This window comes from Poromitra crassiceps (assembly GCF_964638095.1).
Source record: "Poromitra crassiceps genome assembly, chromosome: 21".
Classification (NCBI taxonomy): Eukaryota; Metazoa; Chordata; class Actinopteri; order Beryciformes; family Melamphaidae; genus Poromitra; species Poromitra crassiceps.
Window position 1 is genome coordinate 5874969 of NC_139638.1, and position 72089 is coordinate 5947057.

Here is a 72089-nt window from a genome sequence, read left to right on the forward strand (position 1 = left end):
CATTGTGTGTACTGTATTGTATGTAGGCCTACATCCTTGAATATTTGCATGTATAGCTTTGCTCATGTGGTTTTATATTTGATTATGTTTCTTTTCGGGTATGTCCTCTGGGGTGTATTTTAGTGACTTTCTTGGGTGACTTTATTATCAATACATTAATTTGCATGTATAGCTTTACTCTTGTGGTTTTATATTTGATTGTGTTTCTTTTGGGGTATGTCCATTTGGGTTGTGTTTTGGTGTAGGAGTCGCCTGTGGACAGGTGTTGAAAATTAGCGTTCCGCTATAAACACTAAACACTGTGTATCTGGTTGTTGTGCATACATGTACTGTATGTTTCATCTCCAATGCTCTGTGATGTCCATATCAAATAAACTAACCTAACCTAGTGTAACTGTTGCAAGTACTGTTATACATAATTTGTATATTTTGTGTAATGTTTATAAGGCCAATGTCGCATTTGAGAGTTAATTTAAGCTGCATTTAGTATTTAGACATCATTTCATTTGGTACATGTAATAGTACTTTTATTTTGAAATGTGAGCTCTTATTTTGAAGTCTTAGTCCAAGGTTACAAACTCTGGTTAAGCTGCTCTCAGGGCCGTAACCAGGGTTCTGAAATAGGGGAGGTCCAGCAAGGGGAGGTGCATTTGGTGGCGCCCGCAAGGGCGCCCGGCGAAAAAAATTTGAGGGTTTTTTCCCCCCTTTTTTAGCCATATTTAGAGTAATATATCATTTTAAATCAACATTAGGATTATACTGTTGTGATGTCATTATTCAGTATATTCTCTTTCATGTCACCACCTGCTCAGCTCTCCTGTCAACATAATTGTAACTAACAAACACAAACTGTTTTAGCCAAATTCATATCAAAATGACACCTACAAACACAGGTACACAACCCAAGCCGTACACAACACACAAAGTCATCATCGATAATAAAAAAAACATACAGAGGGACATTTATTTATTCCTGATAGGAACGATTGAAAAATAAAATAAAATATATTATGTTGTTTTTAACTTTACACCACCTCTTTTTGTTACTTATTGGGTCATGAAACTGAAACCATGCATATAGCCACCTGCATACCTGACTTCGGGAGCTTGGCAATTGGCATCATGCATGATTAGCCAGTAGCATCCCAACGTGTCACACAGGTAACATTACTTAAGAGACAGACTAGACACTTACTTTCTTGGTTGTTGCTAAAAAATCTGTCAGTGTCACTCACTGTCTGTCGTTCACTCGCTCACTGTCTCGCAGCTCGCTCACCTTCAATTATCTCGCCAGGCAGACAGACAGTCATCACTCACCACCATGCTGCTGCTCTCTCGGAATCAAGTTACCGCGGACGCGGCGTCAGATGACTTCCTGCCTGACCTGCCTTTCGTTTCAAAATAAAAGCGATCCCGTGTTTTTCATGCTTTTCCATGCAGATTGTTTTATAAAAAAAATAAAAATAAAAAAAATAAAAAAAATAAAATTTCCTCTGAAATATTAGGGGAGGTCCGGACCTCCCCGTCCTCATAGCTAGTTACGGCCATGGCTGCTCTCACGTGAGGAAGAGACGCTTCATCAAGCAGCAAGCAGCAACATCATAGGTGCGCCGGTGAAAGTGATGCTGGTCGACAGATACTTTAATTTCACTTATTGTACTGTATATGTGGACAGTTACAAGCCAGAAGACTATTCCCTTTTGTAGCATGCAGCCAACGAGGTATGGTGTTTGTTTGTCTGTATTACTTTGGTAATGTTTTATTCCACATGCTGTGCATGTTATGTGTTTTATGTTAAGCTAACATGGCCTATATTTTCTTGTCAATATGTGTCTGTATGTTTAGTTTTCACGGTGGATTTGGAGGTGATAAGAAGAGAAGCCTTCAATAAACCAGTAGCAAGAAAGCCACTTGTGTCTGCCTGTGCTTCGAGGGAATTATAGTGAAAACTCGGACTGTTCATCGACCTCGTGGACACTAATTGAAGCCAATTAACGGTGCGGTGAGATCAAAGGACCAGCTGCAGCTTGCCACAATGTTTCTGCTGCGCATGGAGCTGTCTTTGAAGGACTGAGAGATGAGTTAAAACCACACACTTTGCACACACAGAAGACGCACACAGTGTTAAAGAGCAACCTTTTCAAGACAAAGCCATAAAGAACTTGGTCACTAATAAGTCAAGAGTGTTCTAAGAAGAGGGTTTTTGTAAAGTTTTGCTAAAAGATTTTTGACTGAGAATGATAACTTACTGTGGTGTGTGTGGTAAATGCTTTGACTTATTTGCTCAGTAATTTAAGTTAAGCTTGCCATTATCGACACATAAGGTGCCAAAGTTAAAGGGTACATACGTTTTCTCATTGAAATTTATATTTCTAATTTAAAGTGTGATTTTGGAAATAAGTGAAGGCTATATTTGCCATTTGATATTGAAGTTTTATTTTCTGAGAATTCTGTCTGTATTTTGAAAGTTAATATCTGGTTAAATTTAGCTGTGAGTGTTAAAAGTTGATGTAGAGGTATCGTTACTATATATTTTCTATCTACAAAATTGGGTCAATTTAAAGCAGATTTGAAAATGTCACTGGATGGCGCTGAATCCCAGCAACAGGTTGGGGACAATGTCACAGAAGTCCAACTTGAAAACCAGCCACTGGATGGCGCTGAATCCCAGGAAGAGGAAGCGCTAAGACGAAGTCAAAGAACCAGAACTCTAACAGAGAAGGGTAGAGAAATGCAAGAAGGACAAATTAAATCGCTTCAACAAAGATTTAACTACACTTACACCAAATGGAGAACACAAGCCAAATCTTCTAAGAAGACATTATCACAATCAACAGAGTCTCTATCTGATGATCTGCTTAATGATATCATCGGTGATGTCAGGAGTCTTTCTGCAGATGTCCAGCGTGTTTATGATGAACTACGTAAAATCTCAACTCCAGACCAAGACACACGTCGAAGAGTGGATCTGTGTGTAGAGATTTCTAATGTCATTGTATGCAGAGCCGCAAGTCGACTGGATGGAAAGATTCCAGAAGGAGGAGAACCACACTGGCCAGAAGCAGGGTCTCTCTTCAACTCAAGCATCTCTAAATCAAGTTATGTTTCTTCTGTCCCTAAAGTCCCCTCAATACTCTCAATAAGCTCTTCTGTAAAACGACAAGAAGCCGCCGCTGAAGCTGCTGCAAGCCAAGCTGTTCTGAAAGTGTTACAAGAACAAGAAAGAGAACAAGTGGAAATAGAGCGCCTAGAAGCAGAAGCTAGAAAGAAGATAGCTGATCAAGAGGCAGCAGCCGTAAAACGTCGCTTAGAACAAGAAGCAGAAGAGGTGAAACGAAGAATACAGAGAGAGGAAGAGGAGGCTAAATTTAAAGCTAACCAAGAAAAAGAGCATGCTGCTCTACAAAGGACCCTGGAGGAAAGACGGAGAAAAGTACAGCATTTGGAGGCAGTGAAAAGTCTCAATGCAGCACGAGCGAGAATGCAGGTGTACGATCGAGTGAAGGTCGTTGAAGAAGAGCAGAAGGACATACTAGAACGTGAGATCGTAGCAGACAACCAAGTGCCTGCTCCCACAAGTCCTCTGTCCCAGTATATGTCTCCTGCACCACAAGCTGTAACCACCTCCTCAAATGACAGTACAACAGAGCTCGTTAAGGTGCTAGCAGGTGCTTTAAGTGCAAACAGGATTGCAATTCCTGAACCTCCAATATTCAGTGGGGATCCATTGAAATACAATGACTGGAAACTCTCATTTGAAACACTGATTGACCAGAAGACCATTCAAGACAAGGAGAAGATATACTACCTCCGTAGATATGTAAGTGGACAAGCTAAGAAAGCACTCGATGGCTATTTCCTACTCGGAACTTAATCTGCCTATGTTGCTGCATGGGAGATTTTGGAGGAGAGATACGGAAACCCATTCACAATTGCAAAAGCATACAGAGACAAGCTACAAGCATGGCCCAAGATGGGATCTAAGGACAGCTTTGAGCTCAGGGAGTTTGTCGATTTTCTCCGTAGTTGCGAGGCTGCCATGGTCCACATCAAGGCACTGGAAATCTTGAATGACTGTAATTAAAACAGGAAAATTCAAGATTCAAGATTCAAGATTTTTATTGTCACTCCATGGTACAAGTATCACGTGTGAAATTCTTGTGCTGTGGACTCCGTTTACAACATAGTGCAAATAGTACAAATATAACAAATATAACAGGGCATATGGGTACAAAAACAACAAGAGACACAACAAGCATAAGGCAGTATAGTGATAAGACAAGTCAGAGACGGTGGCATATTCACTGCACATAGGTGCACGTGTCGGGTGCATACTTTAGACGTGCTTAAACATTTTAAATTCTGCGTATTTGACATACAGGTGCAAATAACATATTCCTTATTAAACATACAATTAAACTCGGCATTTTAAATTCGGCGTATTTGACATACAGGTGCAAATAGCATATTCCTTATTAAACATACAATTAAACGTTAGACATACGTAATGGTAGCAGCTACAGTACGGTACAGTGCGGCTACTACACTATTTGTGTATGTTAAGGAGTCTCGTGGCCTGCGGGAAGAAACTGTTCCTCAAGCGATTTGTGCGTGCTTTCGGAACCCTGTATCTTCTCCCTGAGGGTAGCAGGGAGAACAGGCTGTTGTGGGGATGGTTTGTGTCTTTGATGATCTTCAGGGACCTGCTGAGGCACCGCTGTTTATACAGTTCATGCAGATCTGGCAACTCACATTCTGTTACGTGCTGTGCCGCGCGTCTCACTCTCCGTAGCGCCCTGCGGTCCATGGTGGTACAGTTCCCGTACCAGGTGGTGAAGCCGCCAGTCAGCAGGCTTTCAATGGTGCCTCTGTAGAAGTCCCTGAGGATTTCTTTCCTTAGCCCAAATTTCTTCAGGCGCTTGAGTCCGTGTATTCGCTGTTGGGCCTTTTTGACGACAGTGGCGGTGTGGCCGGCCCATGTCAGGTCCTGGTGGATATTGACTCCCAGGTACTTGAAGCTGTCCACCCTTTCCACCACTGTGCCGTTGATGGTGATTGGGGGGTGTGCGCCCCCCCCCCCCTCCTGTAGTCTACAATGATCTCCTTGGTCTTGGAGACGTTCAGAGAGAGGTGGTTGTCCTGGCACCATTGTTCCAGGGCCCCCACCTCCTCTCTGTAGGCCGTCTCGTCGCTCCCCGAGATCAGCCCCACGACTGCTGTGTCGTCTGCAAACTTCACGATGGTGTTAGAGGTTTGAGTCGCCACGCAGTCGTGGGTGTAGAGGTCATACCAGAAGGGGCTGGAGACGCACCCCTGGGGCGCTCCTATGCTGATGGTCAGTGGGGAGGAGGTGAGGTTGCCCACCCTCACCACCTGGCGGCGGTCTGTCAGGAAATCCAGGATCCAGTCGCACATTGCTGTGTTAAGTCCCAGGTCCTTGAGCTTGCATACCAGCCTGGAGGGTACTATGGTGTTGAATGCTGAGCTGTAGTCCACGAACAGCATTCTTACGTAGGTGTCCTTCCCCTCCAGGTGGGACAGGGCGGTGTGGAGCACGTGTGCTACTGCATCCGCTGTGCTCCTGTTGGGCCGGTATGCGAATTGTAGCGGGTCGTGGTCCGGGGGGAGTGTGGGGCGGATCTTTGATATGACCAGCTTTTCAAAGCACTTGCTGGCTATTGGTGTGAGGGCTATTGGGCGCCAGTCGTTGAGGCTGGTCACTTTCTGCTGCTTGGGGATGGGGATGATTGTCGCTGCTTTGAAGCAGGAGGGAACTCGTCGGAGGGAGAGAGACTGGTTGAAAATGTCTGTGTATACGCCTGCCAGCTGGTGGGCGCAGGCCTTGAGGACCCGCCCGGGGATGCCGTCCGGGCCGGCCGCCTTGCGAGGGTTGATACGCAGGAACGACCGGCGCACCTCCTCCTCAGTGATGGTGAGAGGGCGGTCTGGGTCTGTGGGGGGGGGGGGAGGTGGGGGGGGTTGGTGGTTAGGTGGGGATGGGAGGGGGTGCTGAGGGCTGGGGGGGGGGGGGGGGAGGGGTGGCGGGGAGAGGAGGGCAGTGGGGGGGGGGGGGGAGGAGGGGTGGGGGGGGGGCGGAGGGGCGGAGGGGGGGAGTGGTGGTGGTGGGAGAGGAGGGGAGGGGTGGTGGGGGGAGAGAGGTGGCAGGGGGGGGAGGAGAGGAGGTGGCAGGGGGGGGAGAAGAGGAGGGGAGGGGTGGTGTGGGGAGAGAGGTGGCAGGGGGGGGGAGGAGAGGAGGTGGCAGGGGGGGAGGAGAGGAGGGGGGGAGGGTTGGGAGGAGAGGAGGAGGGAGGGGGGGGTGGTGGGGGGGGTGATGGGGGGGGGAGAGGAGGAGAGGGGTGGGAGAGGAGGAGAGGGGTGGGAGAGGAGGGGGGGAGGAGGGGAGGCGCTCTGGCAGAGGGGTCGAACCTGGCGTAGAGCGCGCTGAGTTCGTCTGGCAGGGTGGGTGACTCGTTGTTGTTTTGCTGTTTTGCCCCTTTGAAGTCAGTGGCAGCGTGGAGTCCTCTCCACAGGTGTTTGGGGTTGTTTGAGTCCAGTTTTGCTTCCAGCTGCCTGCCATATTCTCTCCGTGCTCTTTTTAAAGTGCTTCGGTGGGCATATTTTGTCTGTTTGTATTCCTCTGGTGTTCCGGAGTTGAAGGCGGTGGTCCTGGCGTGGAGGGCTGCCCGGACGTCACTATTGATCCAGGGCTTCTGGTTTGGCATTATTTTGATTATTTTTTGGGGGATTATGTCCTCTGTGCATTTTTGAATGAAGCCTGTTACTGTGTCTGCATACTCGTCCAGGTCTCCTGCAGCCTTGAACTCTTCCCATGCTGTTTGGTCGAAGCAGTCTCTCAGAATGTCCTCTGATTGGTCTGACCAGCAGTGGGTGGTTCGGAAGGCCGGGGGGTGTCGCTTGAGCTGTTGTTGATACCTGGGAACGAGCAGGATGGAGGCGTGGTCCGATCTGCCAAAGGGGGGGCGGGGGGTCGCCTTGTAGCAGTGTTTGATGTTCGTGTAACACTGGTCTAGTGTGCGTTCTCCCCTTGTGTGGAAGTTGATGTGCTGATGGAGTGAAGGCATGCGCTTCCTCAGGTTGACTCTGTTGAAGTCGCCTGCCAGGATCATTGCTGTTTCCGGTTGTTTCAGCTCCTGTGCGCTGATCGCGCGGTGGAGTTCTTTGGCTGCGTTTATCGCGCTGGGCCTGGGGGGGAATATATACTGCAGCAAGAGTGACTGACGTGAATTCACGGGGACTATAGTGCGGTACACATTGGAGCATAATGTATTCCAGGTCCGCTGTGCAGTGCGTTTCGATGTTAGTGGTATTCGTGCACCAGTTATTGTTTACCATCAGACAGACGCTGCCGCCTCTCGCTTTCCCGGAGCGCTCTTGGTCTCTATCCGCTCTGTGTATACTGAAGCCTGGGATAGCGATGGCCTGATCCGTAGTGTCGGCTGAAAGCCAGGTCTCAGTCAAACATATAACGTTGCATCTCGCTATGTCCTTTTGAAACTGTGCCCGTGCTCTCAGTTCACATAACTTATTTTCCAGTGATTGAACATTAGCCAGGAGAATACTGGGCAGTGGTGGCTTATGCGCTCTCCTTCTCTGTCGTGCAAGAAGACCCCCTCTATTTCCTCTCTTTTGCCGTTTAAGTTCAGGGTATTCAGAGAGGTCGGGAGCCGTCCAGTTTTGTTTGGGGTGTTTTTGCGCATTTCTGATGTCTAGCAGCGCTCCCCTGTTGTACCTACGTACGGTGGTACTGCTGGTGCCGTCGTTGTTGTTGAAGCTGCTGTTGTCGCTGTTGTCGTTGTCCTCCATTGCTGGTGGTCCCTGGGGGGGGGGGCGCAGTGGGAACAATAGCGCGATCGCCCGGCGGTAATCCACGCTGTAATCCAAGCTGTTGTTGTTTTCCCTTTGCTAAAAAAGTGCACTTACGCTACTATGTACACTGTATAAAAGACACTGATATATACACTAGATATTTACAAAGCGAATAGAAGTAACGAAATTATAAACAAAACGAAATTACTCTAAAAAAAGACCTATTTCTCTACGAAGTTCACGGAGCTCCACAGCCGGTCGCCACTCTCTCTAGGCGCCCTTCTCATCCCTTTTCAAAATTCTGTCAAAGTTACCGGATTGGCTAACAGCAAGATGGAATCGGAAGGTTATAGACGTAGAAGAAGAAAGTAACCAATTCCCCTCTTTCAGCCGATTTGTCAAATTTATGACAAGAGAAGCAAAAATTGCCTGCAACCCAGTCACATCACTGCAGTCACTGAAACAAGGTGAGGCTGAAAAACCAAAATACCAAAGAAACCAAAGCTTCGGAGCAAAGACACTGACCACAAGTTCCAATGAAATAACATGCATTTTCTGTAAGAAGACTGGGCATACGTTGCACAAATGCAGGAAGTTCATGGAGAAAGCAGTTACAGACAGAATCAAATTCATTCAAGCTGAAAGGATATGCTTTGGGTGTCTCAAGTCTGGTCACTACTCAAAGAGCTGCAACAGCAGGAGTGTCTGTGATACATGCCACAAGCGGCATCCTACCTGTCTGCATGAGGAGCGAGCCAAAGAAGAAGGACCACCACAAGCCAAGCAAAAGCAAAGAGAAAAAGAAAAGCAAAGTACAAGTCAAGAGTATAAAGAAAGACCTCAATCGACACAACAAAAAGAAACAACCAGAGTCGCTACTTCAAATCGAGTAATACTTGATGAAGCCAACACGCAAACAGCTGCAATAATTCCAGTTTGGCTTTCCTCCACAACTCAACCAGCACAAGAGGTTCTTGTATATGCTTTGTTGGATTCTCAAAGCGACACAACCTTTATTCTAAGTGAAGTAGCTGAAGCTTTGGAAGCAAACAAAGAACAAGTGAAGCTCAAGCTTTCTACTATGACCTCAAGAACCACAGTAGTAAGCTCTCAAAGGGTAAATGACCTACAAGTCCGAGGCTTTTACTCTAGTAAGAAGATCTCTTTACCACCAGTCTATACACGTGAGTTTATTCCAGCCAACAGAACTCACATACCAACAGATGAAACAGCAAAGGCTTGGCCCCATCTAGAGCACCTCCAAGAAGAGATAGCGCCTCTGCAGGACTGTGAAGTAGGTCTGCTCATTGGGTATAACTGCTCACAAGCCCTACTTCCAAGGGACGTTGTCTCTGCCAAAGAAGATCAGCCTTATGCACAGCGTACAGACCTTGGATGGAGTATCGTTGGCCACAGGAATCCCTATGTGGACTACGGCGACGCTATCGGAATCAGCCATCGCATAGTAGTGAGACAAGTGACTCCAGGTGTGGAGCCTTCTGTCAATCTCAAAACTGAAGTACACTATGTGAGCCGAACCAAAGTAAAAGAAATCACACCCTCAGACATCATAAAGGTTCTTGAATCAGATTTCTCAGAAAGGGCTGGAGAAGAGGATTCGGTCTCTCAAGAAGATCTCAAGTTCCTGTCGAAATTGAGAGAAAACATCACTCAAAATGACAATGGTCACTATGAAATGCCATTACCGTTCAAAGAAGAAAGACCAAAATTGCCTAACAACAAGATATGCGCAATACACCGCTTGAATTGTCTTGAAAGAAGACTGAAGAAAGATCAAAAATACTGTAAAGACTACGTAACATTTATGGATGAGATAATTTCACGTGGCGATGCAGAGAAGGTCCCGGAGGAAGAAATTGACAACAATTCAGCTTGGTACATTCCGCATCACGGAGTTTATCATCCACAGAAGCCAGGGAAAATACGTGTCGTATTTGACTGTTCTGCCAAGTTTCAAGAAACATCCCTTAACGACCATCTGCTCACCGGTCCTGACTTGACAAATACATTGGTGGGTGTCCTATGTCGCTTCAGAAAAGGCTCTGTCGCAGTCATGTGTGACATCGAAAAGATGTTCCACCAATTTCACGTGAGAAAGGAAGATCAGGATTATTTAAGATTTATATGGTGGGAGAATGGCAACTTGGAGGCCACCCCATCAATCTACAGAATGAAGGTCCACTTGTTTGGAGCGGCCTCGTCTCCTGGCTGTGCCAACTTCGGCCTAAAACATATGGCAGCACAAGGACAAGGTCAGTTCAGCGAAGATGCTGTACGCTTCATTCAAAGAAATTTCTACGTAGACGATGGTCTCACGAGCGTTCCAACTGAGAATGAAGCCATCCAACTTGTCAAAGAATCAAGAGAACTTTGCAGTACTGGCAAGTTAAGACTCCACAAGTTTGTTTCGAACAGAGAGAATGTGATGGCAACCATCCCAGAAGAAGAATGTGCCGCCATCAAAGATCAAGACATGGCCTTGGGTCTACCACATATGGAGAGAGCTCTTGGAGTAGAGTGGTGTATCACTTCTGACTCATTCAAATTCAGAGTTCAAGTAAAACCCAATCCACTAACAAGAAGAGGTGTGCTCTCTACCGTAGCCTCTATGTATGATCCCCTGGGGTTCATGGCACCCTTTGTCCTTTTGGGGAAGCAAATACTTCAGCAAATGTGCAGAGAGAAGATCGGCTGGGATGAGGAACTTCCAGAAAACCTAAGACCTCAGTGGGAGTCCTGGATCAGAGACCTACCCAAGCTGGCTGAAATGCAAATCAAAAGATGCTTCTTACCTCCAGACTTCGGCAACGTTAAAAAGTATGAGCTTCACCATTTTGCTGATGCAAGTGTCTCCGGATACGGTGAATGTTCTTACCTGCGAGTCATTAACGAGTCAGATGAAGTCCATTGCAGTCTGGTAATGGGAAAGTCAAGAGTTTCACCAACCAATGTCACAACTATACCGAGACTTGAACTCACTGCTGCAGTTGTTGCAGTTCGAACCAGCAACATGCTCCGGAAGGAGCTAGAAATCCAAGATCTGCAAGAGTTATTTTGGACGGATTCCACAGTCGTTCTCGGCTACATAAACAATGACGCAAGAAGGTTTCAAGTGTTCGTAGCCAACCGCATACAGAGAATCAAGTCAAGTACAAAGCCTGAACAATGGGCTCATGTAGCTTCTGAAGATAATCTGGCAGATCATGCCTCTCGAGGTTTGACTGCAGAGCAACTCAAGACCTCAAACTGGTTCACAGGACCGAAGTTTCTTTGGCAAAAAGAACTACCTGACAGAGCACACAAGGTGGGAGAAATTAAGGAAGATGATCCTGAACTCCGCAAGGCCATTGTGTGTAACACTAAGGCAAAGGAAGACAGATCATTATTGGATCGCCTACAGAAATTCTCTGATTGGTCAAGGGGAGTAAGAGCAGTTGCTAGATTGAAACGACTAGTCAAAGAATACAAAGGTGTGAAGCAAAGAACCAACGAGAGTACAAGCCTAGAAGAAAGGAAAGAAGCAGAACTTGCTATCATCAAGCTAGTTCAAGAAGAAGCATTCTCAGATGAGATAAAGAGCTTGAAACTAAAGAAAGTGCTTACCAAGACCAAAGACAGTAAGCTGTACAAGTTGAGCCCGTTTGTGGATGAAGAAGGTATCCTAAGGGTGGGAGGACGCTTAAGTCAAGCCACGTTGCACCCACACGTGAAGCATCCAGCACACATATCAGCTTTACTGATCAAGCACTTTCATGAAAAACTACATCATCAAGGATGTGGAATGACGATGAACGAATTGCGAGCTAATGGATGGTGGATCCTGGGATGCAGCAGTGGAGTCTCTTCACACATCTTCAAATGTGTCAAATGCAGACAGTACAGAAGACGTACTGAAGAACAAAGAATGGGTGATTTACCACAAGATAGAACGGAAACAACTCCACCTTTCGCTTACGCTGGCATAGACTGCTTTGGTCCGATCTATGTTAAAGAAGGAAGGAAGGATCTCAAGAAATATGGTCTCTTACTTACCTGTCTATGTTCAAGAGCCATACACATAGAGATGATTGATGACATGACAACTGATGCGTTTATTAATGCTTTAAGAGCAGTCATTGCCATAAGAGGAAATATTCGTCAAATAAGATGTGACCAAGGAACCAATTTTGTTGGTGCAAGAAGAGAGTTTGCAGATCTCATGAAAGGAATGGATCAAGAAAGAGTGAAGGCTCTAGGATGTGAATTTCTTATGAACCCTCCAGCGGCAAGTCACATGGGCGGTGTCTGGGAGAGGCAGATAAGAACTATAAGAAGTGTTCTTACAGCTATCCTCGACCAGTCAGCACAAAGGCTCGACAGCACCTCTCTAAGGACATTCCTGTATGAGGTTATGGCTATCATTAACAGCAGACCACTCACCGCTGAGCATTTGAATGACCCATCCGGACCTGAACCTTTAACTCCAAACCACATTCTTACAATGAAGTCCACAATCATCCTCCCACCACCTGGACAATTTGTCAGAGAAGATCTATATCTTAAGAAGAGGTGGCGCAGAGTGCAGTATTTGGCTAATGCATTTTGGACTCGATGGCAGAAGGAATATCTTCTGAATTTACAACCAAGACAAAAGTGGAACAAGAACAGAAGGAACATGAAAGTCAACGACATCGTCCTTCTACATATGATCTGGTACCACGCAACGAATGGAAGCTGGCCAGAGTCACAGAAATCTATCCAGGCGCAGATGGTAGAGTGAGAAAATTGAGATTACTGCTCAGTAACACCACATTTGACACGAAGGGAAAACCAACAACGAAAACGGTGTTCCTTGAAAGACCTGTACAGAAGGTTGTTACTCTGCTTGAGGCAGATTAAGGTGTTTAATTTTTTGCCTGAAATTCCATGTCAATGGTCAATAACAGGAATGTTTTATTGGGAAGTTGAAGTGTTTGATTGCAACATCCATTTATGTTTAGAAAAATCCCACATTAAGGTTTGTGTAATTTTGGTGGGAGTGTAACTGTTGCAAGTACTGTTATACATAATTTGTATATTTTGTGTAATGTTTATAAGGCCAATGTCGCATTTGAGAGTTAATTTAAGCTGCATTTAGTATTTAGACATTATTTCATTTGGTACATGTAATAGTACTTTTATTTTGAAATGTGAGCTCTTATTTTGAAGTCTTAGTCCAAGGTTACAAACTCTGGTTAAGCTGCTCTCACGTGAGGAAGAGACGCTTCATCAAGCAGCAAGCAGCAACATCATAGGTGCGCCGGTGAAAGTGATGCTGGTCGACAGATACTTTCATTTCACTTATTGTACTGTATATGTGGACAGTTACAAGCCAGAAGACTATTCCCTTTTGTAGCATGCAGCCAACGAGGTATGGTGTTTGTTTGTCTGTATTACTTTGGTAATGTTTTATTCCACATGCTGTGCATGTTATGTGTTTTATGAAGCTAACATGGCCTATATTTTCTTGTCAATATGTGTCTGTATGTTTAGTTTTCACGGTGGATTTGGAGGTGATAAGAAGAGAAGCCTTCAATAAACCAGTAGCAAGAAAGCCACTTGTGTCTGCCTGTGCTTCGAGGGAATTATACCTAGCTTAACACCTGGTCCTGATCCTCATGGCCTCGATGAATGAATGCCAGTGGGAAGGATCAATATGATTTTGATTACTCCAGCTCTGAAACCATTCAAAATAAGTTGCTGCCATGTGGAGAAAAACAATTACACGGCTAGACCATGAATCTAGATTATAAAGCAATATCTTGTAAGCCATGTTTGACACCACACAAATATATTGATTGATTGATTGATTGATTGTTTTATTCATTGTGTCATGCACTTTTGACAATGCCCACCCCACATGGGCCTACAAGACACACAAAATCAAAATATACAATACAACATAAGCCAGCGCTATAGTGGTACAACTAAGTGATGATGTCTTAGACTAATTTCAATAATGAAGACCTCTGCAGCAAACGTCAAGTCCAGGTTATATCACCCCATTCATTGCTATGCACACCCCTTTCATTCATGTCTCTCTCCCTGTCCATTCACAGCCTCCCACGCCTCCCCGCTCTGGCAATAGCCAATAAGCTCAACTTTCCCTTGCTTTTCTGCTGAGCAAATCGCCTAACCGGTGTATATCAGAGTCCATGTTTTTACTATGTTGTTACTCACCTATGTGCTGTCACCCTCGCTGTTACTGGCTTTGCTGTCACTTCTGTAGTCGCTGTCGTTCCCGTGTTCCGGTCGTTTTGTGCTTGTTCATCAAACTTCTTTCCTAGATACAGTCGGTCTGTGTGGGAACGCCCACAAAATGTTATATGGCTGCCGCGTGAGTGGGGTAAAAAAAACATACTGTATATATCAATGGGCTGACTCACCAAAGGACAGTGCTGTAGCTCTACACTACAGGATTGGGGTTTCTAGAGCAGATACATAGGGCTCTATCATTGCAACGGCCTTAAATGAGCACTTAGCGCCAGGCGCAGCGCATATTAATGGGAGTGGACCGGCGCACTGGCTATTCTCGTGCCGGCGCTATACGTGGCCTTAACCATTATAACCACGCCTTTTAAGCGTAGAATTATTCACAACATCACAGATCATAACCTGAATAAAACTATTCAACCTACAGCCAGACAAATACAGATCTGTTCAGCAGGGCTGATGCAGTCTCCCTGTAGCCTACAATATAGAACGTTAACTCTCAGTGACATTCCTGAGACCATCCAATTCCATGATCTTTATGTTGTTAACACATAACATTCACAATAGTGAACAAGCACCCCCACTCGGCTCATTCAGGGCAGGTAGTTTTATAACTTGTAGACTACCTGCTGTACAGGCTAAATGATGCACATACATATAGGCCCCTATCGTTGCATCGGCGCAGTTTCTAGGCCGAGCGGCAGGCGCAGATCAAAGCAGTGGGCGTGGAAAGGCGCACTTGATATCGTCGTGCTGGCGCTAGATGCAGCCCAAAGCATTACAACCACGCCTTTTAGGCGTAAAATTATGCACCGTCATGCTCATTGGATAAGTGCAATAAACGAATCGCACGCTTGCCTTTTTAGCTCCAATTCCAGTGATCCCGCAAAACCAGACGAAAGCCAAACGCTCTGCCCCCCCCCCCTCCCTTCATCCAGCCTGTCTGTCTGCATTATAGGCTATTATTCCATATTATTATGCTTCTCAAACCAATCTAACTGCAGTTTCAATACTGCAAGCATGTAAATACGCTACACTATAGCAAGATCAAAGTGAAAATAATGTTCTATGCATCAGCTAGAAAAATATAGCCTATTAGATTGGTGAAAGTTTGTCCAGAAAGATATCATTTTCTCTCGCCTGCTGCAGGAAGGATGATGCACATAAATATACCCTACATTATGTCAAGTCATTGCATAAATGTGTTTTTATTGTAAAACTAAATGTGAAATAGGGCCAAGTTATTGGACGGACATCACAGTATAGCAGATGCCATTAGAAGCGCGTTCCGAAGCGCGTTCCGCTGTTACTTCTCTAAATCACGTTAACTCGACAAGGGGTATATATATGCCCAGGAGGACATATATGTTTCACATAGGGTGGTGTTTTCATTTCGAGGTTTTATTTGGTCCAATATTGAAATGTTGACAATGGCAGGCTGTGTTACCATTACACATTAATTTAGAACTACCTTTTATATCTATTTTGGCTCATTTGGTGGCTATTTAGTAGCGAAATGAAGAAACACAATGCATGCTGGGAACTCAGAGAGAGAGAGAGAGAAGGGTGACAGAGAAGAAGCAGTGAAGGCAAAGAATAGGCCTGCTTTTGAAAAGCGCAAAGCGCTAAATGTAGGCCAGCTCCCAAGATATGACTAGGCTGGTATTTAGCGCCGACACGCCCACTTTGGGACTGCGCCACGCCCATTCGGCCTAAAGCGCATTTGGCAGCCTAAAGCCTATTGCTATCTTGCTGAAACAGGCGCAAGGCACGTTTTTTTGCGGTTAAGGCCCGTAATAGCGCCGATGGCCTGTGGGAGAATAGAGCCCATAGCCTACATTATGTAAAGTCATTGCATAAATGTGTTTTTATTGTAAAAGTATGTGTGAAGTAGCCTAAAGCTTCTGGCATACTCTTCGCGCACGCGCTGGAGGCGGGGCTCCATGGAGGGCGCGCGCACTCTGCGCAGGCCAAAACAGAACATAGTGAGTGCTCCAGAAATGGCGGCGATCAGTGAAAGGCAGTCTGAATGAAATTGAATGTAACGTTCCCAATTCTATATATTAAATTCTAAAAAACGACCCTCAACATTTGGGAAGGCTAAGCCACACAACTAGTTTGTTATAATCGAACATTATGCTTTTGAAGGCGACTGTACGACGGTGAGGACTCAATCACAGCAGATATCCGCTGATAGCCTACCACGGAGATCTCACAGGCACAGGCAGCAAAACCCGACGCGCTGATAGAAAAATCTCCATGGACGCGCCGCGCTGCGCTCAGGCCTCGCCCCCCGACATGCCCCGTGCGATGACGTCATAATCGCCGCGCGCTCTATGCGCTTGGCTGGGCGCAAAGAGTATGCCAGAAGCTTAAGCCAAGTCTTGCTGGAGCGGACATCACAGTAGAACCGTGTTACGGCTGTCACCCATCTATATCATGTTGTATTTGTGAGGGATATATATACCACCTGGATTACATATATGTTTCACATAGGGTTGTGTTTTGATTTTTATGTTTTATTTTGTCCAATATTGAAATGTTCCAGAATTGCATCTTGTGTTAACATACATATTATTTATATCTACCACTTAGCCTATAGGCTGATTTGGTTGCTATGGATTACATATGTTTCACATAGGGTTGTGTTTTGATTTTTATGTTTTATTTTGTCCATATTGAAATGTTCCAGAATTGCATCTTGTGTTAACATACATATTATTTATATCTACCACTTAGCCTATTTAGGCTGATTTGGTTGCTATTTCTTGTCGAAATGTATTAGCCTCAATGCATGCTGGGAGATTTCACATGTGTGGCTTTGGTAGGGGAGCGCACAGGTAGGATGATGCAACAGCCTCTGAATGACAGGGGCTCAAAACTACGGTATAACAACTTTTTTTTCATTGTGCCTGTCTGACGTGCGAGAGAGAGGGAGTGAGAGAGAGAGAGAGGGGGAGAGAGAGTGAGATGGCAGAGGAGAGCTCCGCGCAATTACGCACAGTAACACTGAATAAGGCCTGGTTTTGAAAAGCGCTAAGCGCTAAATTAACGCCAGGGGGGAAGATAGCGTTAGGCCGGTATTTAAGGCCGAAACGCCCATTCTGGCCTATTCTGGCACTGCGCCCAAGGGAGCTGGAAGGTGGGTGCTGAGGGTGCTGCAGCACCCCCTGGTGGCAAGAGATGGGATTTTCGAAATTGTTGGATTTGGCTGTCTTGTGTTTATAACAGCAACAAAATGCATTCAAAAACAGTTTGTGCTTCCCAGCTCTAATCTTATTTCATACGCTCTCTCTTCAAAAGTGTTTGATTTTCATCATAATCTGGTTTTCCATAATAATAATAATAAGTTCAGTGTTTATGCCTGTGTTGCTGTCTGTTGTAGTGTAAAACGACTAAAGGGAGAGCAAGTGGTTACATGAAAGTGAGTGAGAAAAGGAGAAGATACTGAACAATGACATATAACAGTATAATCGTAATGTTAATTTAAAATGAAATATTCCTCTAAATATGGCTAAAAGTCCAAAAAACATCAAGTCCCTAAGGGAGTCCCTTCCTTACAGCACCCCCTACCTAAAAGTACTTCCAGCGCCACTGACTGCGCCACGCCTCTTTGGCGAAACCATGATGCTATCTTCCTGAGGCAGGCGCAAGGCGCATTTTCTTTGCGTTTAACGCCAGTTTTAGCGCCTAAGGCCAGTGGGAAGATAGGGGCCATTGTCTGTTCAGATGTACGTTTACTGCGGTGGTTGAATCACCAATCATGTCTGCCTGGGCTGGGCTAGCAGCTAAATGCTATGCTGAATGGGATGATTTACCCCACTCTGACCACATCCCCAACCAGCTACCCCAGCGTCTATGACGAGACATTGACTGTATCTAGAGCAACTGCCGCACGGCGTGTCTATTCGTACCTGGTTAACAGACACCCCGTACTTCCGTTATTTTAATGCCTGAATCAGGAACACCTACAGTATGACTTGTATATCAGGTAATATATATATTTATGGAATGCATTTCAGTTAACCCATTTAAAATATAAATGTCTAGGCTTTACCGCTCCTTCATCCCCCATTATTTTTTCAAATTAGTGCAAATCAGACCTAGGCTAGGCTACTACTCATAAGATACAGCCAAAACTCATTAAGAAGTTTCCAGTTTTGCACCTCCCTCCTCTGTCCTGTCCCCCCTGTGGAGCCATGGAACGTCACTGTTCCATTACTATTTGTCATGCTTTAATATCTATAAATACTGATGCAAGGTCTGCCCTGCTCCTGTTAGGCCACCTTTGCTGCTGCCGAGCACTTTGTCTCGGTCCTCACACACATGTTTTTTCTTTTTCGTTAGATTAATATGCACGTCAATAGTAGTTTTTGAGCCAATATCAGTCAATGCAACCGTGCATACAAATGGCGAAGTTTCACTGAGTGATATTGCAGCATTTAATTTTTTGGACCAAGGTAAATTTTTCAGAAATTCGCTTCCGACGTCTGTTGACTGGTAGGTCAAAATTCAGATCGCAATTTCGTGCTGTATATTCACATCGCTCTTGGTGTCTAACGGCCTTTAGTATGATGTCCACCCAAACGTGGACAAAACAGGGTTGGGCCCTTCTGCAGCTTCTGCTGGTGGCATCTCTCTCTGGGGCTGAGGAGCCGGTGTGTCGGCAGAGAGGGGAGCCGGAGATCCCCCAGCTGTCTAAGAATGGGGACATTATTTTGGGTGGAATCTTCTCTTTCCACACCAGCTGGAAAGACAGACAGGATGCCTACATGTACAGACCACCGCCACTGCAGTGCACAAGGTAAATCACAATGTAGCAAGCTGCTTAACATAAGTAAGATGAAGATTACAGGAGCTGGGTAGATATATAAAATTGATTAAAAAAAGGTTATCACGCTGAGTTGCGAAATACAAAATGTTTGCTCATTTAATTTCACCTTTAATTTCGTTTCATTTCAAGGACATACTGCTATAACACCAACCATTTATAACATTTTGGGTTAAGTTTGACTTTCACAGGGTTCCAGTTTGCTCAGGCTATGCTCTTTGCCATCGAGGAGATTAACAACAGCACAGACCTGCTGCCTGGCATCTTTCTGGGCTACAAGATCTATGATGAATGTGGCTCCATTGCAAGGGGAGTCAGGGTGGCACTGGCCTTGGCTAACGGTAATGAGGATATATCCACAGCCTCCAAGGCACCCTGCACCAGACCGGCCCAAGTGCAGGCCATTATAGGAGTGTCCTCCTCCCCTCATTCCATGGCGATATCCACTGTCATTGGACCTTTTCATATCCCATTGGTGGGCTTTTTTTTACACAAATGTATTGATTGATTGAGTTCTTTATTGATAATGAATACACAGTATATACAATATACATATATACATACACAGGCTCACCATTATCAAAAGGATAAAAACGCAATAAAGCTAACAGCTTATTTCCATTGCGGTCCTCATGATGACTGTTATAAAATGTGTACTGTTGTGTGTATGTCTGGATGTGTGTAAGTGTATAACAGTGTGAGTGCCACAGGCACTTGTCAGAGTCTGGGGGTAACGCGTGGGTGTGCCTGCCACACAGGGGATATGTATAATGATGTACTGTAAAGATTGGCCACAGTTTGAGCTATTTATTTGTTTTATTTTTTCGATAATACAGTAATTAATATACTGCAATTCATCTGACTGGTCTCAGTAAAGGCAGTTTTAAGATAATTACTGCTAAAGTACTAATGTTTTCCTGTGTACATTTTTTTAGAACTTGCGTCCTCATCTTGGGAATATCATTCCTTTCTACTCCCTAGATCAGCCACTCTGCCACCTGTGCCTGTCTCAGTGACAAAGTCCGGTACCCTTCCTTCCTCAGAACAATGCCCAGTGACTTCTACCAGAGCAGAGCTCTGGCCCAGTTGGTCAAGCACTTTGGCTGGACTTGGGTCGGGGTAATTAGTTCCGGACCGGATTATGGCAATAACGGTATTGCGATATTCACAGAGACGGCCCAACAGCTGGGCATCTGTCTAGAATACTCTGAATCCTTCAGAGTAACACACCCACCAGAAAGATTAGAGGCACTAATTGATATTATCAAAGCTTCCACTTCCCAGGTTATTGTCGCTTTCCAATCCCCCTTTGAGATGGAAATACTAATACATGAGATGGCTGCCCACAACCTGACTGGGTACCAGTGGGTAGGCATTGAGGCCTGGATTATTGATTCCCACACTGCAACTATGAATGGACACCACATCCTGGATGGTGCTATAGGGCTTTCCATGCCCAAGGCCCATGTCACAGGCATGAGAGAGTTCATGCTGGATATAAAGTCACTCAATTCATCTAGTCATGAATTGTTCACAGAATTCTGGGAGACAATGTTTGATTGTAGGTTCAAGCAAACGAAGGGTTCAGAAGGGAATCAGACATACTGTACAGGGTCTGAAGATGTATCTGGGCAGCAAAACAGTTTCACTGATATGTCACTCATGCCCATCTTTAACAATGTCTATAAAGGAGTGTATGCTGTGGCTCACGCACTACATAGTATTCTTGGCTGTAAAGACACATGTGGCAATAAGGTACAGCCAGATCCATTCACGGTGAGTTGAACACTGAAGGCTGAATGATAGTTTAACATTATGTGTTTCAGATTAACCGTTTTTTCTTTTTCATTTTTTGCTCTTTGTTTAAACAGTATTGTTGGGGCCGGTGTGCATGCACAGCAGGGCCCCTACATTCGACTCTGTCGCCTAGATTTGAGCACGGATTCAGGTTCTAAATGTCTTTCCACACTCCCAGCATGCATTTCGGCATAAGCAGAGGCAGAACGCAGCAGAGAAGACGGCATAAGCTCCGGAAAGTTTTTTACAATTTAAAGTTTTATTTCATCACTAAATTAATTTCTGATGACTTTTGATGCCTACAAGCAGGGTAGTAGGTTTCAATAAGTGCCACTTTACGAACATTTATGGCGAAAAATGGCAAAAAGTTCCAGAGCACAATTGGCTTCATCTACATCAGCTGAGCTTTTTATTTGGGTAGTACTGCAGGCGGCCTCTGCGCTGGTATTGCGCAATACCCTCAAGAACGCATCGTCTCAAACTGCCAACAGCGTCATGTGTGCTTGTGACCTAGCAAGTTAATTCTTCCAAGAACGACTAGCAAGAACGTTCTCCCCAAGAACACAAGAACAAGAATGCATTCTTGGTATTGAGAAACGGCCCAGGTATACTGTGGCTAGCTCGTTACACGGACACGGAGGATGCTGCAGCTCCACAATACTTTTTTGCTCGTTACACGGAGGACGCTGCAGCTTGACATGCCACAGTAAGGGTAATGAATATGCTACGTGAACGTTAGCAGGTACTTTAGCCTATGCAGTAGGCTAAGTAATAGGCTATCATCTCATTGTTGCTAGGTATGTCTCCACTATATGCACTCGCCGAGTGGAGACATGAGGAGTCTTTGTTTAGAAAGAGCTGGGGGGAGGGGGGTGCTGGCGAGTGGAGTCCGTAGCAGTTGTATAACATAACACAATAGACAGGCAGTAATTTAAATGAAATCTCCATAACGTTACAGCGTATAATAGCGTATAATAACCAATTGCCCGAACAATTAATTAATATGCTACGTGAACGTTAGCAGTCCATAACGTTACAGCGTATACTAAGCTATTCCCCGAACGATTAATTAATTAATATGCTACGTGAACGTTAGCGGGTATTTTAGCCTATGCAGTAGGATAAGTAATAGGCAATAGGCTACCATGCACCGGCCCTATGCCAGGTTTCCACCTGGCCTTGTTTAATAACATTTTGCATGTCCATCATTCTGCAGAGCTAATACGAGGTGGTTTGCTTTTAATGGAATAAGTAAAGTAATATATCTATCTGCTTAGATTTTGCAGCACATAAAAAAGGTTCAGTTCAAGACGAAGGAAGAGGAAGAAGTTTACTTTGATGAGAATGGAGACCCAGCAGCAAAGTTTGAAATCATAAACTGGCAGCTGAACAAAAATGGCACTGTGGAGTTTGTCACAGTTGGTCTTTACGACGCATCTTTACCTACAGAAAAACAGTTTTATCTGCACACTGAGTCCTTAATTTGGGAACAGAACTCAGAACAGGTTAATACCATATGATCATTCATGGATTGTTAACTTGCAGGTTTATTGTATGGTAATGATTTCACCAGCATTCCAAATGGTGACTTGTAAAGACAACAGCATTTCATACTGCTTTTTTGTTCATGCAGGTGCCTGTGTCAGTGTGCAGTGAGACATGTTCCCCAGGAACCCATAAAGTTCTCCAGAAAGGAAAGCCGGTCTGCTGCTATGACTGTATAGCATGTGCAGAGGGAGAAATCAGCAACACCACAGGTACTCTATTATTATTTAATGGATCAGAGTATAACACCTGTACATTTAATATCAGCAATTAAATAAATGTTCAAATACAACAACAGTATTTATATGTTTATATACAGTACAATTCATCATCAGTAAAAAAACATTTTTTTTTTTTTTTTTTAGTAGTGTAAACATTAATCTAAATTAGTTGTAGGTAACAAACAACTAATATGCATCATTAATTTTTACGAGCTGCTTAATTCTTTTCAGGGTCACAGCAGGCTGGAACCTATCCAGGCATGCATTGGGTGTAAAATGATGAATCAATCAATTAATTATGCAAATAAGTACGGTAGCTTACATTCTCCCTCCTTATATATTTTCTCCCCTAGTCAAATATGTAAGGGTTAATGCACGACGAGGTGTACATTATCTTCGCAACCATCCTCGGCTTCGCCTCGGACGGTTCACGCCTCTCGCGTCGTCCCTTAAAAAGTGATAATGTACACCTCGAAGTGCATTAACCCGCTTATACCATGGTCACTTGCCAACAAAACAATAAGACCAGTCATTTATATTTCCATGTGTAATAAATAAAGCAATCTAAATGGCTAAATGTCTGTTATTCATACTGTAAATCAGTCTTCCACGAAATAAAATAGTCCCTCCCACCTCCACCACCCTCCGTTTTAAAGCCGACTCAAACGCTAACTTTATCACAGGAATGTGGGTTTAACAATGTTTTACGTTCTACATTAAATGAAGACATTACCGTTTGGCCACTTGCTTTATTTTGTATGATAGATATGTATTGGCCAAGTATATTAACATTTAAGAGCGAAGAGTTTCAGGAAGTGATGAGAATGGATTCAAGTGAAATGCAGAGAGGTTGTCTCTCTCTCTCTCTCTCTCTCTCTCTCTCTCTCTCTCTCTCTCTCTCTCTCTCTCTCTCTCTCTCTCTCTCTCTGTCAAAGGCCCGGCTCGCGCCGGGCTCGCCCCTGAGGGAAATCTCCTCTTTCTCGCCGAGAAGAGCCTGGTGACGCGAGGTTAGAAATCTCCGAAACGAAAATCAAAATTGTAAATAAGAGTTATTTTTGATAAACTGAGCACACAGGGGTGATTTAAATAGTTACTTTGACCGACTCCATTTTTTTCTCAACTTCCAAAATTGTCATATTAACCCTTAACGGGGATATAGGCCCCTATCGTTGCATCGGCGCAGTTTCTAGGCCGAGCGGCAGGCGCAGATCAAAGCAGTGGGCGTGGAAAGGCGCACTTGATATCGTCGTGCTGGCGCTAGATGCAGCCCAAAGCATTACAACCACGCCTTTTAGGCGTAAAATTATGCACCGTCATGCTCATTGGATAAGTGCAATAAACGAATCGCACGCTTGCCTTTTTAGCTCCAATTCCAGTGATTCCGCAAAACCAGACGAAAGCCAAACGCTCTGCCCCCCCCCCCCCCTCCCTTCATCCAGCCTGTCTGTCTGCATTATAGGCTATTATTCCATATTATTATGCTTCTCAAACCAATCTAACTGCAGTTTCAATACTGCAAGCATGTAAATACGCTACACTATAGCAAGATCAAAGTGAAAATAATGTTCTATGCATCAGCTAGAAAAATATAGCCTATTAGATTGGTGAAAGTTTGTCCAGAAAGATATCATTTTCTCTCGCCTGCTGCAGGAAGGATGATGCACATAAATATACCCTACATTATGTCAAGTCATTGCATAAATGTGTTTTTATTGTAAAACTAAATGTGAAATAGGGCCAAGTTATTGGAGGGACATCACAGTATAGCAGATGCCATTAGAAGCGCGTTCCGAAGCGCGTTCCGCTGTTACTTCTCTAAATCATGTTAACTCGACAAGGGGTATATATAGGCCCAGGAGGACATATATGTTTCACAAAGGGTGGTGTTTTCATTTCTAGGTTTTATTTGGTCCAATATTGAAATGTTGACAATGGCAGGCTGTGTTACCATTACACATTAATTTAGAACTACCTTTTATATCTATTTTGGCTCATTTGGTGGCTATTTAGTAGCGAAATGAAGAAACACAATGCATGCTGGGAACTCAGAGAGAGAGAGAGAGAAGGGTGACAGAGAAGAAGCAGTGAAGGCACAGAATAGGCCTGCTTTACAAAAGCGCAAAGCGCTAAATGTAGGCCAGGTCCCAAGATATCACTAGGCTGGTATTTAGCGCCGACACGCCCACTTTGGGACTGCGCCACGCCCATTCGGCCTAAAGCGCATTTGGCAGCCTAAAGCCTATTGCTATCTTGCCGAAACAGGCGCAAGGCACGTTTTTTTGCGGTTAAGGCCCGTAATAGCGCCGATGGCCTGTGGGAGAATAGAGCCCCATAGAGCTCAAACAGCTCTCTTGATAACACTGTTGAAACTATGGCGCATTGATATGAATGGTGAACAGACCATTTGGCTGAATGACTTTACCAACTGTACATTATCACTTTTTAATGGACACCCTGCAGCCAATCAGAATCGAGTATTCACCCAGACCATGGTATAAACTATTATAATATATATTATAAAACGGCTCTCTCAAATCAAGCAATCTGATTGGTTCACAGCCATTGTATAATTCCAGTAACCGAGTTCAATAACCCATGGCCATGGGTTATTGGTTGCCATGGCAACTCTCTTACTAAAAGGCAGCTCTGCGCTCGAGCTCCGTGGGCTTTCCAGAAAGCTCTCAGCTTCTCAGCAAGCGCCAGGATTGGCCACTGTCAACTTCAGTCTCCAGAACGATCCAATCAAATCACCCGCACGTCTATCTTCTTGCTAGAGGTCCCGCCTTACAGTAGTGTCAAAACAAAAAGCTACTCGCTTGCAGCCAGACGCATGATGGTGCAACTCTCTTAGGCTTTGGTTACCTCAAAAACAAAATGGCGGAGACAGTTTTCAGATCCTTGTGAATCGATCTTCGCTTATAACTTTACTAATACTTCGCAGAAAATGATGTTTTGTACAAGAATAGACGCGGGCTAATGTCTTAACCCCTCTCTCGCGCGCCCTCACTCTTAACCCCGCATTTCTAAATAAGACGTAACGTTACTTGGTGTCGGCATACGGCTCTGGTGTCGAGCTTTGCAAAAAGCTCTCAGCAAGCGCCAGGATTGGCCAATGTCGACTTCAGTCTCCAGAACGATCCAATCAAATCACCCGCACGTCTATCTTCTTGCTAGAGGTCCCGCCTTACAGTAGTGTTTCAACTGACTCTATCAGAATACGATGCCAGTCGGACTTATAGTATTATTATTATTATATTATTATACTTGGAAACCGTTTTATAAAAGCAATATAGCACTCGAGCAGCGTGTGTTGTGGAATATATCCCGCTGATAAGCTGTTATCCCACTCGGCATAACAGCTTATCAGCGGGATATATTCACCACAACACACTTGCTCTCGTGATATATTGCTTAAATATACTATTTCATGCATGATTATCATTTGGCCTACCACACGACTTTAAAGGATATCCATCCATCAATCTCCAACCGTTTATCTGGGAAACTTCCCTTTCACTGGCCACATTAGCCAGGGGATCCCGAGGCATTCCCAGGTCAGCGTGGAGATATAATCTCAAAACCTAGCCCTCGGTTTGCCTTGTGGTCTCCTCCCAGCTGGACGTGCCTGGAACACCTCCCTAGGGAGGCAACCATGTGCCATCCTTACCAGATCCACCTCAACTGGCTCCTTTATATGCAAAGGAGCAGTGGCTCTACTCCGAGTCCCTCACGGATGACTGAACTTCTCACCTTATCCCTAAGGGAGATGCCAGCCACCCTCCTGAGAAAACCCATTTCGTCTGCTTCGGCGATATTGTTCTTTAGGTCATGACCCATCCTTCATGACCATAGGTGAGGGTAGGAACGAAGATCGACCGGTAGATCGAGAGCTTTGCCTTCTGGCTCAGCTCTCTTTTCATCCAGAGCATGTGAGCGGAGCGGAGCGTGGAGCGAGCGGGGGGATTTTCGCTTGATCGGTGAGCAGGGACGAGAGTGGTACCGGAGGGGAAGTTGGAGCGGCACCGATCACCCGCTCAGTCCCGCTCCAGTTTCAATCACAACGTGTTCGAACCAGAATGCATCGGTGCGTGGCCATATGCACGGCCACTATTTTCTTGCCAGCTGCTGCGAGACGAGAAGAAAGAGAAACGAACATCCAGCTGACTCTGCTGAGCTCATGTTATTTGTAGTGAGCAATGCCCATTGCCCAGGCGTTTAAACGCAAATTAAAACACCCTGGCATTTTTATCTTTTTTATTCTTTTGAGCGGAGCGGTGAGTGCGAGTGGGTGAAATCTGTATCGAGCGGGGAGCGGTCTGGAGTGGAGTGGCTGTGAGTGGCCGTGAGTGCTGGAGCGGGTGGAAAGGGCCGCTCTGTAAAGCGAGCACAATACCGCTCCTGCTGGTCCGACTCTCCAGCGCATCTCCATCTCCATTGTCTCCTCACTCAAGAACAAGACCCTGAGATACTTGAACTCCTTCACCTGGGCTAAGGACTCATTCCATACCTGGAGTAGACAGTCCACCGGTTTCCTGCTGAGAACCATGGCCTCAGATTTAGAGGTGCTGATCCTCATCTCAGCCGCTTCACACTGAGCTGGGAAACGATCAAGTGAGTGCTGAAGGTCACAGACCGATGATGCCATCAGGGACCACATCGTCCACGAAAAGTAGCGATGTAAACCTTAGCTCATCAAACTGCAACCCCCCCACGACTACGCCTCAAAATCCTGTCCAGAAATATCACAAACAGGACAGGTGACAAGACGCAGCCCTGGCAGAGGCCAAACCCCACCTTGAATGAGTCCGACTTACTGCCGAGAACCCGGACACAGCTCTCGCTTTCTTTCGGCCTACATAGATTGTATGGCCCTGAGTAGTGACCAGGGGCGGTTTTAGGATCAGAGCTTTCCCCCAAAGAGAATATAGGGTGGACCGCAGACCCCCTAGGGGGGTTCGGGGTCATGCCCCCCCGGGATATTTTTTTTTACATTTTAAAGTAAAAAATAATCAATCTGGTGCACTTTGAGATCAAAATGAAGAGACTAGATCTATGAAGTACTACACACATCACATTAACTCATTCATGGCCAGTTTAGGATTGCCAATATTTAGCACAGGCCAAAGATTTTCATAATTGTTGGTCATCTTTCAAGACCCACAGTAAATGATCTATTAGCACCAAAGTGATTTGCAATACCTCAAAATGAAGATGTACATCTCTGGGTTCACCAGGAAAAAAAGTGAGCTTTTAGCATGTTCTGTACTCTACTTATAGCCATTTATATACACCCTGTTTTCACCAAAAAGGTCTCTCTGAGAAAGAAATTGCAGAAAATGGCATTTTTGTAAATCACACAATCTCAGGCAGAACTCGCTCTCAATTCTTTTATTTTGAACTGTATTGACATCAGACATGTAAATATTATTCGTTATGACACAAATGACAAATATATATATATATATATATACATGAAGTGCTTTTTTTACATTCAACAATACAGTTTTCTCAGTGTGAGTGAGTGTGATCATAGAATAGAATGCAGAGATCAGTGTAGTCTCTCTCTCACTCACACACACACACACACACACACACACACACACACACACACACACACACACACACACTCCTTACCGCAAGATCATCCGGGTCCTGTCGCATTGGAATCCAGTCTTCCTCGCCCTTGACAGGAAAGTGGCCGTGCTGCTTTGCTCTGTGTGAAAGCCATTTCTGTGGCGAGGCTGCTGTTCTCCTCCTCACACAGTTGTGACTCCGTCTCGTCTCTTTCTGGCTGGGACACAGTAACGGGGTCCAGGGACCAGGATCGATCATGTTGGTCACGGGTTTGACTAGCGCGAACGATCGATGTCCGCTGCCCTGCAGCAAGCCGATCAGCTCGTGCAGCGCGCCGAGGGGTGTGTTTCAATGGCGTTTCTCCTCTGTGCACAAGGAAGCACGTTTCTCTGTTTTCTGTTTTTGCTCCTGCTCATTTCAAAACAACAGCTGCGGTATGTGTTTGATCGCGTGTTGTCGGCTTGGCTTTGAGGCTAGGGACCTGATAACATGTCACAGGCTGGGGAAGTGTTTGAACTACGCGCTGCACTAATAAAAACAAAAACACGTCAAACACGTCATTGGCGGGGAGGGCTATTTCTGATAACACGTCAAAGACGTCTTTGGCGGTGAATGAGTTAATATCCTCTTTACTGTTCTGTGGCTTTAAAATGATGAAAAAATAATAAGTCTCCCTATATATATATTCTGCATACAGGTATATGGTAGAATTCTGCTTGCTTAAATAATACAGTGACCCATATACCAAAATCACTTCCAGGGGAGAACTCAACTGAAGTAACAATTGCTTTGAAAATAACAGTAACATGAAATCAAACGGGAACTTCCTAACTTATTGGCTAGAATAATATTCAGACAAGATAATAATATACTGTAAGCCCTAAAGCAGGAGTTTGCAGTCAACTATAGTTGAAATGAATATGTGGCAGTATTTGTGGTGGTCAAAATCTATTTGGGGTGTACCGCCACAAATAGATCAGTGTATGGGAAACACTGACTATTCAATTGTGTGACTAGAAAGACACCAACAAATCTGATAAAATGTACTTTAATGTTGAGCAACAAAGCCATCACTTCATTTACAAAGGTGTCATTACAAATGGTATTGGCACCAAATTAAAAGATAGAGTTTTAAAGTAAAAATAAATAATAAATAAAGCTTGTTTTAGCATTGGCTCAACCAGCCCATCTTACCAACCACCAGGGGTCCTTGAGGGGTTTCTAGGGCTCTCCAGCAAAATGTAGAATTATTAAACTTCATCATTATGTAATGTACAAGAACTTAACACTGTTAGATAATGCAGAAAAATACTATTTAGAGCCACAGCCAAACGCAAAAAAACGCGCCTTGCGCCTGCCTCGGGAAGATACCATCATGGTTCTCACTCCCTCTCTCTCACGCGTCAGGCCGATCTCACACTTTCTCCCCCCCTCTCTCTCTCTCACTCCCTCTCTCTCGTGCGTCAGAGAGGCACAAAGATAACAAAAGTTGTTATATCGTAGTTTTGAGCCCCTGTCATAAAAAGTTGTTATATCGTAGTTTTGAGCTCCTGTCATTCAGAGGCTGTTGAGCCACTTGTGAAATCTCCCAGCATGCATTGAGGCTAATACATTTTGATAAGAAATAGCAACCAAATCAGCCTAAATAGGCTAAGTGGTAGATATAAATAATGTTTCTGTTAACACAACATGCAATTCTAGAACATTTCAATATTGGACAAAATAAAACATAGAAATCAAAACACAACCCTATGTGAAACATGTATGTAATCCAGGTGGTATATCTATCCCTCGCAGATTTACTGTAACGTGATTTAGATGAGTGACAGCCGTAACACGGTTCTACTGTGATGTCCTGCTGTGATGTCCGCTCCAATAAGACTGGGGTTACTTCACATTTACTTTTACAATAAAAACACATTTATGCAATGACTTTACATAATGTAGGCTATATTTATGTGCACATCCTACCTGTGCAGCAGGGGAGAAGAAAGGGTAGCGAGAGAAAACGATATCATTCTGGACAAACTTTCACCAATCTAATCTCATCATGACATATAGGGATAGGCTATATTTTTCTAGCCGATGCGTTTAGAACATTCTTTTCACTTTGATCTTGCTATAGTGTAGCATATTTACATGCTTGCAGTATTTAAACTGCAGTGAGATTGGGGGGGAGGGGGGGAGGGGGGGAGCTCAGAGCGCCTCTGCTTTTCTGAAGCCGGACTGGATCGCTCCATGGAATTGGAGCTTAAAAGGGAAGCTTGTGATTTGTTTACTGCACTTCTCCAATGAGCAGGCTGTGCATAATTTTACGCTTAAAAGGCGTGGTTATAATGCTTAAGGCCGCATGTAGTGCCGACACCAAAATATCGAGTGCGCTGGTCCACACCCACTAATCTGCGCTGCGCCTGGCGCTAAGCACTGTTTTAAGGCCGTTGCAACGATAGAGCCCGCAGTCTCATGTTAACTGTGATACAATACAGATACTCATGGAATAGGCTACATGCACAACTTTTTTACTTCCTGAAATTAGTACAGCTTCTTTATTTCCTGTCCTACACTATTGGATGAACTGATTAATCAGGTGTGCCTGATCATTGTTGTGACTGCAGCACACCTGACATTAATCAGTTCATCCAATAGTGATGACAGGAAATAAAGAAGCTGTACTAATTTCAGGAAGTAGTGGAGTTGTGCATGTAGCCCATTCAAAATCAAATCTGACAATAAAGATATTCTGGGTCTTGACTACTTCTCACCTGTTCTCTCTCTCTCTTTCTGTGCCAACTCCATCCTGCTCTCTCTCTCCTCCTCTCCCTCACTATCCTCCTCTCTCCCTCTTTGTGCTGTCAACCAAAAGGCAAATATAACAACCAACCAACCAACCAACCAACCAGAGTATTTATAGTCTAATAAGAGGTATAGATCCATCCATATCAATTTAATGATGTATGTAAAAACTGTACTGTTAAAAAAAATACCACCTACTGGCAGCACAAAGTGTTTTATCTCGAGAGACGTGAGTGCGATGCCGGGAACCCGACACAGTGCAGTGCCAAATCTTGGACACACACATAGTCATAGTGCCACATATTGGCAACACAAAAAGCTGTTTATTTCGTGAACCATTCATCCAATCAACTTCAAACATGGGCAGAGCGCTGCCAGGAAACTGAACGAGTGCGATGTCCCATTTCGGAGGCAACACAAAAAGCGGTTTATCTCGTGAACCGTTCATCCGATGCGCTGCAGCGTGTGCTGCTGGGAACCTGACAGAGTGCGGTGCTCAATTTCAGACATGCATAGTCATAGCACCACCTACTGCCCGCTTTATTTTCGTTTTGACCAAATTTCTCTATGAAGTACAAACGGGTAGGCATTTGCAAGGCAAGGCATGTGTCTTAAGAGACTACTTGAACCCAGAATCTCTACAGCTACAACCTTCCTATCCCTAGCTACCATCCCTTTTCCCTAGCCTTCCCTCACCACACCCCCTCCCCCATAGCCAGCCCTCGAATCCCGACTCTCCAACCTTGCTATCTCTAGCTCCCTTCACTAAATGTCTATGAGTGACTGAGTGGGTCCTAACTTTGGCATCTTCTGACCCCGGCCTGGCATGCTGCCACCGCCGTGGGGAAAATAAAGGAGCGACTGAGAAAATCTAATATCTGTTTTGATTTTAACTTGTAGATTCCATCACCTGTGTGCGATGCCATCCTGAATTCTGGTCAAATGAGAAAAGAGATGACTGTGAAAAGAAGGACACAGAGTTTCTATCATATGAAGAGATTATGGGGGCACTGCTTACGGCGGCGTCCCTGTTAGGAACTTGCATGACTGCTATCGTGGCTTTAATTTTCTTCAGATACAGGAACAGCCCCATAGTCAAGGCCAACAACTCTGAACTGAGCTTCCTGCTGCTCTTCTCCCTGTCTCTGTGTTTCCTGTGTTCTCTGACCTTCATCGGCCGGCCCTCTGAGTGGTCCTGCATGCTGCGACACACAGCATTTGGAATCACATTTGTCCTCTGCATGTCTTGTGTGCTGGGGAAAACTATTGTGGTGTTACTGGCCTTCAGGGCTACACTTCCAGGGAGTAATATCATGAAATGGTTCGGCCCTGCTCAGCAGAGACTCAGTGTTCTGGCTTTCACTCTCATACAGGTCCTGATTTGCATACTTTGGCTAACTATCTCTCCTCCTTTTCCTTTCAAGAATTTTAAACACTTTAAAGACAAAATCATCCTAGAATGTGCATTAGGCTCAGCTGTAGGCTTCTGGGCTGTGTTGGGGTATATAGGAGTCCTGGCTATGTTATGTTTCTTTCTAGCTTTTTTGGCTCGGAAACTGCCTGATAATTTCAATGAAGCCAAATTTATCACCTTCAGCATGCTGATATTCTGTGCGGTCTGGATCACATTTATCCCTGCGTATGTCAGCTCTCCAGGGAAGTTCAGTGTTGCTGTGGAGATATTTGCAATTCTGGCCTCCAGTTTTGCACTTCTAATCTGTATTTTTATTCCAAAATGTTACATAATCTTAATGAAGCCAGAAAAGAATACAAAAAAGAACATGATGAGTAAAATGCCATCAAAATCATCATGACAAGTGAATATAATAGGCATCGTAGAATGACAAGAACTTTTATTTCATTGATGAATGCAATAGGGTACTATTATAATTAACTGTGGTTGCTGACATTAATTCCAATTATTAATACAGTATACTATGTGTTGTTGAGGTTAATTTCTCAGACTGGCAAACTAGCTCTTGCAAACCCAGTGCCTTTTCTTCTTCTTAGTCCTCTTCATTTTATTGAAGAACAAATTATCTATCCATTTAAAATCTAAAACATTGCCGCAATTTTTTCATTCCCCCCCGTCCCAGATTAATGCCAGACCGCTGAAAAGTGTTCCGGTAAATTTTGGAGCTGATCGGAGCAACATTGCACTTGCAACTCTGGACATACATATGGATGGACATACATACCACTCTCCAATTATAGCAGTACGATATAAATACATAGTGTACAACAGAGAAGGTACATTTTTTTTTTTTTTTTTTTTCTGTGCAGTTTCTTTGAGTTCAAAAGGCGACACCATGGTCAAATAGAAGTGTCATCATAAGTTCTGGGATCAATCATCTCCACAACTATATCTTTAATTAAACCTGGCCTAAGAGGCATCAGCAGGCTATTAAACAGCCCAATGGCGCAAAAATAACAAAAGCAAATTAAATATCACACGGTCCAACACCTTGCTACAGTGAATCAGTTGTGGTGATTTAATTGTTTATTTGGAGCGACTGTCAAAAATGTAATTTTAATCCCCTTAGCCAGGTGCATAATTCCCTCAAAAATGAAGTGACATGTATAATAAAATATTGTCCGATTATATGTAAATGTGGCAAAATCATTTGATGTTAATTTATGGGCGAGAATGAGCATTGTGTAAATAGTCTATACTGTGCACATTTACACATTCTGTCATGCACACAGTAATAGTTTAATGATCAGTACCCAGGCGCGGACTGCATAATCGGGCACGTCGGGCAAATGCCCGGTGGCCTGGCCTGGCCTGGCCTGGCCTGCCATTTTGTTTGTTTTTTGTTTTTTTGTTTACTAGTGGTTTTATTACTTTATTAATTAGTCTGAAGTAATAATTACACTTCAGGGTTAAAGTGGGTGCATCTCATTGTAAAATTGGACTCAGAAGCTCGGAACCATGAAAATATGGACAGAGCCACCGTGTGGAGTCTTGTGTTGGAGCCTTGAGTTTTGCATTGCTCAACACTTGGCTATAGGCTATAGAGACTAAAACCATTGTTGGCCTAATTTTTCAGAAACAAAAGTTGGGGCTTGAGCAGAACACACTACCATGTCTATAGGGGCTTGCTTAAACAGGAAGATGTTTAATGAAACTGAGAATATGTCAATGTTTATTATTATTGTTATTGTTATGACGTGTAGTTCTTAACCCTAGGACACTAATGTCGGGTGATTTTCACCCGGACAATTGAATTCACATGATTTTCATTGTCTTGCTGCTGTCTGAGGTGGGCGGGTCATTAGGTACCTTCAGGATGCTCACTGACGTTATTGAATGTAGGTTTGTTTCCCTGCTCCCATTCATGGTTTTTTCTACCGGCTACGTGTTCAGGTGATTTTCACCCGACGTTAGTGATAGAGGGTAAAATATCTTCGGGTTAGGGTTTATGGTATTGTGGTGACTTGTGTGGTGATTTTTACCACACAAGTCCCATGAATGGGTGGACCGAAGGAGAAGTTGGGAGCTCCTTTTTTTTGGGGGGGGGGTTGTAACGATTACCTCATTTTTCCCGAATTTGACATATTTTTTATAGTGTCCCCCATAATAATTTTTTTTGTGTTTTTTGTGATATTTCACATTTAAAAACAAAAGAAGAGTACCTCAATTTGCCATGTATTGTTGTACTTTAAGATATTTTGATGAGAAGTATGTTTTATGGGGTATATTGCATCGGGTGAAATACACCCGACGTTAGTGATGGTGTGACTTTAAATCACGTTAGTGTTCTAGGGTTAAGCCTGTGGAGAATAACGCAGTATGCACGATCTGATCACTCTTCCTTAAATTAAGTTTGCTGTGAAGCGTTTGTACAGAGGCATGTTTTTGGTTTTACTTCTTCATATTATACTTGCAGTTATCTAGGCAATGTTGATGTTTCTATTAATGAACAAATAGGTAACATGTATCATCGTGTTAGCATTATATTCACTAAATCTGGCTTCAAACGACCCAAATTGGGCTTCATACGGCCCAAATCTGGCTTCAAACGACCCAAATTGGGCTTCAAACGACCCCAATTGGGCTACAAAGGGCCCAAATCTGGCTTCAAACGACTCAAATTGGGCTTCAAACGGTCCAAGTTGGGCTTCAAACGGCCCAAATTGGGCTTCAAACGGCCAAAAAAATTCCCCGCGCGTCGGCCCGTATCGGCCTGGCCTGCCTGGTATCTAATGCCCAGCCTGAATTATGATCCCAGTCCGCCCAGGTGTAATAATCCCACAATGATCACGGCTTTAACAAGCATCACAGGCTGTGTAAACAGTGTAAAGTGGGCTCTAAGCGTCAGGGGCAGTTGCCCCCTCAGATTTTTAGGGGGACCAAATTTTAAGGGGGACAAAATGTCCCCATGTCCCCCTTGTTCCGGCGCCAGTGTACATTGGCCAATATCACTATTAGACAGGTCGGGGGTGGGGGGTGGGAAGTGACTTGACTTGGGACTTGACTTGCCTTAACTAAGGACTCGACTCGACTTGACAAAACCTCTGACTTGACATGACTTGCCCAAAACAAAATGACTTGGGACTTGCTTGAGACTTGGACCAAATGACTTGGGACTTATTTGAAACCTGGACCAATGTGACTTGGTCCCATGTCTGCTGAATACTGCCAATCTCATTAAGAACTTTCCAGTTTTGCACCTCCCTCTGTCCTGTTCCCCCGGTGGAGCCATCGAACATCACTGTTCCATTATTTTGTCATGCTTTAATATCTATAAATGCTGATGCAAGCTCTGCCCTGCTACTGTTAGGCCACATCTGCTGCTGCCCCGCACTTTGTCTTTTAAGGTCCTTACCTTTGTGCGATTCATTCGCACGTCAATAATATTTTTAAACGTATATCAGTCAATCGCTGAGCGATATTGTTTTCTAGGACCAGGGTCGATTTTTCAGAAATTAGCTTCCGACGTGTACACATCTGTTGCTGTGATTGACAGGTGGGTCAAAATTCGCATCACAATTTCGTGCTGTATATTCACATCGCTCTTGGTGTCTAACGGCCTTTAGTATGTCCACCCAAAGGTGGACAGAGCAGGGTTGGGCCCTTCTGCAGCTCCTGCTGGTGGCATCTCTCTCTGGGGCTGAGGAGCCAGTGTGTCAGCAGATAGGGGAGCCGGAGATCCCCCAGCTGTCTAAGAATGGGGACATTATTTTGGGAGGAATCTTCTCTTTCCACACCAGCTGGAAAGGCAGACAGGACACCTACATGTACAGACCACTGCCACTGCAGTGCACAAGGTAAATCACACTGTACAGTAGCTGTTTGACATAAGTAAAATAGACGTTCAGATGTGCTGGGAAGATATACAAAATGGATTAAAAAAAAAGTCACATTGAGTTGTGAAATGAGAAATGTTTGCTCATATAATTTCAATTGTAATTTTGTTTGATTCCAAGGACATAACACCAACTATTTATAATGGTTTGGGTCAAGTTTGACTTTCGCAGGGTTCCAGTTTGCTCAGGCTATGCTTTTTGCCATTGAGGAGATTAACAACAGCACAGACTTGCTGCCTGGCATCTTTCTGGGCTACAAGATCTATGATGACTGTGGCTCACGTGCAAGGGGAGTCAGGGTGACACTGGCCTTGGCTAACGGTAATGAGGATATATCCACAGCCTCCGAGGCACCCTGCACCAGACCAGCCCAAGTGCAGGCCATTATAGGACCAGCCTCCTCCTCTCCTTGCATGGCTATATCCACTGTCATTGGACCTTTTCATATCCCATTGGTGGGTAGTTTTTCTTTTAAACAAATGTAGCATGTACTGTAATGGACCTTTTTATTTATTTATTTATTTGGATTCTCATTAGCCGCTACCAAGGTACTGGTAGCAACTACTCTTCCTGGGGTCCAGACAGTTTGCCACAGTTTGATCTATTTTGTTTTATTTTCTCAATAATACAGTATTTAATTACAGTATACTGCCATTTGTCTGACACACAGTAAAGGCAGTTTTAAGATAATTACTGCTAATGAGCTCTATGTTTTCTTGGGAATATCATTCCTTTCTACTCCCTAGATCAGCCACTTTGCCACCTGTGCTTGTCTCAGTGACAAAGTCCGGTACCCTTCCTTCCTCAGAACAATACCCAGTGACTTCTACCAGAGCAGAGCTCTGGCCCAGTTGGTCAAGCACTTTGGCTGGACTTGGGTCGGAGCAATTAGGAGCAATAATGATTATGGCAATAACGGTATGGCCATATTCACAGAGACGGCCCAACAGCTGGGCATCTGTCTAGAATACTCTCTATCAGTATTTAGAACAGATCCACCAGAAAAATTACAAGCAATAATTGACATTATCAAAGCTTCCACTTCCCAGGTGATTGTCACTTTCCTCTCCCGCATGGATATGGAAATACTACTACATGAGATGGCCTCCCACAACCTGACTGGGTACCAGTGGGTAGGCACTGAAAGCTGGATCATTGATTCTCACACTGCAACTATGAATGGACACCACATCCTGGATGGTGCTATAGGGCTGTCCATCACCAGGGCCCATGTCACAGGCATGAGAGAGTTCATCTTGGATGTAAATTAACTGAATTCATCTAGTAATGAATTGTTCACAGAATTCTGGGAGACAATGTTTGATTGTAGGTTTAAGCAGATGAAGGGCTCAGAAGGGAATCAGAGATACTGTACAGGCTCTGAAGATGTGTCTGGGCAGCAAAACATTTTCACTGATATGTCACTCATGCCCATCTTTAACAATGTCTATAAAGGAGTGTATGCTGTGGCTCACGCACTACATAGTATTCTTGGCTGTAAAGACGTATGTGGCAATAAGGTACAGCCAGATCCATTCATGGTGAGTTGAACACTGAAGGCTGAATGATAGTTCATCATTATGTGCTTCACATGAACTTTTTTTTTTGCCTTTTTTACAGTATTCTTTAATAAATTGTTGCATGTCCATCATTCTGCAGAACTAATACGAGGTGGTTTACATTGAATGGGATATGAAGTAAAGTAATATATCTATCCACTTAGATTTTGCAGCACATAAAAAAGGTTCAGTTCAAGACAAAAGAGGGGGAGGACGTTTACTTTGATGAGAATGGAGACCCAGCAGCAAAGTATGAAATCATAAACTGGCAGCCAAACAAAAATGGCAGTGTGGAGTTTGCCACCTTTGGTCTTTACGATGCATCTTTACCTGCAGAAAAACAGCTAAATCTGCACACTGAGTCCTTAATTTGGGCACAGAACTCAGAAAAGGTTAATACCGTATGATCATTTATGGATTGTTAAAGTCGTGCTGAAATGGGATTCCCATGGTCTGTGATTCCTTATCATGACTTATTTTGACGGAAACAGGGTAGAGAAGCGGGGCATAAGTGTAGGAGTTTGATTTCACCATTGGAAAGTGGGTGTGTTTGTGACTGGAGTTGATGAGACTGAATGGGGCGGTGCGAGCATTGTGAGGCGAGTGATCTGTGCCTTGGAGCAGTGCGAGACAGCAACTGTCTGCAAAATAATGTTTTTTTTACCAGACAAATCTGAACGCTACCGGTCACGTTTCAATAACAGTCTATGTACAAACACAATATAATGTATACAGGCCTGTGCACTGCATGTTTGCTGGCTGGTTCACTGCACCAAGCCCCAGAGCAGAGGACCGATGGTTGGCTCTCTCCGGGCCTCCTTCTTCCTGAGGGAGAGTGCTGGCTGCCTGCCTTGAAGCATCCGATGAGTCGAATGCGAGTTAACAAGCCAGTTACATGTCCTTTGCAAAGTATATTAACATTTATGGGCTAGAAAAGTCTGCCGGTGTAGGCAGCCATGTTGCCTGCTCAGACTCTTCTCCTAGCCATGACGATCGATTGGCAGCTGTCATATCATGATAGTATTGGTTGAAATTGGGTTGAAATTTGATAGTACTACCTGATGTCAGCACACTGTAGATATCGTTATGAATGAACACAGCATGGTTGACTTTTGATGTGAAAAAACAAAAAATATTTTTGTCAGGAAAAAAAAGGTTAGGTCGAAACCTAGCATATGGCCGAAGCGGGAACGCATTGGTGAGCCTACTGTAGCAGCAGCAGCATTGTTAAACATTTTGCTAAATATATTGTAGCGACCCGGGGTTTTGACATGTAATGGGGTGATTCGGTGTTTAGCTAGGAACTGATGTGGGGGGTTGTTCCTGGGGGGAACGGGGTGTAAGTGGCACTTCCTGTCTGGGCATGAGGTCAGTCTGAATATGTGGGGAAGGTGAGTGGACGTATGTGAAGCTAGGAGCGTAGCCGAGTTGGCTAAGAGCTGTGAAGCTATGAGTGTGAGCCGTGAATAAAAGCCTGTACCAACTATAAGTCTCCAGTTCCTGGACGAATACCTGAATCGTCACATTGGTGTCAGAAGTTAAGCGGGAAGTATTGCCTCCGCGTCGGCCGAGAGGGGAGAGAGTGAGAAGGAAAGGTGGAGAAAGTTGGAATTGACGGCTTGAGGGCTCGAGCGACCTAGCGGTAGCAGGCTAGCTGCATGTGCTAGCTGCTAGGAGCACCACGTGCGATGGTGTGCGACGGAGAATGGCCGTCGCTGAACTGGAGGAAAGAGGAGCTGACGACGGTGATCAGCTCGGTGCTTGCGGGCATGGAAGCCCGTTTGTTGAAAGAAGTCAGACGGCTGTTGGAAGCTACGCCTGCCTGGGCAGTGGAGCTGATGCGGACGCTGCGGGAAGTCATGCAGCGTGGGGACTTGTTGAGCACAGAGGTAACGCAGCGTGGGGAACGGCCGGAGGAGCCGCAGAGACTGTGTTGGACTTGTGGGGAACCTGGTCACCTAGCGAGGTGGTGTCGCGGCGGTCCCGGGGGACAGACCAGGTACGCGGAGCAACGGTACTGGGGACGGTCGGGTGTCTGCTGGTCGTGCGGAGCATTTGGGCACCTAGCCAGGGAGTGTCGAGAGGCTGTCGGAGACCAGAGGACAGCGCGAGAGGAGAGACGTGCAGGCGGCGGGCAGGTGAGACTCTGTTGGACTTGCCGTTTGCCTGAGCACTTAGCCAGAGACTGCACTGAGACTGTAGAGGACAGGGGAGAGACACAGGCTGGGGAGGAGGTGAGCGGCCGGGGAGAAGAGAACGTTGTTACGGTCAGGAGAGTGTGGGTTGTGTGTCCAGATGGGCGGGTGTTGCTAACGCCGGAGGAGCCGGCCCAGCCTAGCTGCTCTGCACCCGCGACGGAAGAGGGAGACATCATCATCAGCAACGAGACAATCAGGAGAGCGGGGATCGTGTTGAGCAGCCAGAGGGAAGAGAGAGACATCATCTGCAACGCTGTTACAGTCGGGAGAGCGGCGCTCGTGTCTCCAGGTGAGCGAGAGGGGTTAGTGCCGGAGGAGCCGGCCCAGCCTAGCTGCTCCACACCCCCCACGGTTGCTGCGCAGAAAGCCAAGGTGGAGATCGCTGCCGGTGGTGTTCCCCCTGCTGTCCTGAAAACGCCGCCCCCTGGGGGAGGGGGACGGGAGGACGAGCGAGTGCAAGAGGTGGAGGAAGACGAGGAGTACTGTTTAGAGGTTGACCCGACAGACGAGGACAGGCACATCACGGATGTCAAAATGGGTGAGTGGATACGCAAACAGGCGGAGGACGCGGATATCAGTCCGATGCTCGCGTGGGTGGCGGCCGGACGCCGGCCCCCTGTGGAGGAGATTCACCTGTGTTCCGGTGCCACGAAGGGACTGTGGAACATGTTTACGGACCTGCTTCTGGGTGAAGATGTGCTTTTGGAGAGGAAAGGAAGGCACGGGATGAGGGGGTTCCAGACGGTTGTGCCCAGGTGCCTGCGGAAATTGGTGTTGCAGTGGGCGCACAGGGGCCGCAGCGGTAAGGATCATGACGGGCCTGAGAAGATGCTCTGCGATGTTCGTAAACTTTTCTACTGGGGCAAACACAAGGAGGATGTGCGGAGCTACTGCAGTGCGTGCGATGGCTGTGGGACACAGGGGGGGGACCGAAGAGAGTCACCCTGCAGAGGACTGACCCCACTGGGGGTTGAGAGGGACTAGTGTGCTTCAGGTGGGACAGAAGCTTTGAAAGGGGGGATGGAAATGGTGGTGGTCGAAAGGAAGGTAAAAGGGAAAAAGAAATAATGGAAAAGGAATAATGTAAATGTTGGGGTTATTGTTGAATTGGAATGTGTGTAAAAAAAGAAGAGAAATAATGTAAATGGGTCGGGTTGGAGTTGAATTTAAATGTTGGTGAAAAGAGGGAAAATGTGACGGGTTGAATGGGAATGTTGTTGAGGGGAATGTTAATTGAAGTGTGATAATGTGAAGTAAGGAAATGATGGTGGTGGTGGAACGAAGAGTTAAGTGGTGTGTTAAAAAAAGAAGGGACTATTTGAATGGGAATGGAATTTGATGTGGTGACGGAAAAAAAGTGTTGGTGTGTTTTGGTACAGGGGGATGTGTGGTTTGTGGGTGCCAGCGTGGGAGCTGGCTATGTCGGGAGGTGATAATGTAGCAACCCAGGGTTTTGACATGTAATGGGGTGATTCGGTGTTTAGCTAGGAACTGATGTGGGGGGGTTGTTCCTGGGGGGAACGGGGTGTAAGTGGCACTTCCTGTCTGGGCATGAGGTCAGTCTGAATATGTGGGGAAGATGAGTGGACGTATGTGAAGCTAGGAGCGTAGCCGAGTTGGCTAAGAGCTGTGAAGCTATGAGTGTGAGCCGTGAATAAAAGCCTGTACCAACTATAAGTCTCCTGTTCCTGGACGAATACCTGAATCGTCACAATATAATTAGAGATTTTCCTTTTCTCTTTTTTGTGCTGCAGATTTCTACTTCTACTTGAAATACACCTGTAGATTACTGTCAAAAGTGCCACAACTGGCAATTGTCAGACCATACATTCATCTTATTTTGAAAAAAGAAAAAAAAACATTGACAGTAAGTCTTGTCCTGAGACCAGCTACCATTTAGATACTGAGAAGAACATTCTCAATGTTATTATTGTCATAGAGAAACATAATTTGTAGGGTATAGCTTGGTTTAAATGCTTAATTAATTGTTTTTAATGGGCAAAATAATAATTTCTCAGTGGCTTCTGTGTGTGCTGTACTTGTGCAAAATCATTATTTTACTTTGAAAATCATCCACCGGAAAACATATATTCGCTAGCGGTATATAGTTTGACGCTGGTTCAATGGTTGCTGTAAACTAACCTCGCGTCACCAGGCTCTTCTCGGCGAGAAAGAGCCTGGCCTCCGTTCACAATTGATTTTGTCACCCTGCATGGTTCCGGCCTCACCTGACATTGCCAGATGGACGGGTTAGCTTCACATTACTTTTCACTAAACCAGTCCATCTGGCAATGCAGTAATCCAACCCGTTGACGGAGGCGGGCACTTTTTCCAAGCTACTTGGCAGGTGATTGGATGACCCATCTGTCTATCACCGCTGGTGTGTGTTAACTTCAACCAATCAGATCGCCATGCCTCTGACGTCACGTTTGCGACCGGAGGAAGGTGGCTGTGCCTGTAAGAGTGATTGAGTCCTCACCGTCCTCATCGTCGTAAAGTCGCCTTCGAAGCATGACGTTCGATTATAATGAACTAGTTGTGTGGCTTAGCCTTCCCAAATGTTGAGGGTCGTTTTTTAGAATTTAATATATAGAATTGGGAACGTAACATTCAATTTCATTCAGACTTCCTGTCACTTCCGCGGCGGCAGCGATGTTGATGAGTGAAAAGAACTACAAAGAACATGTGCGTCACACAGAAAGCCCGCCTAAGGCTGCCGCTGATTCGTCGAGCCGGCCATGGTTCGGGTTTCTCAGCCAATCATCTTAACTGCCTGTGCATGACAAGATGGATTACGTCGAGAGAATAAATTCTCTTTTGATCTCGCAAGGTTAGCCATCTTGCATGCAAGGTTAGTTCCGGCCCGCCCTAGACAGGAAGTAACAGCGTCAACTTTTACGTTAACTTGACAATTAGACACAACGCATCAGAACGGCAAACAACAAAACAAAAGATGGACGTACCGAACAAAGTTTTTGAAGAAGTTCTTGTAGAAACATTGCGGATTCACAATCTCACATCTTTTAAGCCAATACAGAAGCTTTGCATCAGACAATTAATCGAGGAAAGAGACGTCAAGCTAACGGCAACAAAGACGTTTTTTGGTGCACTTCCTTCTGGTGTTCATTCTGGTTCTGTGGTTTACGCCCCCATGACAAAAAGTGGGGTGAAAGGTGCCCAGACTACTGTAAACATCTCGGCATCGTTCAGCAGCATGTTGAAACGCTGTTTCTCTGCTCTCTGGCCTGCTGTTTTCAGTACACTCCTGCATCGGACAGACGGACACCGCCGTTTACATGTCTCGGTGGCTGTCATGCGCGCATGCACTTACATAGTATTTACTCGTTAGATTAGCTGTCCAGTTAGCTTCTCTGTCTGTTTTCCACTTCACTGGTGGTAGCTCAAACAATGAGGTAGAAAATGGGTGTTTACTTCGACGTGCAAGCCAAACACTGCGGACTGACTGGCTGTTGTCATGTGCGAAGTAACAAGAACAAATTTAAGAGCTTTCTAAACAAAATGCAATACTTTTAAGGCAGCAATCTCTCGCACCCAAGTTTGCTGCCGTTTGCCAGGCATTTGTGATTGGCTTAGAGTACCGCAGCATCCCACCCAAAGGCTGAAAGGCTTCCTTGGATTGGTGTGCAGCAGATGTCACTCAACAGAAGTGGTTCCTAAATTGGTGAATGATCCTTCAGGACAAAGCCAGATGTAGGGTCGACGCTCAGCAGCATGCATTGCTAAATAGGGGCACTGTACAACCAGGGATGTGATCTGAAATAGTTAAAGTCCTTTTTCATTTCAGTTCGACTTTAACTTGCGGGATTATTGTATGGAAATGTCAATTTCATCAGAATTCCAAATGGTGACTTGTAAAGACAACAGCATATCAAAGTGTATCTCATACTGCTTTTTTGTTCATGCAGGTGCCTGTGTCAGTGTGCAGTGAGACATGTCCCCCAGGAACAAGTAAGGTCCTCCAGAAAGGAAAGCCGGTCTGCTGCTATGACTGTATACCATGTGCAGAGGGAGAAATCAGCAACACCACAGGTACTAGAGTATTATTTTAACTAGAAACAGAGCACGCTCTTTCTAGCCCTGTGCCTCGTCCTCATCCTCCTTCCCGGGGATCATGTCTATGTTCCCCGGGTTCTATGTTCCCCGTTTTTCACTAACCCTAAACCTAACCTCCCCCAGACCCTAACCCAAAACCTAACCTCTCCCACCCCCCACGCCTAAACCTAACCTCCCCCAGACCCTAACCCAAAACCTAACCTCTCCCAGGGAACATAGCGGGGAACATAGGACCCTATTTGGGAAAAGCGGGGAACATAGGACCCGGGGAACATAGGACCCGGGGAACATAGGGATGACCCCCCTTCCCGTCCTTCTCCTCACTGCCCATTTCTACCGTTCGGCTCACATACCCGGCTTGGATGCTGAGCAGCCTCACCCTCCTTCTCTCGTTGGTTTGCCGTCGAGGTCTTGCCCACTTCGCTACTCGCCTGGCCTCGCGCTCGCCCAGCCCCGCGGGCTCACATACGGAGCTCGCCTGCTGCTCAGCCTTGCCCGCTACGCGGCCTTACCTGCTCAACTGGCCTGCGCTTTGTGCAAGTGCAGTTGGGCAATTGTGCGCCACGCCGTCACTCCCTCTCCAATTATAGTGTGGTGAGATGGATCAGAGGATAACACCTGTAAATTCAATATCAGCAATCAAATAAATATTCAGATATAATATCAGTATTTATATTTTTATATACACAGTACAAGTACAATTCATAGTAAAAAGTGAGTTCATCATCAGAGCATTTGAATATCCAATTTGGGAGTACTGTGAAGTGCATGATTGGAAGTTGGAAACCCTTATTACTGTTTTGCTTGCATCTGTGTTTACCCTGCCTTCTCGACACAAAATGCCCCCGTGAAAAGGGTCTGTTGGGACAGTGCCACCTAAATTTGCTGTGCCCAAATTTAGATACACACATAGTCATAGCGCCACCTACTGGCAACACAAAAAGCGGTTTGTCTTGAGGACCGTTCCTCCGATTGAGTTCAAACTTGGGGAGTGTGCTGCCAGGAACTTGACGGAGTGCGGTACTCAATTGTCGGACACGTGCATAGTCACAATGCCACCTAGTGACAAAACAAATAGCTGTTTATCTAGAGAACGTTCATCTGATCAACTTCAAACTTGGGGAGTGTGCTGCCGGGAACCCGAAGGAGTGGGGTCGCCAATTACAGTTAGACACATAGTCATACCGCCAACTATTGGCAACACAAAATGCGGTTTATCTCAAGAACCATTCATCCATTGAATCGACTTCAACCTTGGGGAGTGAGCTGCTGGGAACCCGACAGAGTGCGATGCCCAATTTCGGACATGCACAGAGTCATAGCGCTACCTACTGGAACACAAAAAGTGATTAATCTTGAGAACGTTCATCCGATCTACTTCTAACTTGGGGAGTGTGCTGTACAGTGCCAAATTCTGTACAATTAGGGACACATGCATAGTCATAGCACCACCTACTTGCAACACAAAAAACTCTTTATCTCAAGAACCGTTCATCCGATCGACTTCCAACTTGGGGTGGGCTGCTGGGATCCCGACAAAGTTTTGGACACACGCAGTCATAGCACCACCTACTGGCAACACAAAAAGCGATTTCTCTTGAGAACTGTTCATCTGATCGACTTCAAACTTGTGCGCTGACGGGAACCTGGTGGAATACAGTGCCAAATTCTGTGCGATTCTGGAAGCATTTGCAAATTGCGAGAGCCAACCCATCTGTTTTAAGAGACTATTCGAACTCCGCCTCTCTACGACCTTCCTATCCCAGCTACGGTCCCTTTACCCCAGCCCCGCCCCGTTCCCTTCCACCACCAGTGGGCAAGCTCTGAGGTTTTCCCACAATCAGAATCAGAATCAGAATCAGAAAGACTTTATGATACTCAATGATGCGGAAGTTACCCTGAAAGCTGTAATTCCGCGAATGGCCACTTGAGGCAGGACACAGAAGTCCCATCATTCCCGTTCACCCCCATGTTAAAATTACCCACTTTGTAACAGTGATTAAGCATTTTTACAGCCTGGACCGAAACACGGTTTTGGTCTATATAGATCATTTCCCCTTTTCATAACAACTGTACATTTCTTATGAGTCGCCCGTTTGGAGTAAGATAGATATAAAAGGGGGTGATTGACAGGTCACCTGTCCAGTGATTGCGCAGCTTGCTGATCATGGACCAATATTAGGCGGAGCTGCGGCTCTGGGATACCCCATCTCACGTGAGCTGCCGCGCAAGGACCCCAAGATGGCAACAGACAACACTTTCCTGCAAAACGTAAATCCCAAAAATAGTGGATGGGTTTGTCCATATTATTAGGTCAGTGCCCACCACCCACATCCCCATAGCCACTCCCCCTATGCACCCGTCAAACCCCGACTCAACTACCTACATCCCTCCTCGCTATGCCCCCTATTCCCTAGCCCCGCCCCGGCGCCCCCTTCACTAAATGTCTATGATTGACTGAGTGAGTGTCTTGACGTTGGCATCTTCTGACCCTGGCTTGGCCTGCTGCCACTGCTGTGGGAAAATAAGGGAGCGACTAGGAAATCTAACATCTGTTTTGATTTTAACTTGTAGATTCCATCACCTGTGTGCGATGCCATCCTGAATTCTGGTCAAATGAGAGAAGAGATGACTGTGAAAAGAAGGACACAGAGTTTCTATCATATGAAGAGGTTATGGGGGCACTGCTCGCGACGGCGTCCCTGTTAGGAACTTGCATGACTGCTATCGTGGCTTTTATTTTCTTCAGATACAGGAACAGCCCCATAGTGAAGGCCAACAACTCTGAGCTGAGCTTCCTGCTGCTCTTCTCCCTGTCTCTGTGTTTCCTGTGTTCTCTGACCTTCATCGGCCCGCCCTCTGAGTGGTCCTGCATGCTGCGACACACAGCATTTGGGATCACCTTTGTCCTCTGCATGTCTTGTGTGCTGGGGAAAACTATGGTGGTGTTACTGGCCTTCAGGGCTACACTTCCAGGCAGTAATATCATGAAGTGGTTCGGCCCTGCTCAGCAGAGACTCAGTGTTCTGGCTTTCACTCTCATACAGGTCCTGATTTGCATACTTTGGCTAACTATCTCTCCTCCTTTTCCTTTCAAGAATTTTAAACACTTTAAAGACAAAATCATCCTAGAATGTGCATTAGGCTCAGCTGTAGGCTTCTGGGCTGTGTTGGGGTATATAGGAGTCCTGGCTATGTTATGTTTCTTTCTAGCTTTTTTGGCTCGGAAACTGCCTGATAATTTCAATGAAGCAAAATTTATCACCTTCAGCATGCTGATATTCTGTGCAGTTTGGATCACCTTTATCCCTGCCTATGTCAGCTCTCCAGGAAAGTTCAGTGTTGCTGTGGAGATATTTGCAATTCTGGCCTCCAGTTTTGCACTGCTAATCTGTATTTTTATTCCAAAATGTTACATAATCTTAATGAAGCCAGAAAAGAATACAAAAAAGAACATGATGAGTAAAATGCCATAAAAATCATCATGACAAGTGAATATAATAGGCATCGTAGAATGACAATAACCTGTTTCAATAAAAACACATTTCATTCATAATTGCAATAGGGTACTATTATAAATAATGGTAGTTACTGTCATTGACATGAATTCCAATCATTAAAGAGATAGTCAGCACTTTCCCCACGTAATCAATGTATATGGGAATTTAGTAGTGTTGTTGACTAATCCAGGTCAAAATCCTGACATTTAGTGCAAATTTGAGGAATTTAGGGGTCTGGGTTTGATTCTGTCTGCGTAAACAAAGGGGAAATTGAATGTAGCAGTTAAAATTTAGAATTTCTCACTTTGCTAAACGGGTGGGGTATGTGACGGTGGTGGTTTGTGTCACCCCAAACCTTCACCCCCCACCCACCTCGCCCACCAACGCCCCTCTGTACAGGTTGTTGTTGAGGTTCATTTCTCAGACTGGCAAACTAGCTCTTGCAAACCCAATGCCTTTTTTTCTTCTTCTTAATTTTATTGAAGAACAATGATCTGACACTTGAATCGGAATGTCAGCCATTGAGCCATTACTATAGTTTGTCCATTCGCAAATTCATTCTGAAATTGAAGTTTCTTTGGGACAATAAATTATTGTATTTATTGTATTGTACTATTTTATATGACAAAAACAACTCTGGTGTCTATAGTCTCCTGAGGTTTTGAGAGTTTAAACCCCCTTGTTTTTGAAGATTCATAAGAGCCATGCTCTGAGCTATAGAGCTGTTTAGCCTGGGCTGCACAGCAGAGCAGAGCTAGGACCAAGAGGAGCAGCATCAGCAATGGCATCCCAGCAAGCACGGATCTCAATGAGAGCCCGATAGGGTCCAGATCAAGTCATATCATGACTAGTCAGATTTGGCCCAGAAGATAATCCTATTTCAGCAAACATAAATCATAGAGATAAATATTGTGCCAATGAAATCTCCACGAGATTAACTAAATGGTTGTAATCGAGGTCAAATCACATATTTTTCTGTCTGGTCCATTCTTATGCATGTGCCTTTGTTTTAGTTGAATATATGACATTTGATTGACAATTTATTAGTGAAATTGTTGTGAACATATAAAAACACGTTTATGCCATAACGTTACAATTACATATATTCGTGTCTCGTCATTTAGCCTGTGTTGTGATGTGCAGGGGGTGGCAGGTAAAGTTAACGTAGGCTCGAGATGAACGTCGGGTTGAGCCTGTGCACGCTACACTTGTAAATGAGGGTAAACCTCAATGATCCTTTGAGATTCTAAATAAAGGTTAGAATGAATAACACATACATTTATGTCTCATTTTTTCTTAGATGGCCTTTTGGCCACTTCACAGCCAGCACTATTTATCTGTGTGTGCACTGAAGCTACAGCTACTTCAATTAGCTGTCAGGTTATTTGCAGGCTCTTTGCTGTTTTACTGTAGCTGACTTAGCTTTCCTATTGGCCTTGGCTTATACAGTACTCAAGGCCGTCAGCTTTTTGTTAGTTGTACCCTCCTAACGTTACGCCTGTATTCTCTTGCTGGCCTACTTTGCTACTATGTTTATTGATTTATTGAGTCCTGTTAATTCTTGTTTAATGTTAATTAAGGAAGCCCTGTAGGGGTCTGTCACCCTTTTTGTTGTTCCCCCCTTTTCTCCTGCTTTTTTTTGTAGGTTAAGGAGGAGTAGTATTGTCTTCTTGTTTACTAGAAATCCCGCGCACTACATGTGCTAGATTCCTAGGCTTGGCCGCAAAGCCAAATTAACACCCCCAGGGGCCCCTGTTCACTGAAGCACCCAGGGTCCCCCCCTCCCCGAATTTTACCAGCTTTACCAGCTCAGTGGCCTTGTGGTTTGAGTGTCCGCCCTGAGACTGGGAGGTTGTGAGTTCGATCCCCGGCCGAGTCATACCAAAGACTATAAAAATGGGACCCATTGCCTCCCTGCTTGGCACTCAGCATCAAAAGGGTTGGAATTGGGGGGTTAGATCACCATATGATTCCCGAGCGCGGCACTGTTGCTGCTCACCGCTCCACCAGGGGATGGGTCAAATGCGGAGAACAAATTTCACACACTCAGGTGTGTGACAATCGTTGGGACCTTACCTTACCTTTACACTCAGACACAAGAAGGGGGAAAACAAGCTAACAAAAAACTATTTTTTTTGTCAGAGTAAAATGTTGTTCTCTCATGGATTCTAAATATAACTGAATCGCTTAGTTTGACCAAGCAAATAATTTTTTTTATAAGCATTTTACAAAATGTCCAGGGACGCTGGAACAGTTTTAAAGTAGGGGGTGCTGCAAGGTCATTCCCCCGCCTTGACTACTGTAACGTTCTGCTTGCCGGTCTCCCTGCCTCCACTATCCAACCACTTCAACTCATTCAAAATGCTGCAGCCCGTCTGATTTTCAATCAAAACAAATTTTCCCATGTCACCCCCGTCTTCCGTCATCTACATTGGCTTCCCATCCTGGCTCGCATTAAATTCAAGACCCTGGTTTTAGCTGCAGCTAGAATGGCCACATCTTTGCCCATATTTAAAAGAAAACTAAAAACTCATCTATTCACCATCCATTTTCCTATCTCTCCCTCTGCTGTTCATACACTGTAATAATCTGCACCCTTGATCACTTTTATCTATGCATATTTTGGTAACACTTTACAATAAGGGTACATTAATTAAGGGTTAATTAATGCTTAGTTAATGCTTAATAAGCATGAATTAACATGAATTAACAGGGTTAGTAAAGCTTAGTAAGCCTTAATTAACCCTTAATTAACATGAACTAATGTGCATTAAGTAAGGGTTGGTTAATGCTTAATAAGCATTAATTAACACACCGTAATTAACATGACTAGTAGTGCTTAATAAGCATCCATTAACCCTTAATTAACGTTAATTTGAGGTTTGCTGGTTCCGTTTCTTCATGTGGCCCTAATTTATATGCATGTTCTATAAGCATTACTTAACTGTAATTAACCATATATTAATGCTGTTTGCGACCCTTATTGTAAAGTTGCAAACATATATCCCTTAAGTAACACTTAATAAAAGCTTGAGTGTGCCTAATAAGCATTACTTACCTGTAATAAACCATGTATTAATGCTCTTTGTGACCCTTATTGTAAAGTTGAAAACATGTATGCCTTGACTAACACTTCATTAATGCATTAATGTGCTGAATAAACATTACTTATCTGTAATTAACCATTTATTAATGCTCTTTGTGACCCTTATTGTAAAGTTGAAAACATGTATGCCTTAACTAACACTTCATTAATGCATTAAAGTGCTGAATAAACATTACTTATCTGTAATTAACCATTTATTAATGCTCTTTGTGACCCTTATTGTAAAGTTGAAAACATGTCTGCCTTAACTAACACTTCATTAACAGATTAAAGTGCTGAAAAAACATTACTTATCCGTAATTAAGCATTTATTAATGTTCTTTGTGACCCTTATTGTAAAGTTGAAAACATATATGCCTTAACTAACAGTTCATAAACTTATTAAAGTGCTGAAAAACATTACTTATCCGTAATTAACCATTTATTAATGCTCTGTGTGACCCTTATTGTAAAGTTGAAAACATCCCTTGAATAACAACAAGCGTAAGAGTGCTGAATAAGCATTACTTAACTGTAATAAACCATTTATTAACACTTTGAGTGCCACGGCCCTTGGGCAAAAGGTGCTGTACTGTGCCACATAGGCCGCAATGCATTTTAAAACAGTCATATAATTTCTTTAATAATTACTATGTAAACACTGAACACGCACAAATAACGATGAGACTCTCTTCTATCACCTGCAAAAAAAAGTTTATTGATCCCATTTTCCGTTCTTTAGTTATGAGCCGGAGAAGATAGCTTGATTAGACCAAAAACAGCCCTTTTTTTCTACGAGCTGAGATAATGACCCTTTTGTGAAAGGAAGCATTTCAAGCACATCATTGACTCATTGCTAATATTTTCTGATGTAATGCTGCAGCCGCCTGGGTCTGTTGTATGCTGTAGTGTCCTGCGTGCCCCCCCCCCCCCCCCCCCCTCCTCCCCCCCCCCCCCCCCCCCCCCCGTTGTGGGAGGAGTATCTCTCTGCTCTGCTCGGCTCTGCTCTGAGTGCGTTTGCTCTGCGTGTGCTCAGCAGTGAAAAGTCCGCTAGTCCAGCTTTTTTACACCCGCGTGTATGTCACCATGCTTCCAGTTGAGAACTCCACGGCTGATCATGCGAATGGACTGTTGCAGCGGACACGAGGTGCTCAATTGTGACAGCAGATTGGCTGCTGCAGGGGCACAGCTACGTTATGCTTCACTGAAGCAGCTGCATACGGACGGATGCGATGCGATTTCCTCTTCCCAAACGACTTCTTCTGTGTGTTTTACTCTATGGTTTTACTCCACTTTCTCTCATCTGGAGTGCGCTGTCGCCACCTAAGGGTTCTGTAAAATAGGTTAGACACATTCAATAGCTATCATATTGTAAGAGGCGATGTAAGAGGCATAGATCGACACCCCCCCATCAAAAAAACAATTTCGAGTTACTGACGCCATTTGGCGTCGCTGGCAGCCTACGGTAAATTTCTAATGACGCCATATGGCGTCGCTGGCACTCAATGTGTTAATGTTCTTTGTGACACTTGTAAAGCTGAAAACATGTATCACTTAAGGAACATTTCATAAAAGCACAAGAGTGCTGAATAAGCATTACTTAACCGTAAATAACCATCTATTAATGCTCTTTAACAATAACAGCGCCCTGGAAGCCGAATCAACAGCCCTCGGAGCAGAGCTTCCGCAATTCGGTTATGATGCGTTGTGATGTGAAAAGCGTCACAGCTGAACGTTTTGCCAGAGGATGAACTGGGAGCTCTCAGTCTGGAAAACATGTAGCAAAGGTAAACATTGCCCATCTGCTTATATTAACAAGCATTATAATGATACAAAGTGAGTTGATAATCGGTAAATGAATGCTCTTTGATGACTGTAGCATATGTACTGTAATTCTGTTGTGTTCTAGTGTTGTGTTCTAGCGTATGTTCTAGTGTATGTACATTGAGGCATATACTGTCAGGGTGTAAGGTCAGTCTCTCCCAGGGGCGATACACCTGGCGTCACAACCAGGTGTTGAAATGTTTGGCAGCTGCAGTTGAGGAAAAGCGGCTAGAAGTAAATTCTCTAGTTGCTAGCAAAGAGAATAGACAGATCAAATTTGTACGTGAGGGAGAAAAGATTAGACCAATTAAGGTCAGGCACAAGTTAGGGCAGCTAAGTGTAGGTGGAGCCTGGGAAATGAGGGTTGACTTGAATGAACAGCTAGTCATCCCAGCATATATAGTTAGCACCCGGCTACGTCCGGACTTGTTACTGTGGTCTGAGGTAGAGAAGAGAGTTTATTTTATCGAACTCACAGTCCCGTGGGAAGATCGAGTTGAGGAGGCTTATGAGCGCAAGAAAGCTAGGTATGCTGAAATGGCAGCAGAGGCAGAGCAGCGAGGTTGGAGGGCTCGAGTGCGGCCTGTAGAGGTGGGCTGCCGTGGTTTTGTGGCAAAGTCTGTTATTGCCTTACTAACTGAGTTGGGCATTCGGGGACGGAGCCTGAAACTTGCGGTTAGCAACATGTCTCAGGCAGCAGAACGAGCAAGTGAATGGCTGTGGATAAGGAGGAAACATGCTAGCTGGGGAGCTCGCTAAGGTCAGATTGATTGTTTGTTGTTGGTCATGATTAACGGTCCGCATCAACAGGGCTGAATCATTGACGGTGGTGGTGTAGTTAGGGATTGTTTGTTGGTCATGATTAACGGTCCGCATCAACAGGGCTGAATCATTGACAGTGGTGGTGTAGTTAGGGATTGTTTGTTGGTGGTCATGATTAACGGTCCGCATCAACAGGGCTGAATCATTGACAGTGGTGGTGTAGTCAGGAATGTCATACCGAATCGACCTGGATAGCTAGGCTTAGATAGTGAGGTAATATGCAGTTGTGCGGTGGTAGCATGGAGGGGGGTGTTTCCAGGACGCTGGATTACACCGTTAAGCCTTCTTGAGGTGTCGTGGGCCTAACTTAACGAAACGTCGGTGAAGGAAGGTGCCCACTTGAAAACCCCAATGACATGCTTCATACTGCTGTTGGCTAGGGTAGGTAACTGGTGATTTGTGTCTTGTTTATTAGTTTGTTAGCCTGTTAGCTTGTTTTATTCTGGATTGGGCTTCTAAATGTGTTTTTCCTCGGATTTTGGCACAAGGGATAGTAACATCTTGTCCTGTGTATTAATTAATACTGAATAATAATAATAATAATAGAATATTAATATAAATGAGCATGGACAAGTACCAGATTTTCAGAATGACCAGAGCCCTTAAAAATGTATGACAGCAATGAAATTAGACAACACAGAGTTTTGGCTTTTAGCAAGATTATCTTAGTAAGAGTTAGATGAATTTAAAGCCTTTTGTTTGTAAACATGAATTCAGTACTTCAGCTTTTCACAGTTGACAATTTATAATTCCCCAAAAATAATAAAGTGCGCCCGCAAATAAAATATGTTGTCCCTTCAGTCCAAAAAATAAAATAAAAAATTGTTTGGGGCCAAAAGTCGATGGGTGTCTGTACACGTCCGGATGAAGTTCATCCGCTGGACTGTGTGTGTAACGACCGCTCCAGTCGTACAGCAGGGTAGTCCTTGATGCTACTGCAGTGAATGTGTGGATTGCTCTTCTAGATGCTCAGTGGTGGCTCGCCATCCCAGTCGACTGGGAGATCTGTAGTCTCGCTGTATTCCCCTGGATCCTGGGATTCATCCTGGAAGTCCCCGTCTACAAAAATCTGACAAGGTCACACCATTTCTCTCAATTACTATTCTGTAATCAAATCAATTGGTACAGGCTACAATATTTATAAAATTTGTGTAATATCCCAGTAAACCAATAGTAATTCAATCTACAAGCTACATAGGGATGTTCATCAATAATCGATAATTGATAGTTGAGGAATGAATTCGATCACGTGGAATTTTTTATCGATTTTTGTTTTTTGCGGACTAGGTTTGGGTGGAATTTGTTCCTCCTCGCCCCACTCCATTGCACAGCCGACTAACGTGAGGTGGAGCTTCATATAGCCTTTAGTTTAAAACAAAACTGTTTTAAACATGGGGAATTCACAACGGCATGTGGACCTCAGCGAGGCTGTTATAACTATGACATTTCGCACACTTCTCTCCTAATTTTCAACAAAGTGTGAGTAGCGGTACACGTGTTTAAGTGAATTCAAGTCATTTTATTTGTTTATAATGTTATGAACTATGAAGTAGCAGCAGTCAGCATGGACTCAGCTAGCCTTTAGCTGCTAACGCCCACCTGAATCAATTCACACACATCTCGGCAAATAATAATATCCACGCGTCGGACTCTGAGAGCAGCTGGATGGAACTCGACCATCAGGACAGATGAGGTTTTTGTCACGAGTTTATACGCCTGGAAGCCGCGGCCGGTGAGCTGCCTGAGTTCTACTTTCAAAATGTGAGTACAGTAGCCTAGCTAGCTAGTGTAAAGCTTCTGGCATACTCTTCGCGCACGCGCTGGAGGCGGGGCTCCACGGAGGGCGCTCGCACTCTGCGCAGGCCAAAACAGAACATAGTGAGTGCTCCAGAAATGGCGGCGATCAGTGCCAGGCAGTCTGAATGAAATTGAATGTAGCGTTCCCAATTCTATATATTAAATTCTAAAAAATGACCCTCAACATTTGGGAAGGCTTAGCCACACAACTAGTTCGTTATAATCGAACATCATGCTTTGAAGGCGACTGTACGACGGTGAGGACTCAATCACAGCAGATATCCGCTGATAGCCTACCACGGAGTAGATCTCACAGGCACAGGCAGCAAAACCCGACGCGCTGATAGAAAAATCTCCATGGTCGCGCCGCGCTGCGCTCAGGCCTCGCCCCCCGACATGCCCCGTGCGATGACGTCATAATCGCCGCGCGCCCTATGCGCTTGGCTGGGCGCAAAGTGTATGCGAGAAGCTTAAAGCTTGTGGCATACTCTTCGCGCCCAGCCAAGCGCATAGGGCACACGGCGATTATGACGTCATCGCACGGGGCGTGTCGGGGGGCGAGGCCTGAGCGCAGCGCGGCGCGTCCATGGAGATTTTTCTATCAGCGCGTCGGGTTTTGCTGCCTGTGCCTGTGAGATCTCCGTGGTAGGCTATCAGCGGATATCTGCTGTGATTGAGTCCTCAGCGTCGTAAAGTTGCCTTTGAAGCATGGCGTTCGATTATAACAAACTAGTTGTGTGGCTTAGCCTTCCCAAATGTTGAGGGTCGTTTTTTAGAATTTAATACATAGAATTTGGAACGTTACATTCAATTTCATTCAGACTGCCTGGAGGAGCGAGCTGAGCACTGAGTATGTTCTGTTTTGGCCCGCGCAAAGTGCGCGCGCCCTCCTCGGAGCCCCGCCTCCAGCGCGTGCGCTAAGAGTATGCCAGAAGCTTAAGGCTGTGTGACTGTGGTTGTCAACGTTACCGCAGGCGCACTCATGACGTAAGGACGCGCCGAGCTCAGGCCTGTTGATTTGACTCTTGTGCGGTCAGCTAAGCTGGAAGACGCCGATTGCCTTACATCATGTAACATGTTTGTTTACCTGGCCACAGCGCTAGTGTCTGATATTCTTACTACACAGTGGCAACGCCATTATACCTGGCTGAGAACGCGCAACAGACTAGAGTAAAAAAAAAAAAAAAAAAACATTATTATTATTATTACGCTATCGATAATCAATCATTTATTTTCCCGAATTTCGATTATGGAAATTGATTCAAAATGAACATCCCTACTACAGTGACAATAAAAGGAATGTATTATTGCAGTAAACCTACATATAACTTACATTTGAATCTCATTTTAGTTGTACAACAATGTGTGGATCTATACTTTCAGGTATCAAAAGTGCAGTTACATTAATTCATAATTTAATCAAACAAAATGTAAATTGTGTAAATGTAATTCAAGTATCAGGAACTGCAGATACAGAGTAACTTTATAAACAAAATATACGCATTAGATAATGTGCTTAGTCACAGAACCATAGTTACTGTAACTAGTAACTCATATAAACAAAACAGATGCATTAGCTAGCAATGTGCTTAATCACTCCTTGTACCACCACAACAAGAGGAAATACGCCAAAAATTAGCCTCAAACAATCACCACAACCAGTGACAGCTATACCAACATTAGCATGCTAGCTAGCACATTAGCACAACACAGAACACATGTATCAAACAGAAACGAATTTAAAACTCTAAACGTACCTGGTATGCTGCTTGTTACTAAAGGGTATAAAATGTCTTGCTTCTAGGTCATCCTTCCTCTAGGCTGCAGGTTCAGAGTTTAATCTTTTATTTGTTTTCTTTGGTGAGCTCTTGGCTCCGTGGCGCTCACCTTGCAAATCGAGGTGTGTGTGTGTTACGTTCTCAATTGTCCGATAAACACGGGTGCGTCAGATTAGTTCCGCCTCTAGACTACGAGATTAACGGTAGGACCAAAACAAAAATAAAATTATAGCGGGCAAGTCTCAACGCTTTGAGCTCAAGGCTTTGAGCTTGACTTGCCCGGCCACGACTCATTGCTGCGCAGCAGCTATAATTTTATTTTTGTTTTGTTCCTACCGTCCTACCGTTAATCTCGTAGTCTAGAGGCGGAACTAATCTGACGCACCCGTGTTTATCGAACAATTTCAGAACGTAACACACACACACCACATTGCAAACTGAGCGCCACGGAGCCAAGAGCTCACCAAAGAAAGCAAATAAAAGATTAAACTCCGAACCTGCAGCCTAGAGGAAGGAGGACCTAGAAGCAAGACGTTTTATCCCCTTTAGTAACAAGCAGCCTACCAGGTACGTTTAGAGTTTTAAGTTAGTTTCTGTCTGATACATGTGTGTGTTGTGCTAAGGTGCTAGCTAGATAGCATGCTAATGTTGGTATAGCTGTCACTGTTTGTGGTGATTGTTTGAGGCTAATTTTTGGTGTATTTCCTCTTGTTGTGGTGGTACAAGGAGTGATTAAGCACATTGATGCCTCTGTTTTGTTTATATGAGTTACTAGTTACAGTACTAACTATGGTTCTGTGACTAAGCACATTATCTAATGCTTATATTTTGTTTATAAAGTTACTCTGTATCTACAGTTCCTGATACTTTAATTACATTTACACAATTTACATTTTGTTTTATAAAATTATGAATTAATGTAAGTGCACTTTTGATACCTGAGAGTATAGATCCACACATTGTTGTACAACTAAAATGAGATTCAAATGTAAGTTATATGTAGTTTTACTGCAATAATACATTCCTTTTATTGTCACTGTAGTAGGGATGTTCATTTTGAATCAATTTCCATAATCGAAATTCGGGAAAATAAACGATCAATTATCGATTATCGATAGCATAATAATAATAATAATAATAATAATGTTTTTTTTTAGTTTTAGTTTTTTTAACTCTGGTCTGGTAATAACTTTGCGCGTTCTCAGCCAGGTATAATGGCGATGCCGCTGTGTAGTAAGAATATCAGACACTAGCGCTGTGGCCAGGTAAACAAACATGTTACATGTCAGGTTACATCAGCGATCCTCAAAGTCCGGACTCCGGTCCGCGTCCGGACCCAGACGCCGTCCTATCCGGACCGAGCCCTATAACGCTTAGTTCACACAGACAACCTACGCCTTGCCTTGCCTCAACCCACGCCTACGCCGAGCTGGGCGTGAACCTGTTACACGCTTTTGCGATCACACCGCACGCCTTTTGCATGCCGAACCTGGAGCCGAGTCTCAAGCGCCTCTCCTCTCTCCCGACTGTATTTTCTCACGTGTTGTCCAGAATTGTCATGGGTAGCCTAGGTAAAATAAATCTGATATATTTAATGTTCTATTGATGCTGGATATGTATAACCAGGTCTGACTATAGTCAGACATTTTAGAGAGGTGATCTTGCAAGAATTTGTGCTGGCACAACAACATTGTCCATCTTGCTTCTTCGGTCGCTATTCTCTCTCATGAAGATTTGTTTGCAAAAAAAGGGAGAAAGCCCCACGTGATAGCCACCCGTCAATCTCTCTCTCTCTCTCTCTCTCTGCTCAACACGGTTGTAGTAACTCCATTTTATTTTGAAATTCAGTTGACTTTGCCATTTCCCACGGATATTGTCGCGTTTTTCTTTCATGGCTTGACAGAAGAAGCTTGACAGAAGAAGCCTGCCTGCACACGCCTAGTCGGCTTGAAAATAGAACTCACGCCTAAACGATAAAATCGGCAAGGCACAGGCAAGGCGTGGGTACACGCAGGGTTCACGCTGAGGCACCCCGTGTACACAGCCTCGTTGACTAAAACGGACGCCTATTTAAAAGCGTGGGTAAAGGCAAGGCATAGGCAAGGCTTGGGTCGCTGGTGTGAACCCAGCCTAACCTATAAATCATTGAGAATTGTTACATTTCACGGAGCTTTTCTTTTTTAACCGGCACATGCTTTTCTACCCTTTACGGTACTGGTTTATCTGCCAGGAAGCTCACAGACCAATGCATGCGCTGTAAATCATCACACGTGATGCTACTCAGCCAATCAAATATCCGATTCGATATTGCCTGTTCCAGTCGGTTCCAGTGCTGCAGGTGAGAGAGTGTCAGTGACACATGGACGAAGTAGAGACGAGAGACTCGGAGATATGCGAGAGATATAAGTCATTTCACATGGCGTGCTCGAGTAGACCGCAAAAACAAAGATTTTGTTTTAATCCGGAGCAGGCAGATTCTTAGATGTTCATTCATTGTTCTCACGGGCAGCTCAAAACCAGGCAGTATGTCTCATTATGAAGTGCGATGCGATCCTAACCTGTCTATGAAAGCGTCACACGAGCAAACACACTCAAATCCAGACTGAGGGCACACTCACACATTCACTGCCCAACGGCATGTGACGTTTGCATTGCGAACGATCGATAGACAGACAGGCAGACAGACAGATACATAGAGACAGACAGACCGATAGATACATAGAGACAGACATTGAGACAGACAGATAGATAGATAGATAGATAGGGAGCTCACTTCTCTCAAGAGAAAAGGTGGAGTTGAGGGAAGAAAATATTTTCTTTCTCAAATTAAAGCACTTTTAAGATGCACATTTTCCCAAAGCACTCTGTTGTATGTTATTTTTAAATGCAGCCATTATTTTACTTGAAATGAGAAAATAACATGTATTTATTATTAGTGTAGGCTAGTTATTTATAATTAATCCAGTTAAATATGAAAACTAAATAAACATTGTTGATGTTTATTTTGATTTAACATAGTTGTTGACTACATACAGACATTGTACCATTAGGCTACTGCAATCAGGACGTTTTCTCTAACTGGACCTCTATGAATTTTAATTGAGTGCCCCTGGGTTACATGATGTAAGGCAGGGGTGGCCAAACTACGGCCCGCGGGCCAACTGCGGCCCGCTGCCCGTTTTTAAGTGGCCCGCCATGAATTTAGAAAAAAAAAAAAAAAAAAATTATTTTATTTTTTATTTTTTGCTAAAAACGTTTTTCCGTTTTTCTGTTTCAAAGTTTAAAACGGAAAACGAAAACGAAAACGGGGGAAAAAACGGAAAAACAAAAACATTAAGAAAAAGAAACTGAAAAACAAAAACAAAAAAACTGATTCCCCCCATTTCGTTTTTTCAATTTAAAACCATTGAAAATGGGTTATACTTGGGCACCCTGACCTGGTCTATTTATTAAAAATATATATATATACTGAATTCATGTTTAATACTAATGTTATGTTAAATTATCTCTGTCTTAACCTGTTGGCACAGGAAAATAAAATTTGATAACATACAGAAATACCCATTGTAATAGGTGAGCGCATCAATAAACTATGTGTCATATATTTATTTAGGTAGAAATAAAATTTTTGAAGGGTTTTCTGGTCCAATTTTTTTGCCGCGAAAACTGACGTGCTTAACACGTTCACTGCCAATGACGTGTTAACACGTTTTCAGAATCCAGCTGTTGACTGCCAACGACGTGTTAACACATTGACTGCCAGCCGTTTTTTTTTTGCTGTAGGTAGCTTCTGCCAAGCCGTTTTTTGAGGATTCTGGCTCATTTTACAAGAGCCGAGGATTATTTTCTGCTTGGAGTTTGTGAACATACAATATCTCAAAAGTACTAATAGAATGTGTACTTTCTCTGTCTAAAAGAGTTAGTTTGTAGAGTTAGTAGTTATGTAAGCATTAGCAATTGAATACAGCATGGTTTCAGCGTCAGAAAAAATATTCAGAGATAAACGGCTTTTTGTGAAATTCGATAGAACAGTCACTTTAACCATTCATTTTTGGCATCAGTAAGACCTAAACAATAGTTTTGAACAGTAATTTCCTCCATAACAGCATTAAACTCCCCTCTGCTCAACTCCTCCCTCCGTGGGCGTTCTTCTTGGCTGCAGCGCCGTGTCACAAGCACTTTCCTACCTGTGCAAATGCACTTTCTCATACTCTCGACCTCTCAAATAAATTTCTGAATAGAAATTAAATTACTCTAAATTAGAGCGAAAAAGAAACAAAAAAGAATGGGTTGAAAATCCCATTCTAAAAGCCTTTTATGGCTGTTTCCAATTTGGTGCTATTTTGCAAGGCAAAATGGCCTGCTGCACCACAAGCTTGTCACCAGTCTCACTGCCCCGCTGCCGCTGTGCGGCTGTGCCTGGCTGTGCCTGTCTGCGTGGCCGCTCCCCGAGGAAGCCCGGCTGGACTCGCCCGCCTCCCGGAGCCCTGGCCGAGAGCTCCGATGAAGCCCCTGCGACTCTGGTCATATTTACGCTGCGTGCCTCAAAGTGTGCTCCATCCGCAATCCACCATGCAAGTTTGCAATCCCGCACCGCCAGCAATCAGCGCGAAAACGAAAGCGCCTCCGCCAATCCATTTTCATGAGAATGGAAATGGATCACACTGCTTTTTGCTTGCCTTCCTACTTCCTTGTCGCCACTTAGTGGGTCGGTGGAATGGGTTGTACACGTTGTACACGTCCAATACTTATATAAGAGATGTAAAAGGGTTAGATGCACAACCCACCGTCAAAAAAAAAAATCGATGCCAACGACGTGTTAACACGTCGCTGGCAGTCAACAGCTTTTTTTCGATTTTTTTTTTTTGACGGTGGGGCGTTGATCAATCCCTTTTACGTCTCCTATACAATTATTGGAGGTATTGAATGTGTATAATCTATTTTACCGACCCACTAAGTGTTGACAGTGCTCCCCCCAGACGAGCGAAAGCAAAGAAAAAACAGCGGCGGGAGGAAGCCATTCTCAAGGAAATTGCTTGCCGATTTTACAGTCATCCAGACTTGCCCGAGCGGCCGCGCCAGCAGCAGCAGCACAGAGAGCGGAGAGCGATTTGCATAATAGATTATAGGTGAAACACACTTTGAAACACCGCAGAAAGGCCAGAATCAACATCTGCCCATCGCCCACGCATTCCCCGGCCCATCTTGACTCGCACAAGGAGCGTCGCAGGCAGGCAAGCAGCAGCAGCAGCAGCAACGCGCTTGACACGCCCGCTGCAGAGCCAGGAGGAAGGAGGAGAAGACACACGGAGGGAGGAGTTTGAAGGGAGAGGGGTGTTTCCTGCTGTTATGGAGGAAATTACTGTTCAAAACTATTGTTTAGATGTCTGACGGTCTTACTGATGCCAAAAATGAATGGTTAAAGTGACTGTTCTATCGAATTTCACAAAAAGCCATTTATCTCAAAATAAATTTTCAGACGCTGAAACCATGCTGTACTCAACGGCTAATATCTACATAACTACTAACTCTACAAACTAACTCTTTTAGACAGAGAAAGCACACATTCTATTAGTACTTTTGTGAACTTTGTGTTCACAAAGTCAAAGCAGAAAAGAATCCTCGGCTCTTGTAAAATGAGCCAGAATCCTCAAAAAAAACCTCTGGCAGAAGCTAACTACAGTATTGAAAAAAGGCTGGCAGTGAATGTGTTAATAGTGTTTGGCCCGCGACTCCTTATATTTTTCTGTATGCGGCCCACAACCAAAAAAGTTTGGCCACCCCTGATGTAAGGCAATCGGCGTCTTCCAGCTTAGCTGACAGCACAAGAGTCAAATCAACAGGCCTGAGCTCGGCGCGTCCTTACGTCATGAGTGCTCCTGCGGTAACGTTGACAACCACAGTCACACAGCCTTACACTAGCTAGCTAGGCTACTGTACTCACATTTTGAAAGTAGAACTCAGGCAGCTCACCGGCTGCGGCTTCCAGGCTTATAAACTCGCGACAAAAACCTCATCTGTCCTGATGGTCGAGTTCCATCCAGCTGCTCTCAGAGTCCGACGCGTGGATATTATTATTTGCCGAGATGTGTGTGAATTGATTCAGGTGGGCGTTAGCAGCTAAAGGCTAGCTGAGTCCATGCTGACTGCTGCTACTTCATAGTTCATAACATTATAAACAAATAAAATGACTTGAATTCACTTAAACACGTGTACCGCTACTCACACTTTGTTGAAAATTAGGAGAGAAGTGTGCGAAATGTCATAGTTATAACAGCCTCGCTGAGGTCCACAGACCACTGGGTGCGTTTGTTTGTGTCCGCGGCGCATGCCGTTGTGAATTCCCCATGTTTAAAACAGTTTTGTTTTAAACTAAAGGCTATATGAAGCTCCACCTCACGTTAGTCGGCTGTGCAATGGAGTGGGGCGAGGAGGAACAAATTCCACCCAAATCTAGTCGGCAAAAAACAAAAATCGATAAAAAATTCCACGTGATCGAATTCATTCCTCAACTATCAATTATCGATTATTGATGAACATCCCTACACTGTAGCTTGTAGATTGAATTACTATTGGTTTACTGGGATATTACACAAATTTTATAAATATTGTCGCCTGTACCAATTGATTTGATTACAGAATAGTAATTGAGAGAAATGGTGTGACCTTGTCAGATTTTTGTAGACGGGGACTTCCAGGATGAATCCCAGGATCCAGGGGAATACAGCGAGACTACAGATCTCCCAGTCGACTGGGATGGCGAGCCACCACTGAGCATCTAGAAGAGCAATCCACACATTCACTGCAGTAGCATCAAGGACTACCCTGCTGTACGACTGGAGCGGTCGTTACACACACAGTCCAGCGGATGAACTTCATCGGGACGCGTACAGACACCCATCGACTTTTGGCCCCAAACAATTTTTTATTTTATTTTTTGGACTGAAGGGACAACATATTTTATTTGTGGGCGCACTTTATTATTTTTGGAGAATTATAAATTGTCAACTGTGAAAAGCTGAAGTACTGAATTCATGTTTACAAACAAAAGGCTTTCAATTCATCTAACTCTTACTAAGATAATCTTGCTAAAAGCCAAAACTCTGTGTTGTCTAATTTCATTGCTGTCATACATTTTTAAGGGCTCTGGTCATTCTGAAAATCTGGTACTTGTCCATGCTCATTTATATTAATATTCTATTATTATTATTATTATTATTATTATTCAGAATTACAGTACATATGCTACAGTCATCAAAGAGCATTCATTTACCGATTATCAACTCACTTTGTATCATTATAATGCTTGTTGATATAAGCAGATGGGCAATGTTTACCTTTGCTACATGTTTTCCAGACTGAGAGCTCCCAGTTCATCCTCTGGCAAAACGTTCAGCTGTGACGCTTTTCACATCACAACGCATCATAACGGAATTGCGGAAGCTCTGCTCCGAGGGCTGTTGATTCGGCTTCCAGGCATCTATTAAGAGCATTAATAGATGGTTATTTACGGTTAAGTAATGCTTATTCAGCACTCTTGTGCTTTTATGAAATGTTCCTTAAGTGATACATGTTTTCAGCTTTACAAGTGTCACAAAGAACATTAATAAATGGTTTATTACAGTTAAGTAATGCTTATTCAGCACTCTTACGCTTGTTGTTATTCAAGGGATGTTTTCAACTTTACAATAAGGGTCACACAGAGCATTAATAAATGGTTAATTACGGATAAGTAATGTTTTTCAGCACTTTAATAAGTTTATGAACTGTTAGTTAAGGCATATATGTTTTCAACTTTACAATAAGGGTCACAAAGAACATTAATAAATGCTTAATTACGGATAAGTAATGTTTTTTCAGCACTTTAATCTGTTAATGAAGTGTTAGTTAAGGCAGACATGTTTTCAACTTTACAATAAGGGTCACAAAGAGCATTAGTAAATGGTTAATTACAGATAAGTAATGTTTTTTCAGCAATTTAATGTGTTAATGAAGTGTTAGTTAAGGCATACATGTTTTCAACTTTACAATAAGGGTCACAAAGAGCATTAATAAATGGTTAATTACAGATAAGTAATGTTTATTCAGCACTTTAATGCATTAATGAAGTGTTAGTTAAGGCATACATGTTTTCAACTTTACAATAAGGGTCACAAAGAGCATTAATAAATGGTTAATTACAGATAAGTAATGTTTATTCAGCACATTAATGCATTAATGAAGTGTTAGTTAAGGCATACATGTTTTCAACTTTACAATAAGGGTCACAAAGAGCATTAATACATGGTTTATTACAGGTAAGTAATGCTTATTAGGCACACTCAAGCTTTTATTAATCGTTACTTAAGGGATATATGTTTGCAACTTTACAATAAGGGTCGCAAACAGCATTAATATATGGTTAATTACAGTTAAGTAATGCTTATAGAACATGCATATAAATTAGGGCCACATGAAGAAACGGAACCAGCAAACCTCAAATTAACGTTAATTAAGGGTTAATGGATGCTTATTAAGCACTACTAGTCATGTTAATTACGGTGTGTTAATTAATGCTTATTAAGCATTAACCAACCCTTACTTAATGCACATTAGTTAATGTTAATTAAGGGTTAATTAAGGCTTACTAAGCTTTACTAACCCTGTTAATTCATGTTAATTCATGCTTATTAAGCATTAACTAAGCATTAATTAACCCTTAATTAATGTACCCTTATTGTAAAGTGTTACCGTGTTTTATGCTGTTTTCGTAACAGTATGAACTTTTATGTAGCAGTAGTAACGAGTGAAAATATATCTTGAAAAAGTATGAACTTCTTATGGAATTGTGTGATAGAGGCTGATTTATTGAGGCAATTGTGTCATATGACTGCTTGTGATATTGCAATCCTGTCCTACTTCAATACATGTGAGGTCTCTAGACCATATTTCAAGCAGAAGGCCATTCGTGCATAATCTAATCCGATCACCCCCTGACGTCAGTCAAGTTCTAGTATGACGTGGTCAGTCAAGGTCTTAGTATGACGTCTGTAATGACGTCAGATATGACGTCAGTTAATTCTCATATATATAGCAAGGGTTCTACGTCACCTCTCTCTCTCTGGCCGATCATAACAGCAGCTAGCTTCACGGCAGTCCATCTCCCCTGAAGCCGTCCTCCGAAGCGTTGTTTTGCGGCTGTTTTGCACCACATCTGCAGACCGAATCAGCACCCCCAAGTCCTCTTTACCCGTGGATAATCCCCGCGGATCTCTCAACGCTCCCCTCCCCACTCCTGGCATGTCGGATCCCGAGCCAGAGCAGCCCATGGACAGGGACGACAGCTTAAACAACGATACCCCGTTCCGGATCAGCCACAGAGCGTATTTGCCCTCCGAGACGCCTGACGACACCGGCGAAGCGGCCGTGCCACAGGCCGCCGACGTACGCCACGACGAGAAGGCACGGGGCGCGCCACTGCGACGGGCCGCGCCACAGCTCAGCAGCCGATCCTGTCCCGGGTGTTCAGGCGTCCAGCTGCGTCCGCACCCAGGCTTCTTCTCCAAGCAGGCATCACAGGCCGTTCCAGTCCACGTCGCTTGTGGTCAGTTGCACGGCAGGCGCGGATCCCTCTGCTATCACCGGGCAGTTAAGTCTTTACTTTAACCGTAAATAAACGGGAGGTTGCGTGAGTAAAAGATGTCACGTCACTGCCTGATGATGGTGACGTTATCACCGCACATTGTATATTTCATCCATAATTCCGTCAGCATGTTGTTGAAGCCAGACGGCCCAGGGGATGTTGACAGATCACCATAATTTTTCTTAACAGCAAAGCTGAATCGTTTGCATTGAGGCTGTGTTGTTTATCACCACTCTGACAGTAACAGCTTCGTTTACATTCGCGCTGGCTGTCTCATTTCACGTTTTTCCGCGTCAAGTTACCCAGTCCTAACTCACCACTTCCTGTTAACGAATTTCAAGGTAAAACGCCTTTGGCGTTCCTGTTGACCATAAATAATACCAAAGCTAAAACAGTTAATACAGTGACATGCTAGTCATGTAACAAGAGGCTGCGAAACCCACCGTTATATAACCATATAACCAACCATAACATATCACTAGCAGTATATGGTGCATTTGCAAGGGGGTGAAACTATTTTATTCGTTTGTTAACCAGTTTCTTTATATCTCAGCTCTAGGGTTGCGCCAGAATGAACAGCTTGCCCCATGGATCTCTTGGTCTGCCCAGAGTGTCCGAGATGATATGGCACTCCCGCATCAGTGCTGCAGGCCGGGTCCCGTCAATCACCGTGAATCTGCCCAGACTTCCCAATGGTCTGGCGTCAGCTGCGCCAGCAGGGCTATGCTATCCGTAGCAAACAGGTGTTTGTTGGGGGAAAAGATGATGCTATCTGATGACATCATCACCGGCCGTCACCGTATCTTTTTCATGCAAATAGCTACTAATAATGCTTGCATTCCCATGAATTATTGGCATGTAATCTTGAAAGAATTTGTCCTTGAAAGAAAAAAAAAAAAAAAAAAAAAAAAAAAAAAAGTGTTGAAGCTATTATTATAAGAATCTCGCATCGGGTGAATCATGTCTGCCTCTCCACCTAGCGATCCTGTCCATGTGTCATATTTATTTTCAGCTCATCAATCTCATCATGTGATGACTGCTCCGGATTCGGATTCTGGACTCCTCATCGCACAATTCGGTTCACCAGACAAACCACTAAGTAATCCAAGTCCAGCGCCAAGTCAAGTCATTAAGTCACCCAGGCCAAGTCGGGGAACCCTAAGTCACTAAGTCACCAACCCCTAAGTCATCCAAGTCCAGCGCCACGTCGGGAAGTCACTAAGTCACCGAGGCCAAGCTGGGAACCCCTAAGCCACTAAGTCACCAACCCCTAAGTCATCCCCTAAGCCACCAAGTCACCAACCCCTAAGTCATCCCCTAAGCCACTAAGTCACCAACCCCTAAGTCATCCCCTAAGCCACTAAGTCACTAACCCTAAGTCATCCAAGTCCAGCGCCAAGTCGGGAAGTCACTAAGTCACCGAGGCCAAGCTGGGAACCCCTAAGCCACTAACTCACCAACTCCTAAGTCATCCCCTAAGCCACCAAGTCACCAACCCCTAAGTCATCCCCTAAGCCACTAAGTCACCAACCCCTAAGTCATCCCCTAAGCCACTAAGTCACTAACCCTAAGTCATCCAAGTCCAGCGCCAAGTCGGGAAGTCACTAAGTCACAGAGGCCAAGCTGGGAACCCCTAAGCCACTAAGTCACCAACCCCTAAGTCATCCCCTAAGCCACCAAGTCACCAACCCCTAAGTCATCCCCTAAGCCACTAAGTCACCAACCCCTAAGTCATCCCCTAAGCCACTAAGTCACCAACCCTAAGTCATCCAAGCCCAGCGCCAAGTCGGGAAGTCACTAAGTCACCGAGGCCAAGTTGGGAACCCCTAAGCCACTAAGTCACCAACCCCTAAGTCATCCCCTAAGCCACCAAGTCACCAACCCCTAAGTCATCCCCTAAGCCACTAAGTCACCAACCCCTAAGTCATCCCCTAAGCCACTAAGTCACCAACCCCTAAATCATCCCCTAAGCCACTAAGTCACCAACCCCTAAGTCATCCCCTAAGCCACTAAGTCACCAACCCTTAAGTCATCCCCTAAGTCACTAAGTCACCAACCCCTAAGTCATCCCCTAAGTCACTAAGTCACCAACCCCTAAGTCATCCCCTAAGTCACTAAGTCACCTACCCCTAAGTCACTAAGTCACCAACCCCAAAGTCATCCTAACTCTTGGAAACAATCTACTCCCCATGGCTCGCTTCATCAGGCTCAGGCCTCAGACTGGCCCCGGCTCCCCTGTTCCTCATCGCACCTCGTCACCACACGTCAAGATCCTGGTTCATCCTGTACCTCAAGCGGACGCTCCAGAATGGCAACCTCCCGATGAAGAACTACTCCAGCCACTCCTCCGGGATCGGGGCGGCCACCTCAGCCGCCGTGCAAGGAGTGCCCTCCGCCTCCCTCCAGCAATTGGGCCGCCGGTCTTCATCAGCATTCTCCAGCTACATCCGCCCGGAGCGGGCGGCCATACCGGCGGCCCAAAGAACCCTCCTCCCTTCATCGGCAAGCATGGCAACGAACAGTGTCCCGGACTTCCGTGCTAAAAAAAAAATGTCTCGTTGGTGGTGGCTCCCCGAAAAGCACGGCGCCCAGTAAGGCGCAGTAAATCTCCCGGTTCATTTCCCCGGGGGGGAAGAGAGGAAAGAGAGAGAGCCAAGAGAGAGAGTCAGGGTCAGTCAGAAGGCCAGGTTGAGCGGCGCGCACCAAGTCGGGGGCCAAGGAGGCCAAGTTAAATCGTGAGGTGCCAAGTAGGCCAAGCTGGGAAGCGCCAAGTTAAACGTTAATGTACCAAGATCGTAGGCCCGATTGAGTTGGGAAGCGCCAGCCGCAAATAGCTGTAAGTCGCTAAAGGTCGAAGGCCAGAAAAGTACAGTCAAACTACAGGCGCCCGCAGATCTCAATTAACCTCCGGTAATCGGATCTTCCTTTTGGGGGATCAAGATCGAAGGCCCGACCGAGTTGGGAGCGCCAGCCGCAAATAGTTGTAAGTCGCTAAAAGGTCGAAGGCCAGAAAAGTTCAATCAACTACTAATGTACCAAGATCGAAGGCCCGACCGAGTTGGGAGCGCCAGCCGCAAATAGTTGTAAGTCGCTAAAAGGTCGAAGGCCAGAAAAGTACAATCAACTACCGGTGCCCGCAGATCTCAATTAACCTCCGGTAATCAGATCTTCCTTTTGGGGGATCTCCTAGCCTATGCAGATGCCCTCCTCTTGCCTCAAGAGCAGCGCCACCGGCTAATGGAGTCATGCGCCAAAGTATTTGCCATGCATGCCGATTGCTAAATAAAGTTCGTTAAATCCTACCAACTGGCCTCTCATGATTGAAGTGAGGTCTCTAGACCATATTTCAAGCAGAAGGCCATTCGTGCATAATCTAATCCGATCACCCCCTGACGTCAGTCAAGTTCTAGTATGACGTGGTCAGTCAAGGTCTTAGTATGACGTCTGTAATGACGTCAGATATGACGTCAGTTAATTCTCATATATATAGCAAGGGTTCTACGTCACCTCTCTCTCTCTGGCCGATCATAACAGCAGCTAGCTTCACGGCAGTCCATCTCCCCTGAAGCCGTCCTCCGAAGCGTTGTTTTGCCCCACCCACCTCCCCAGTCCGCCACCAACGAGTCGTGACTCCTGGGGGATCTCCTAGCCTATGCAGATGCCCTCCTCTTGCCTCAAGAGCAGCGCCACAGGCTAATGGAGTCATGCGCCAAAGTATTTGCCATGCATGCCGATTGCTAAATAAAGTTCGTTAAATCCTACCAACTGGCCTCTCAGGATTGAAATTGCATTACTTTGAAGACTGCATCTGGTGTCATTTCATACTTTAGTCCCGCTTCACTCATTCTGTCAAAATAAGTGACTTTAAAGCCTATCACCTTTTTGGTGTATGTATTCCCTTTATACACATTCTATGTTATGGTGAAACTATGGGGAAAAATGTGCAGTATTTGTGGCATAATAATGTGCAGCATGTGAAATTTTCATGGTGTCAAGATTGTGTTGCACAATGTGTGATAACTTCTTGTGAACGCATACGAAATCTCCATCTTAACATGCACCAAACATGATCCACGTGTTGTAACATGGTAACGTTTTCCATATGCCCCACATGTGCTCTACACGTCCTCCCATATGTACTCTACACGTTTTCCTCATGTGCTCTCCTGGTTTCCACATGTGCTCTACACGTTCTCCCACATGTACTCTACATGTTTTCCACATGTGGTCTACGTGTTTCCACATGTGCTCTACATGTTTTCCACATGTGCTCTACATGTTTTCCTCATGTGCTCTCCTGGTTTCCACATGTGCTCTACATGTTTTCCTCATGTGCTCTACACATTTTCCACATGTGCTCTACATGTTTTCCTCATGTGCTCTCCTGGTTTCCACATGTGCTCTACATGTTTTCCTCATGTGCTCTACACATTTTCCACATGTGCTCTACATGTTTTCCTCGTGTGCTCTACATGTTTTCCACATGTGCTCTACATGTTTTCCTCATGTGCTCTACATGTTTTCCACATGTGCTCTACCTGTTTTCCTCATGTGCTCTCCTGGTTTCCACATGTGCTCTACATGTTTTCCACATGTGCTCTACACGTTTTCCACATGTGCTCTACATGTTTTCCTCATGTGCTCTCCTGGTTTCCACATGTGCTCTACATGTTTTCCACATGTGGTCTACACATTTTCCACATGTGCTCTACACGTTTACCACGTGCTCTACACATTCTCCCACATGTACTCTACATGTTTTCCACATGTGCTCTACATGTTTTCCACATGTGCTCTACACATTTCCACATGTGCTCTACATGTTTTCCACATGTGCTCTACACGTTTTCCACATGTGCTCTACATGTTTTCCACATGTGCCCAACATGTTGTATCACGTTTTCCACATGTGCTCCACATGTTAGAAAATGTTGTTTTCCACATGTGCTCCACATGTGGAAAACCTGTTGTTCCACATGTTACCACATGTCACAGCATGTGGTAACATGAAGTCCACATCCACTCCACATGTCATCACATAATACAACATGTGGCAAAACATGGTATGACATGTTATAACATGTCATACCAAGTTTTCCACATGTTATAATATGTTACCACATGTTATAACATGTGGTAACATGATGTCCACATGTATCCACATGAGTTTCACCCACATATGGAACATGTGGTCACATGTGAAACTCATGTGTTTTTTCTGTAAGGGAATGGTTAATGGTTTAGCGCTGAGGGGGAATAGGGACTGCGCTTGACCACGCCCACTAATAGCGCTAGGCCTGGCGTTAAATGCTATTTTAAGGCCAGGGGGTAGGCCCATGCAATAAGTCACAGGACCTTGGAACATAAGGTATAGCCTGCAGTTTTTTCTATCTTGTATCTTATTTTTTATCTTTAGTATTTACCTTTCTTATATCTCTTCTACTTGGATTCTGAATTATTTGTTTGTTTTGTTTGTTCTACTTGGATTCTGAATGATTTGTTTGTTTTGTTTGTTGTTAAATTGTTCTGACTTGTTTCAACTTCATTGTCTCTTAATGCTACTGTATGTGAAGCACTTTGTAACAATTGTTTTGAAAAGTGCTGTACAAATAAAGTTATTATTATAAAGTTATTATTAATCCCAATCATTGATACTGTACACTACAGCAGGGGTTCCCAA

At 44.4% G+C, this 72089-nt stretch overlaps 1 protein-coding gene and 1 pseudogene across 2 annotated transcripts; both read left to right on the forward strand.

Annotated features, from left to right (window-relative positions):
- Window positions 1-18650: 18650 nt before the first annotated feature.
- LOC310795220 (extracellular calcium-sensing receptor-like) lies at window positions 18651-32654 on the forward strand (the record flags this gene model as incomplete). The annotated part of the gene is made up of 6 exons (XM_083657284.1): window positions 18651-18883; window positions 19088-19385; window positions 19892-20686; window positions 21985-22212; window positions 22341-22464; window positions 31741-32654. 6 exons carry the CDS (start codon window positions 18651-18653, stop codon window positions 32652-32654), a joined length of 2592 nt encoding a protein of 863 aa, XP_083513410.1.
- A 3236-nt stretch (window positions 32655-35890) lies between these two features.
- Window positions 35891-47457, forward strand: LOC310795837 (extracellular calcium-sensing receptor-like; annotated as a pseudogene). The gene is made up of 6 exons: window positions 35891-36111; window positions 36308-36605; window positions 36897-37691; window positions 37874-38101; window positions 43834-43957; window positions 46556-47457. The product of its transcript is annotated as an extracellular calcium-sensing receptor-like (transcript).
- Window positions 47458-72089: the final 24632 nt, after the last annotated feature.